At 53.4% G+C, this 69,956-nt stretch overlaps 2 protein-coding genes across 8 annotated transcripts; one reads left to right on the forward strand and one right to left on the reverse strand.

Moving 5' to 3' along the window:
- Nucleotides 1-794: 794 nt before the first annotated feature.
- On the reverse strand, nt 795-57,410 carry GRIK5 (glutamate ionotropic receptor kainate type subunit 5). Of its 5 annotated transcripts, none has more exons than XM_087421682.1 (20): nt 57,270-57,410; nt 53,648-53,776; nt 53,162-53,326; nt 50,674-50,771; nt 50,414-50,579; nt 48,016-48,194; nt 46,200-46,253; nt 45,946-46,107; nt 44,074-44,226; nt 43,583-43,687; nt 43,355-43,462; nt 34,299-34,502; nt 20,619-20,735; nt 20,311-20,420; nt 19,661-19,834; nt 10,043-10,208; nt 8,001-8,226; nt 5,972-6,100; nt 5,756-5,877; nt 795-1,798 (listed from the first exon to the last, which is right to left on the reverse strand). In XM_087421682.1, exons 2-20 carry the CDS (start codon nt 53,724-53,726, stop codon nt 1,370-1,372), a joined length of 2,946 nt encoding a protein of 981 aa, XP_087277808.1. In that variant the 5' UTR covers nt 53,727-53,776; nt 57,270-57,410; the 3' UTR covers nt 795-1,369. The 5 variants fall into 5 exon arrangements, with proteins under 5 accessions (XP_087277808.1, XP_087277805.1, XP_087277806.1 ...); XM_087421679.1 differs by lacking the exon at nt 57,270-57,410 and adding an exon at nt 54,176-54,698; XM_087421680.1 differs by lacking the exon at nt 57,270-57,410 and adding an exon at nt 54,176-54,695 and having other exon boundaries at nt 20,619-20,732.
- Nucleotides 57,411-61,862: 4,452 nt separating this feature from the next.
- On the forward strand, nt 61,863-67,541 carry ZNF574 (zinc finger protein 574). Of its 3 annotated transcripts, none has more exons than XM_087421686.1 (2): nt 61,863-61,983; nt 64,570-67,541. In XM_087421686.1, exons 1-2 carry the CDS (start codon nt 61,878-61,880, stop codon nt 67,278-67,280), a joined length of 2,817 nt encoding a protein of 938 aa, XP_087277812.1. In that variant the 5' UTR covers nt 61,863-61,877; the 3' UTR covers nt 67,281-67,541. The 3 variants fall into 3 exon arrangements, with proteins under 3 accessions (XP_087277812.1, XP_087277811.1, XP_004440156.1); XM_087421685.1 differs by having other exon boundaries at nt 61,948-62,191; XM_004440099.3 differs by having other exon boundaries at nt 61,979-62,082.
- The last annotated feature ends 2,415 nt before the right edge of the window (nt 67,542-69,956 follow it).

The raw sequence follows: 69,956 nt of genomic DNA on the forward strand, positions 1-69,956 counted from the left end.
TCTCTATTCCATCCCTGTCTCTCCCTTTTCTGTCTCCCCCACTCCACCCCATCTCTCTCTCTCCCCACCTCTCCATCTCTCCCCCTTCTACTCCGCCTCGTTTTGGCTCTTGCTGTGTGACCTTCACTCGTCCTTTCTCAGCTGCAGTTTCCACAGAAACCTCCAGCGGGGCAGGGAAGGGTGGGGACAGAGAGTAGGGTGGGGACAGAGAGTAGATCCACCCTTCTCTCTGCTCATCCAGTCCTTCAGCACCCACCCTCCCGCCCCCATTCTACTGGGATTTCTCACTTACTCTCTTGGGGGGCTGGGGAGGTAACATTATCAGCAGAAACACAGGGTCACAGTCACAGACAGTTGAAGATGGCCTCATGGATGTACACACACACATGCACATGATACAAAGTCTCCAAATCACCCTGACCCAGGCATACACTTGCAACTATACGGGCCACCCCGGCATCTCCACAGTGAACAGTTCACTCGCCCTCCCCTCCCCCAGCCCCATCTGGTTTCTGTCTTTCTGTGTCTCCGTTTCCTTGTGTCTCCGCCTCTCCAGATCCCTGCATCTTTCCCCATCTGTCCTAGGGTCTCTGTCGCAGCCTCCTTCTGTCCTAAGAGAAGGTCAGTGAAGAGGGGCCAGGTGCCAGGACCTGGGCTGACCTGCTGGCTGTGGGCAGGGCCGAGGGTGAAGAGAGTGCAGGAGTCACCATCCAGTCTGTGGTTCTCAACACACTCCCCAGGGCCCAAGACTTCAATGCCCTCACCCCCAGGAAATGAGACCCCGGTATCCCCAGTTTTGGGGTTTTGTTCTTTTTTTATTCCAACAGGGACTGGGATGTGGCAGAGGAAGGGATGGGGGCCCAACTGACCCCCTCCCTTGGGGGGGGTCTCATAGAAATTCCGAGGTTTCTCCCCAAAAAAAAGAGAGAAAGAGAAGAGTCGAGGGGCACCAGGGGACATTCATCTGCCCAGAGGCCCTCCCCTCCTCCACAAGTGGGGAGGGCTGCGTCAAGTCTTGGGGAGCCTGAGCAGTCCCAGGATGGAGTTCTCCCCGCAGACTTCTTTCCGCTTCCAGGAACGGCCCCCGAGTCCCCGGCCCCTGGAGTCCCCGGTTCCTGCGCTCCTCTTGCCCGCAGTCGGCGGCGGAGCGCGGCGTCCGCGGCACCCACCGGCAAGCCCACTAGGGGGCGCAGGCAGGCTCCGGAGCCGGACCTCGGACTTCACCGGGAACCGAAGGCAAAAACGCGGCGTCCGGCGCGCCGGGGCACAAGTCCTGTCCCTCGCCCGCTGGGGAAGCGAGGGCGGCCGGGGCCTGGGGTGGGCCCCGTCCCTGCGGTCAGTCCGGGCGCCCGCCCGGCCCCGCCCGTGGTCACTCGTGCTCGGCCAGCTCGCGGGGGCCGGCGGGGCCGGGCCGCGGCCGGGGCGGGCTGGTGGCCTCGGCGGGGACGCCCAGGCCACGCGGGGGCGCGCCGGCCCCGGAGGCCCGCAGCGCCTGGATGCGCCGGCACTCCTGGCAGACGCGCACGTGGGTGCAGGGGGTGGGCGCCGGAGGCCGGGCCCCGCCGGGCGGCCCCGGGTCGTCCAGGAGGCGCTGGGGGCCCCCGTGCGCGCCGCCCGCATCCCCGCCTGCGCCGGCCGAGTAGAGCTTGCCGTTGCTGAGGCGCATCTCGCGGACGGCGCGCAGCGACAGCAGGGCCCGGCTCGGGCCGCCCGGGCGCCGGCGCCGGCGGGAACGCGACGTCTTGCGGCAGGACACCGCGTGCCGCAGCTCCTGCAGCATCTCCTGGCACACCGACACCTACGGGCGGGCAGCGCGGGGCATGGTGGTCACCGCCGGCGCTCTCCTCGCCGCCGCCCCCTCCCCTGGCTTTCGCAGCCTCTCTCCCCTCCCCGCCTCCCCCAGCTCCTCCCCACAGCCGCTCTCTTCCCCTCTGTCTCTGCACCCCCTCCGCTCTTCCCGCCCCACCTCCTTCCTTCACCTCCTTCTTCCCTGCAGGCCCCTTCATCTCCTCTCTTCCTTCTTCCCTCTCCACACTTCCCACCCACTTCCCTCAATTCCTTCATCCTCGTGATTCCTGCCTCACCTCTCCACCTCTCAATTCTTCTCTCTCTCTTCCACTTCTCTACTCCGTGCCCTTGCTTCTTCTGGTTTCTTCCTGAACCTGCCCTCACTTCCTACCTGGGCGACTCTCTTTCCTCTTGTCTTTTCACTCTAAACTGTCTAACTGCCTCTAGTCCTTCCCTCATACTTCTGCTTCTTTTAAATGCAGTCACTATTACTAGACGTATTTACTGAGTGCCTACTGTGTGCCAGGCACTGCTCTGGGCACTGGGGATACAGCCAAGAAAACAGCAGTCCCTGCCCTCCTGGAGAATGTGCCCTCTGCACATTCCAGTGTGCAGAGACAAGAAATGTAGGTCATCAGAGTATAAATGTAAATGTATATCAGGTGGTAGTGAGTGCTCTGGAGAAAAATAAAATCAGCAAGAGAGGTGAGGAGTGTGGATGGGGAGTGATGCTGAATTTTGAGAGAGGACAGTTAAGGGAGACTCATTGAGAAGAGGACCTGAAAGGCAGTGCTGGGAGAGCCACGTGGAGCTGGGAGAGCAGGCAGATAACTCAGCAGGACAAAGGTGCTGAGGTGGGAGCAGGCATGGCCTGTTGGAGGGACCAAGAGCAGGTTGGGGGCTGGAAGGGGGTGTACAGGGGGGAGAGAGATGAGGTCACAGAAGCAATGGGGGCCATTCATGTAAGGCCAGAGGCCACTGTAAGGATGTGGCTTTTATTCTGAGTCAGATGGGAGCCACTGGAGAGTTGTAAGCAGAGGACTGCTGTGCTTCCACAGGGTCACTCTGGTGCTGTGCTAAGAAGGGACCGTAGGGAGGCTGAGGGCAGGAGCAGGAAGCCCACTGAGGAAGCTGCTACTATAACCAGGCAGGAGATGGTGGTGGCCGGACCAGAGTGGTGGTGGCTAAGGAGATGAGGAGGAGTTGGATACTGGGTGTATTTTGAAGGTAGAGCCAACAGGATTTGCTGAGAGATCAGATACAAGGTGTGAAAGAGAGGGAGGAGTGAAGGGTAACTCTACATATTTTCACCTGAGTAACGGGAATGATGGCATTGCCTGGTGGGTGGGCAGAACTCCATGCTGGACACGCGACGTTATGTGCGCTACCTGTCAGACATCCACGTGGAGATGTTGAGCATGGAGCTGAATTTACAAACCCTTGGTTCAGGGAGAGGTCCCTGTGAGGGATAGACATTTGGGGGCTATGGTAGGCAGCCCCAGGATCCCACCCCACCGGTGTTCCCGCCCTTGTGTAATCCCCTCTGCCTTTGTATCAGCGTTGCTGTACGACCAACAGAATACGGCTAGGTCAGCTATTTTGGCTTCTGCCTGGCTCTCTCTTGGATCATTTGCTCTGGGGACCGCCAGCTGCCATGGCGTGAGGACGCTCAAGCAGCCGTGTGGAGAGGTGCCTGTGCGAGGAACTGAGGCCTCCTGCCAACTGCCATGTGACTGAGTGTATTAATCATGTTCTTTATTTTTTCTACCTTAGGAAGTTTTGACATCTTTTTTTTTTTTTTTGTGAGGAAGATCAGCCCTGAGCTAACATCCATGCTAATCCTCCTCTTTTTGCTGAGGAAGACCGGCTCTGAGCTAACATCTATTGCCAATCCTCCTCCTTCCCCCCCCCCCCCAAAGCCCCAGTAGATAGCTGTATGTCATAGTTGCACATCCTTCTAGCTGCTGTATGTGGGACGCGGCCTCAGCATGGCCGGACAAGCGGTGCATCGGTGCGCACCTGGGATCTGAACCCGGGCCGCCAGTAGCGGAGCACGCGCACTTAACCGCTAAGCCACGGGGCCGGCCCAGTTTTGACATCTTAAAAATCTTGCTGGCCAGGGAAAGACTGCCCCTCCCAGAGCTAGACAATTCTTAGGCGTAGGGAAGGGCTGGGTGCCTGCCTTTCATATACAAACCAACCAATTCCTGGAGGACTCTATACCCCCAACCACTCCCTTTATCCAATTCACACACAAACTCAATATTTTCTCTGCCCTAAATCAACCAAGGGCAGGTACCAGACAACTAGACACCACCCCACTAGCCCAGAGCCCGCCACATTATCCAAACTAGCCACTCTGAAGCTGCACTGCCTTGCCTTTCCTGTAGAAACGCCAATAAAGTCTGGCCTAGGCTTTCTCTTGCTCCTGCTTCTGCCTCCTGAACAAACATGGTGCTTCCCCTGTCGCCCTGCACAGTGTGGCATGCCCCCTCTTGGAAAATGTAAGTAATAAAAATCTTCTTTCAATGGCATTGGCCTCTCTGTGTCACCTCCATAAATTAAAATCCCACAGGTACATTTTGAGACAGTGAGCCATGTTGGAAGTGGATCCTCCAGCCCCAGGTGAGCCTTCAGCCAACATCATGACTGTGACCTCACCAGAGACCCTGGGCAGCCAGAACCACCCAGCTAAGCTGCTCCCAGCTTCCTGACCCAAAGAAAGTGTAAACTTGTAAAAGTTTGCTGTTTTAAGCTGCTAAGTTTGGGGATAATTTGTTGTTATGTGGCAAAAGATAACTACTACAGGAGTCATCAGCATATGGATGTCTCACAAACCATCTGGCTGGATGGGATCACGGGGAGTGGAGAAAGAGAAGAGCAGTAGTCCCAGGACCAAGCCCGAGAGCCCCCCAACAAAGGCATGGCCAGAGATGTCGGAGGAAATGAGGTGCAAGCCGGGAAGAAGGGTTTTGAGGAGGGTGATCAGCATGCTGAAGCCTATTGCTACCTCACATGTGATGAGGCCCGAGCCTGGGCACTGGATTTCAGACGTGGGGTCACTGGTGACAAGACTGGCCTCAGTGGAGAGGTGGGACAGAAGCTGGATTGGAGAGGGTCCACGTATGAATGAGAGGAGAGAAACTGCAAACAGCAGGGGGACACAACTCTTTCAAGGCTGTAAGGGAAGGGGAGAAACGGGTGGTGGCGGAGAGGGGAAGTGGGGTCAAGAGAGGGTTTCTTGAAGATGGGAGAAATGACAGCATGTTTGTATGCTGCTGGCCTTGATCCAATAAAGAGGGGGAAACTGATGATGCAGGAGGGAAGGAGAGAACTGCTGAGGGATGTCTTTGGGGAGGCAAGAGAGGAGACGGGACACAGGGGAGGGCACCTTAGCTAGGAGTGTGGACGTTCATTTGGAGTAACTAACCTAACCAGGCGAGCGGAAAAAGCAGGCGGGTGGCTGGATGTGGCTGTGGGGCTTTGCATGCTCTCCCTGACTTGTCTGCTTTCTCAGGAGAGTAGAGGCAAGGTCATCAGCCAAAAGTGAGGAGGGGCTGAAGGCTGGTGAGAGAGGGGAAGGTGGGAACCGTCTAGGAGCACGGGGGCACGAATGGGTTGGGAAATGTAGGAATGTCGCTGGGCAGCACGGATCCTGAACACAGCGTGAGACGTGAGAAGGGTCAGCAAGTCTGTTTCCTTCGGGTCACATTCAGCTGCATTCTCCTGCCTCTGTCTCTCCTCTTATTTCTTCTTGCTTTGCCACCTCCACCTCTCCCCACATTCTTCTCTCTGGGCCCCTTCTCACTCCTTTCCCCTGCACCTTCGTCTCTGCCCTGTCCTCATTCCCCCTCTGCCCTCTTTCACACCTGTGGATTCTCTCTCCCCTCCCAATGCCACAGTCTTCACGCCCCTCCACCCCTGGGATCCCACTTCTCCCCCACACACCATTGGCCAACCTCCTCACCTCTTCAGACTCTGCCGACCTCCGCGTGGACCATATGAATTCCATGACTGCCACGAAGACAGCAATGATGAGGCCACAGATGAGCACGACAAAAATGCCGCCGATGTTCTCCATGCCCAAACCTGGGGTCGAGGGGGAGAGCCATGTGGTCAGGGCTGTGTGGGCATGGGGGCTTCGAGGAGTCTTTGGAAGAGCACAGCGTGTGGGGTGGCTGACCTTTAGCTCGATGGTCCTCCTCCTTGGGGCACCGGCTCCCCTCCCACCACTTGCGCTTCAGGATCTCCAGCCGATTGTTCTCCTGAAGCTGCAGGATGGCCAGCGTGATCTCATCCCGGAACGGGGAGCCTGGACCGGGCATACAAGGGGGTGGACCAGCCATCGGGGCTCTGGAGCTTTGCCCACCCAAACCCCAACTGCTCCCTCACCACGGCCTCTCCTCCTACCTCTGCCACATCCCCAGGGTCTTCCCTGTCCACCTTCAAGTCTGACTGCTCGCCACCTCCCCTGCAACCACCCTAGGCCAAGCCCCCATTACACCTCATGTCACATTTGTCACCAACGCCCCCCTCCCCCCACGGCCTCCCCTTACCCCCTACCCAGCCAGGGGACAACTTCAAAAACATAGTCATAAATCACGCCTCTCTCATGCTTAAAATTCTCCAGTGGCTTCCAGTTGCAGCTAGAACAATGTCCTTCCCTCGGCCAACAAGATCCTACATTCACTGGCCCTGCCACCTGGGGCTCCCGCTGCCCACTGCCCACAGCTCCAGCCACAATGGCCTCTGGCTGTTCCTTGAATCCGCCAGGCGTAATCCCACCTTAGGCTCTTTGCCTCTGCCTGGAATGTTCTTTCCCACACTTCACTCAGGGCTCTGCTCACATGGTGCCTCCTCAGGGCGTCTTCTCTGACTAACTTTATTTAAAATGGCACCAGGCTCCCTTTGAGTCTCTTCCCTTTAATCTCCTGCAGAGCAGTCGTCACCTCCTGATATCACACTATAAAGCTATGTGTTCATTGTCTGTTTGCTGTCTGTACCTTATTAGAAGATAGGAGGGCAGGGGCTTGGCAGCTCCCTACTGTGGTATCCCAGTGTCTAGCGCAGTGCCCGGCACACAGTAGGGCATCAGACACATCTCTGAATGAACGAATCCCAGCCACACTTCTCCTCAGCATGGCCCCAACCCAGGACCACCTTTCTCCTCTCCACCCTCAGACCCTCCCCTTAAACCATCCTTGGGCCCCAAACAGCCCCTTGACACACCCTATCCTGTACTCATTTCTTCATTCACTGTGATACTTCCTGAGCATCTACCAGGGGCCAGAACCAGGGATATGGACGCGTGGGGTGGTTAGTATTTATCAGGCACCTCCTGTGTGCCAGATACTGGGCTTACAGAAATCTATTCAAGTCTCCCAGTCGTCCTGTGCACAGGTATGACCACCCCCACTATCTGGAAGAGGCAGGTGACACTCTTCCTAAGGTCATGCGCTGAGTCAGGGAGGAAGCTGGGGTCTACATCCAGGTCGTATGACTCCAGAGCCTGTCCCCCACAGCACCAGGCCACACTGCTTCCCTGGCACAGCACCGACTCTACTACAAAGCTGTACGATTTGGGGTAATTTGTTATATGGTAATAGATAACTAAGACAGCAGTCATCAGCACATAGATGGTTTTAAATGCCAAAATTTGGTGACAAAATTGGTGGTGAGTTTCCAGCATTGAGCCCTGGAAAAGGAAAAGCACATCCAGGGAGATGGAGTCTCCCTGGCAGATCCATCCACCCTTCCTTCCTTCCACCCACCCTCTCTCCCTCCCTTCCCTCTATCTAACATCCATCATCCATTTTCTGAGCACCTGCTCTGAGCCAGGCTGTGGGTTTGGTGCAGAGAATATGAAGTAAATAAAACCAGGTTCTCACCCTCAAAGGGCCCTTGAGCCAATGGGAGGAGGCGGCGAGCCTCATGGCCCACGTGTACTGAGTTCTGCACAGTCTCACTGGGTTCTCCCAACAGCCCTGCAGGACTGGAACTCATTGCTCCTAGGCCTGTTTTTGCAGGTTGAGGGAGCAGAGGCTCAGGAAGGTGACGTCACTTGCCTGAGGCCACACACACTTGCCAGGAGGCCACATACAATACACCCAGCCTGCCTCAGGGAGGGCCTGGCCTAGTCCTGGGCCTGCTCAGACAGCTTAGTTCCAGATACCTAGACCCCTAATGTATTCCCCAGCCCTGCTGTGCCATACCCAGCGGCATGCCGATGCCGTAGCCCTTGGTGTCGAGGAGGCCCCCGATCTGGGTGAGGTTGCAGTTGAGGCGCCGGTGGTACTCATTCATGGTGGACTCAAGCAGGAAGGCGTAGCGGGAGTTGAGGACACGGGCGATGCCCTCCTCTGTGCTCTTGACGAACACACTGGGCTGCTTTGACTGCATGTAGTTCCACATACGCTGGTACGTCTGATACCGTGAATTCTGGGCAGAGGGGGCACCAGGAAAAGTCAGGAGAGGGTCTTTCCACTCCCTGCCTCTCCCCTGAGCCCTGTCCCCTGCCCGCCAGGAAATCTCCCTTAACCAGAGATAGCGAGCGAGACCAGAGGAAGACAGAGAGAGCCAAAGACAGGAGAGAGACAAGACAGACTGCTCAAGGCCAGGTCCAAGTTGTCTTCATACCCATCAGCCCAACAAGGACCTGAGGACGGAAGGCTTGGGAAGAAGGGGCCATGGTCTATTTTTCAACCCTTCTTCTCTCTTCTACCCCTGGGCTTGGCTCAGCCTGACTCCATCCCCGTCTTCCCAACACCCCCAGGCCTTACTCACAGAAGCTGGGAGCAGATGCTCAACCCCAAATCTACCCAGGTGCAGCCTGGTTCAGGGAGACCAGCATCCATGACAAGTAGAACAGCTTACTTCCTACAGGCTCTGTGGGAACCTTCTGGGAAACGCCCCACCCCACCCCAGCCACAGCCCGGAGGGGGAGGTGTGAGGAGGCCAGGCTGGGGATGACACACCTGCCACTACTCCCAACACACGCCCTCCCGCACCTGCCTCTCCCTCTTTTTTTTTTAAAGATTTTATTTATTTTATTTTTTCCCCCCAAAGCCCCAGTGGATAGTTGTATGTCGTAGCTGCACATCCTTCTAGTTGCTGTATGCGGGACTCGGCCTCAGGATGAACGGAGAAGTGGTGCCTCGATGCGCACCCAGGATCCGAACCCGGGCCACCAGCATCGCAGCGCGCGCACTTAACCACCAAGCCACAGGGCCGGCCCTGCCTCTCCCTCTTTGATCTGAGGTCCAGACACTGCTCTTTCTAGGTGCCCCACAGGCCCCTCCCCGTGGCTCAACAACCTCTCAACCTGGGAGTTCACCCCCTCTTCCTCTCCTTTACCACTCAGCCAACGGCCCAGCTCCAGCCTCCTCTAGACCACTTGTCTAACTCCCTACTCCCCAAGGGGAACTTGCAGCTCTAAATGGGTCACCCCTTGGGCCGGCCCCGTGGCTTAGCGGTTAAGTGCGCACGCTCCGCTACTGGCGGCCCGGGTTCAGATCCCGGGCGCGCACCGACGCACCGCTTCTCTGGCCATGCTGAGGCCGCATCCCACATACAGCAACTAGAAGGATGTGCAACTATGACACACAACTATCTACTGGGGCTTTGGGGGGAAAAAAGGAGGAGGATTGGCAATAGATGTTAGCTCAGAGCCGGTCTTCCTCAGCAAAAAGAGGAGGATTAGCACGGATGTTAGCTCAGGGCTGATCGTCCTCACAAAAAAACAAACAAATAAACAAACGGGTCACCCCTCTGCTCACTAACCATTCCCACCCTCCCACTTACAGGGTCCAATCTCAGCCCTATCCTGGCATTCGAGGCCTCTGCAGTCTCACCCAAATCTCCTCAGCAGGCTTGCTTTCCTTTCGTTTCCTTCCCACCACCCCAAAACACACAGGGACAAGCCCCTTTCATCTTGAAGAGCCTTCCTCTCCTCTCTGCTGGCCCATTTTCCCAGGCCTGACCCTTCTAGCAGCTTCCGTGACCTCATTTGGCCTGTCCAACACTGATGTGACGTTAGATCCCACATCTGCCTCCTTTTCCCCATTCCCTGAGTGAAAGCCCAGTTTCCCCAGCCAGACAGCAGCAGCCCCTGAGAGAGTATGAGCATGTCTTCTGCTACCCGGCCTCTCTGACTGGCATGACAATCAGTCCCTCTGACCCAGGGCCAACCCCACCCTGAGCTGCTATGCATGGTGGGGATCCCAACACTGAGCCTAGGTGGCTCCGGCAGCCCCACCTGGAAGAAGGTCATGGTGGAGCCAGCGTGGATGGTGCCGTACTCAATGTTGGTCTGGTCTGCCAGGTCGTCAGCTGACTCCACAGGCACCTCCATGCGCTGCACGGTGAGGAAGGCGGCCAGGTTGGCCGTGTAGGAGGAGATGATGATCAAGGTAAAGGCCCACCTGAGGGGTGGGAGGGGTGAGCTACAGGTGGGAGCCACCCCTGCCACCCTGTCCCTGTGGCCCTGCATCCCATTGGTGGTGACCCCTCAGTGACCCCGGCATCTGGAAGGCTCAGAGACTGCTGACTAGTGGAGAGGCTGGGAGCATGGATTCTGGAGCTAGACTCCCTGGGTTTAAATATTGCTTCTCGAGACTTCCACTTCCAGATACAAGAGAATAAGATGGTCTGGACATACCCTCCCACTGTGAACTGGAAAACTGAACAGAATATAGGAAACTATTTAAAGACATAGGACAAGAAACATCACAAGACTGTGAGCCCTGAGAAAAGAGAAACAAACGAGGTGAGCTTGATCATTGCCCAGGCTGGCCGGCTGGATTTAATTCACAGACTGCAACGCCAGGAAGGAAAACCCAAACAGTCTGGCAATCTCACTGAGCTGCAGAGATGGAAATCAGAGATCAGGGAGGCCTAGATGGCTGGAATCTATGGTACAGAGTACCCAAGAGGAGGGAGCTGCACACAGAGAGACGGTTCCAGAAATCTGCATGGGGTCCCCCTGAGTCTTTGGCTGAGTATCAATCCGTGTATGCAAAGGGTGAAACTCCAAGAGACTGGACAGGAACAGCTTTCAAAGACAGAACAATCCCAGGGCTCACACAGGGCTGGGAATCTTTTGAGCTCCCTCTAACCAGAGCAGAGAGATCTCACTGAATACCTGAGACATTCAGTAGGGACCCAAAAGGACAACATGCTAGAAATAGAGTTAAGTTAGCCCTAGAATAAAGGCCATGCTAGACCTGCCCCAAAAGAGCCTAGAAACAGGCCTGGAAAGGATCAAAGTAATCCACGAGTAACTTAACTGCCTGCCAGAAAAAGTCCAAGACTCTTTCAAGTAATACATTCAACAATGTAAACAACGTAAAATTCACAATGTCTGTCATCCAAAAAAGAATTACCACATACACAAAGGTGCAGGAAACTGTGACTCATAACCAAGAGAAAAATCACTCAATTGAAACAGACCCAGAACTGACAGAGATGACGGAATTAACAGACAAGGACATTAAACAACTATTATAGATGGATTCACTACGCTGAAGGACATAAAGAAAAACATGAACATATCGTAGAGAGAAATGGAAGCCATAAAAAAGAAGTGAATGGAACTTCCAAAGGTGAAATATACAACATCTGAAAATATTACTGGAGTGGATTACACAGATTAGACGCTGCAGCTGAAAAGAACAGGGAATTGGAAGAAAGCAAAACAGTCTATCCAAATGAAGCACAAGAGGAAAAAATGACTGACAATGAGCACAGAGCCTGAGTGACCTGAGGAATAATAGCAAGTGGTCTTACATACGTGATTAGAGTTCCAGAAAGAGAGGAGAGAAAGGGGGCAACAGAAAAGAATATTTGAAGAAGTAATGGCCAAAAATTTTTCAAATTTGATGAAAACTATCAACTTGCAGATCCAAGAAGCTCAATAAACCCCAAGCAGGATAAACACACACACCACCAAACACATCAAGGCACATTATAATCAACTGCTGAAAACCAGTGATAAACAGAAAATCTTTAAGATTCGCCTCGAACTAACATCTGTTGCCAATCTTCCTCTATTTTGCATGTGGGCCCACTGCCACAGCATGGCCACTGACAGACGAGTGGTGTAAGTCCGCACCTGGGAACCAAACCCGGGCCACCGAAGCAGAGTGCACTGAACTTAACCACTAGGCCACCAGGGCTGGCCCCAGATAATCTTAAAAGAGAGTCAGAGGGGGCGAAAACACATTACATACAGAGAATCAAAGATAAGAGTGACAGTAGACTTCTTCTCAGAAAGTATGCAGGCCAGAAGACAATACAACAATGTGCTGAAAGAAAGAAAAATTGTCAACCTAGAATTCTATATCCAGCAAAAGATCCTTCAAAGAAGAAAGCACACTAGTAAATTCTTCATACAAACAAAAGCTGGCAGAACTAATTGCCAGTAGACCCAAACTTCAAGAAATATTAAAAGAAGTTCTTCAGGTAAAAAGAAAATAAAAGCAGATGGAAATCTGGATGTACATGAAGGAATGAAGAGCATCAGAAATGGTAGATGTATGGGTTAATATAAAAGACATATTGCTCATTTAAAAAATTTCTTTAAAAGACATTTACTTTTTAAGCAAACACACACATATACACTTAATATACTGTGGGGTCACAGATATGTAGAAGTAATATATATGACAAAAGTAGCTCAAAGGATGGGAGGGAGAAATGGAAGTATACTGTTCTAAGGGTCTTACAACTTATGTGAAGTGATATAATGTTACTTGAAAGTATTCTGTAATAAATTAAAGAGGCATATTGTAAACCCAGAGCAACTAGTATGAAAAATTCAAAAAGAAGCATAGTTAGTAAGTCAATAGTGGACATAAAACAGAATCCTAAAAATCTCAATAAATCCAAAAGAAGGTAGGAAAAGAGGGAAAAGGTAACAAGGAAGACATGGGACAAAGAGAAAACAAACAGCAAGTTGGTAGATTTAAACCCAACCATATCGATAATTCCATTAAAGGCAAATGGTCTCAACCAGGGGTTGGCAAACTATAGCCCACAGGCCAAATGTGACTTGCTGTCAGTTTTTGGATAGCCCACAAGCTAAGAATGGTTTTCACATTTTTAAATGGTTAAAAAGAAACTGAAAGAAGAGTAATATTTCATGACACATGACATATAAAATTCAAAATGCACTGTCAGTGTCCATAAATAAAGTTTTATTGGAACACAGCCACTCTCATCCATTTACGTACTGTCTGTGGCTGCCCTCACATTACAGAGTTGAGTAGTTTTGACAGAGATCGTATGGCCAGCAAAGCCTAAAATATTTACTGTCTGGCCCAATAGAGAAAAAGTGTGCCAACCCCTGCTCCAAGGCCTAAGTATATGCTGCCTATAAGAAACCCACTTTATATATAACAATAAAGGTAGATTGAAAAATAAAAGGATAGGAAAAAGATATGCTACACAAACACTAAGCATAAGAAAGCTGGGGTGGCTATATTAACATCAAATAAAGGTAACTTCAGAATAAGGAATATTACCAGGAATAAGGAGGGACGTTATATAATGACAAAAGGGTCAATTCATCAAGAAGACATACCAATCCTAAACATTTATGCACCTAATTACAGAGCTTCAAAATTCATGAAACAAAAACTGAATTGAAATAGAGAAATTGAAGGTAGAACTGAAAAGAGAAATAGATACAACTTCTCCACAATTATAGGTGGAGATTTCACCACTGCTCTCTCAATAAGTGATAGAGCAAGTAGACAGAAAATCAGTATGAATATAGAATACTTGAATAACACTATCAATCTACTGGCTCTAACTGCCATCAATAGAACACCACATCCACGACCAGCAGAATACACATTCTACGCAAATGTACACAGAACATGTACCAGGATTGACCATATGCTAAGCCGTAAAACAAGTCTCAATAAATTTCAAAGGATTAAAATCCTACAGAGAATGTTCTCTGACTACAATGGAACTAAACTAGAAATCAATAGTAGAAAGATTTCTGGAAAATCCCCAAATCTTGGCTCCATCGCTGTCTAGCTGTGTGACCTTGGACTCACCTGTGAAGTAAGTACAGTTGCAGATCCCTCCTCACAGGGTTGTTGTAAGAGGGAGTTACATCTGGCACAGAGCAAGCGCTGTGCCCAAGTGTGTGCTCTTATTGTCTTGGTGACTCAGGACTGACTCGGAGAAGAGGCACCCGTTGGCCTGGCTATGGGACCCAAGTACAGCCACTTGTCTGACCCTGGCCCTCTCTGTTCTCCTGCCTGGCAGGTGAGAGTGGCCAGGCTCCCCACAGATGACACAGATCTGTGGGGCCTGAAGACAGGGCAGATGCTGAGAGGGCCTCCCAGACCACCCCCTCCTCTGGCAGATCATAATGAAAACAGCAGCCTTTCTTTGCTGAACACACGTGCACAGTGCTGTGCTAGGCACTGGGGTGGGGGTGGACTGGAGGACAGAGTGATGAATAATATGCCTCCTGCAAAAGGAAACCAAAATCCGACACACAAAGACCCAGGGTCTGACACAACCTCTCCAGAAACCAAGTGTCTCCAAACCCACCCCAGGAGTCAGAGTTGTTATTCACTCAAGACAAAATTATTCAGTGCCCAGTACACACCAGGCACCACCTAGACCCCAAGGATACAGCATGGCTAACTGGTGGTAGTGATGGCGGGGAGATGGGGCCACTCTCCGAGAGAGCATGGGGACACAGACGGGGAGTCTGATTTGGGAGTAGGGATGTAGCTCCATTTTGGACAAGTTGAGTTTTGAGGATGCCTGTCAGGCACCCATGGAGAGGTCTGGAGATGAGGACTGGAGTGTCAGTTACGAACAGCAAGGGAAGCCAGGGGCGGATGAGATGGCCCTGGAGGGTACAGAGCGGGGGTCCCCGGGCAGGGAGCACCCCAGGAGGTCTGAGGACAGTGTTCAGTGAGGCATGGGGCACTCTGGAGCCAGAGTGACTGAGGGGGTCCTGGTGTCAATGAAGGAGGAAGGTGTCCGAAAACGCAGCCCCGGCTGAACAACAGGAAAAATCCAGTATGTGATTATCTGAGCCTAACTCCTTGGTACATAAAAACCAAAGTATTTTTTGCATGGTTATAAGAGAAACCGAAATCTCTAGAAATGCACATATTGTTTAGACTGAGGAACAACTGGATGTCGTTTTGTTTGAAACTTTGCCAAGAACCCTTCACCATTTTGGGAAATCACGTCTCTGACAGCAGCTCTGCTCTGGTATTTGAATCACCAAGTCAAGACACTTGGACCAGTTGCATTAGAAAATCATCACGTTCGTGGTGATTTGTATTTGTACAAACATACTCATCTACCAACTATTTCAAAGTGTCAAGTCTCCAGTGTGGATGTAATACGGTTAAATGGTCTTACTTCTCGTAATTCCAGACGTATCCATTATAAGTAGGTGCAACCACCTGACTACTGCACCTGTCTTCCAGCACAGTCTCGCCCAAGCATTTCCATATCACTACTGTATTGTTTTATCATAAATCACTTCCCTTTTTCTCCTTTGTATTGCCATCAGGGCATTTTATCGATTTGTTTTAAATTCTGTGTGTAGGTGGATATATTACCCTTGAATTTCATCAGGATGGAAAGGAGATGTTACAAAATATTTGTTGTAAAAAGAGGGCGTTGGGTCTGCAGCACTGAAAAATCACTGGTGTGGAGTGAGGAGTTCCAGGTGAGACGGCAAGCACAAAAGGAACCCACCGCAAAATGAAACAGAGGATGCAGAGGTAGGAGGAAACCAAAAGGATATAGCAGCCTAAAAGCAGGAGTTTCTAGAACGGTGGCTAACGGGGCATATTGGACATGTCAATTAACGGGTCCCATGTGACCCTGGTGGAGCCGGGGGGAGGGCGAGCCACGCTGCTGGCCACATCGGAGGTTGTGGGCCTTTCTTGTCAGGAAGGCGTGAGGAGAGGATGACCTGAGGAGGGGTTGAAGAAAATGGCAAAGGAGTGGCTGAAGACACGGCCTAGAGCCTACCTGGAGGTGGACAGACACGAAAGCAGGCAGGGTTCAGAGAACAGGAAAGAGGGAGGTCTAAGGACTCACTTCACAGGAGTGACCGAGAGTCCGGGAGGGACACGGCTGTGGTTGGGCATAACCTCGGAAACACTGATTTCTGAGGCAGAGCGGTCCTGATGATGATAAGCCCTTGGGTGTGGCTGCACGAGGCTGTGGCCCGAGTGGACGCTGGAGACGAAGGGCCCAGAAGGCGGGTTCTGGCCAGGCTGCTGCTGTTCAGGTGGCAGCCAAGTCCCCTAGGGTACTGGCACCCACCCCCACCACCCCACCACTGGCCCTGGCCTGCCGAATTACTGGGCCGGGGTCACATTTGGAGATTAATCAACATCTGTTGAAACATCTGTTGAATGAGGGAATGTGTGGGAGGACTCGGGGTGGAGACAGGAGTAAGCCCGGAATCAAAGGCTCCAATGAGGGAGGAAGAGTGACTGGGGGCTTCCTGAGTGACAGCGATGGGAAGAGGCAGAGAACACCCAGCTGCAGAAGAGGGTCCCTGACTGAGGAGCAGTGGGGACAGCCTCCAGCAGAAGGCAGGCCTCACTGGTCCCCTGCCTGACCTGGGGACTTGGCCAGATTTGTCAGAGAAGATCTCCTCGTGCCCTCTCCAGCCACCTCACACACACAGCCCTCTCCTGCCTGTCCAGAATGCTCCCTCTCTTCTTGTCACAGACGTCTCTGTTTCAGCCTTTAGGACTCAGGGTGGATGTCACCTCCTCAGAGAGGCCTTCCCTGAGCACCCCATTCTCTAATATACTCTTTTACTGCACCCTGTTTGGTTCCTCAATAGGCACAGTTTACTACATCTGATACATCATTATATTGAAAATGTTAATAAATTTCACTTGGATTGTACGGCAGGCAGAAGACAGCCCCCCCCCCTCCCGTAAAAGATGTCTACATCATACTCCCTGGAATTTGTATGTTCCCTTACGAAGTAAAAGGGTCTTTGCAGATCTGATTAAGTTAAGGAACTTGAGATGGGAGATGGATTATCTGGGTGGGCCCAGTGGAATCACAAGGGTCCTTATAAGTGGAAGAAGGAAGTCAGAGTCAAAGATTTGAAGATGTTATGCTGCTGGCTTTGAAGATGGAGTAAGGGGCCAAGAGCCAAGGAATGCAGGCAGCTTCCAAAAGTTGGAAAAGGCAAGCAAATGGATTCTCCCCTAGAGCCTCCAGAAAAACCAGCCCTGCCAACTCCTTGATTTTAGCCCAGTGAGATCTATTTCAGACCGCTGACCTCCAGACTATAAGAGAATAAATTTCTGTTGTTTTAAGCCACTAAGTTTGTGTAATTTGTTGCAGTAGCAATAGGAAACTAATACAGGGTATAACACTTGAAATGATGCAAATCCTTAAATGTTAAAAAAATAAATCCTCAAGACTCAAAAGTTTCAAAGCCAGTGGACCAAGTGAATTGCAAATGAATGCCATATGATAGTTAGTCACACTTAGTTGGGAGAGAAAAACCTGCCACCGTTACAGTTAGTCTTGAACTGAATAAGTTTTGAATTAAGACAACATCTTTGGGACACATTCTTGGTATAACACATGACATCCCCGTGTTTATGTATCTGTTTACTCTTTTTCTGCTTCTTGGGGGCTGATTCTTCACCCAAGTGCCTGGCACATGGAGGGGCTCGACAAGCATCTGCTGAATGATTATTGATGCGTGAATTCTGACTGATGGGGATGAGGTGAGGAAGAAGTGCTCCTTGAGAAGGCCTGATGCCTGGGATTGCCCTGGAGAGGTCACCAGGGGCTGGGGAGCAGGGCTGGGCTCAGGCAGCTCCGAGGGCTGGCTGGGGTGAGCCGCACTGGGGAGGGAGCTAGCTCGGCCTGGCCCTGCCTCTAGCCAAATGCGTGTTCTTTAGCAAATCACTCCCTCTCTCTGGGTCTCAGTCTTCTAATCCATAAAACGGGGAGAACATTCTCTGTCCTAAGCATTCTCCTCAGCTTTCTGTGGTTCTAATGAGGGAAAGGGAGTGAGAAGAGTTATATGAACTGCAACCAAGCCCAGCTGCTATTTAAAAGACACGGTTAGCTTCTGCAAAGCGAAGGAAACCATCAACAAAATGAAAAAGCAACCAACTGAATGGCAGAAGATATTTGCAAATCATACATCTGATAAGGGGTTAATATCCAAAATATACAAAGAACTTACAGAATTTAATATCAAAAAAATAAACAATCTGATTAAAAAATGGGCTGAGGACTTGTATAGATGGTTTTCCAAAGAAGACACACAGATGGCCAACAGGCACATGAAAAGATGCTCAACATCACCAATCATCAGGGAAATGCAAATCAAAACCACAATGAGATACCACCTCACACCTGCCAGAATGACAATTATCAAAAAGACAAGAACGAACAGATATTGGCAAGGATGTGGAGAAAAGAGAACTCTTGTACACTGCTGGTGGGAATGTAAACTGGCACAGCCACTATGGACAACAGTATGTAGGTTCCTCAAAAAATTAAAAATAGAATTACCATACAATCCAGCTATTCCACTTCTGGGTATTTATCTGAAGAAAACGAAAACACTAACTCGAAGAGATATATGCACCCCTATGTTAATTGCAGCATGATTTACAATAGCTAAGACTTGGAAGCAACCTACGTGTCCATCAATAGATGAATGGATAAAGAAGATGTGGTATCTATATACAATGGAATATCACTCAGCCATAAAAACGAATGAAATCTTGTCATTTGCGACAGCATGGAGGGACCCAGAGGGTATTATGCTAAGTGAAATAAGACAAATAAGACAAGAAACAAACTGGTGGTTACCAAAGCGGGGAAGAAGGGGGCAGGTGAAATAGGTGAAGAGGATTAAGAGGTACAGACTTGCAGTTAGAAAATAAATAAGTCATGGGGATGTAATGTACAGCATAGGGAATATAGTCAATAATATTGTAATAACTTTGTATGGTGACAGATGGTTACTAGACTTATCACAGTGAATATTTTGTAATGTATACAAAGGTGGAATCACTGTTGTACACCTGAAACTAACATAATATTGTATGTCAATTACACTTCAAAAAAAACGACAGGGGTAGCAAATGTGAATGCCTATGGAGGCCAGGCCAGAAAAAGACTGAAGGGAAGGGAGACAGGGGACTGAGGAACAGACACCAACACCAGGTGGGAATGCCGGCTGAGCACTACCAGATCTCCCGAATTTTCAAGAATGAGAAATCTGGATATGTGAGTGAATTTGCCCAATTTCTGAACCTTGCCAGCTAATTCAAAATATTTTTAAACTGTGGCCCAGACACCACCAGTTGTCGACATCTGCTCTGACATGCAGCCTCTCGGAGCTTGTCTCAGGGGCAAAATAAGTTCTGTCCAAGTGACTGAGTCCCCTGTGGGACTTGGAGGGAACAGGTGTCCCTGTCTGGGCCTTGGCCTCCGCCTCTGGACAGTGAAGGCTACCCTGGCTCAAAGATTCTAGGTCTCTGTGACTGTCAGGGCAATGTCTGAGATGGTGATAGCAACACCATGCTGTTGATTATAACCCCTCATGTAAGCAGAGGCACTTTCCCACAGCAGCCTCCTGGAGCCTTACAAGCTGAGACATGGGTATTTTTATCCTCATTTTTCAGATGAGGAGACTGAGGCATGGAGAGGAGATGTGTCCTACCTACCCAAGTCACAAAGCTAGTGAGTGGCAGAGTAGGGCTCAGCTCTCCCCATCCCATTCCCTGTCACACAGCTGGTGGTGGGGAACAGGGACCCGCCCAGGCCTCAGAAAGGCGCCCCCCACCTCAGCCCCAGGTGGACCAGACAGAAAGCCTCTCACCAGACTCCGCTGACACAGCGCGTGGACAGCGCCCGGGGCATGATCTCCGAGCCCTGCTGCATGAAGCCCCCCACGGGGAACCAGAGGCTGTTGCCCAGTGTGTACTGGTTCTCCAGGATGTGGGGGCGCGCCCGCAGGCACGGGTGTGGGTTATACCACTCGTAGGGGCTCAGCCTGTGGAGAGACATGGGGGGGGTGGATGGGGCCAAGGTGGGGAGAAAAAGGAGAGAAACAGGAAAGAGACAGAGCCACCATAACAAGGAGAGATGAGGGGAAAGATAGAAAAAAGAGGGGAAAAGAGAAACAGAGAGATGAACAGAGAGAGAGACACAGAGATAGAGAGGCTCACAGAAGAGGCAGAAAGAGACAGAGAGACACGCACAGAGAAGGAGAAAGACAGAAAGAATGGGAAGGGGAGAGGCCCAGAGTTAGAACCGCAGCGCAAAAGTCAGAACCACAAGGACAGAAGGAAGAGAGAGGACCCAGAGACGGGGCCAGGAGGGAGAAGGGAGGGTGCAGGGAATCAGGGGCCCCAAGTGGACGCCGAGGATGGTAGGGACAGATGACAAAATGTGCAGGTCAGTCACAGAGTACCCCTACTCATGCCTCCTCCCCACCCCCTCTTCCCAGGCAGCAGGCAGTGGACTCACCTGGCAGCCAGGAACAGGATGCAGCTGACGGCCAGGTAGGCAAGCAGCATGAAGAGCCACACAGCAGGGGAGAAGGGGTCCAGGAAGGAGAAGTAGCCAGGCTTGCGGCCCTGGGGGAAGAGGAAGTGAGCCCTGGAACCACCCTGACCTGAGCCCCTGAGCTGCATCCTTAGTCCCTGCCCCCGCCAGGGGCCCAGGAGCCTGACCAGCCCATCAGAGGTCCAGCCTACAGCCTCTGCTTCCCTTGGGGACACCGGCTCCACCACCAGTCCCTGCCCCCAGCCTCCACATCTCCCCGGGAACCGTACCATGTGCACTCGGTAGAGGATGCTGATCCCCAGGGTCATGAAGGGTTTGGAGAAGTCGATGACCTTCTCCCGCTCAGCGGTGATGGTGAATGCAGCCACAGCCAGGTCTGCCTTCTGCTGGAGGGGAAGCAGGGTGGGAGCAGAGGGGTGGGCCAGGGAGAGAGACGGGCAGTGAGAGAGAAACGCACTGAGAGAGCAACTGAGAGAGAATATCAGAAGCTGAGAGAGAGGCAGAGAGAAAGAAGGAGAAGAGGAGGGGCCAGGAGCCTGGACTGGCTCCAGGAGTGCACCTTGGGCCCAAATTGGACCCTCGTCATCTCACGGCTGCTGTAAGAGGCTCCCATGGCCTCTTTCCTGCCGGCTGCCCTGCCCCGTCCAATCTTTCCACACACACCCCTCAGCTCCCGGCCCCGTCAAGTTCATCATTAAGGCCCTGCTTTATAAAACCTACCACTGACCCTAACCTCCCCCCACCACCCTAGGGGCCTGGAGAGAGCTTGAGATTTGAGGTGAGATGCCCGGACACTGACCCACTCAGGACCCTCTTTGGGCCTTGGTTTCCTCCTCTGTCTTAACAGTTAACAACATGGAACAGGTATTATGTGCTTACTGTGTGCCAGGCTCCATGCTAGATAGCATTTTACAGAGATTACTTTGTATGCTTCTCCCAACAGCTCCCTGAGGGCCACTACTAGCCCCATTTTGTACGGAGAAACTGAGTCTCAGAGAAGCAAAGGCACTAGTGAGTAAAGGCAGGAGCTGGGGACACTAAAGCAGACCCCTGGCAGGCACTAGCGACCTAGATGTGTGCATGAAGGCATCGCCGCGACAAAGGACCAGTGCCCAGCTCAACTGAGATGTGATGTCAGGGGAAGCTGCATGTAGTCTCGAGCAGGGGAGGGGTGCCTGCCGTCCAGGTCTGAAGGGGTGAAGGTGGGGCATGGGTGGGGTGGGACAGAAGAAGGGTTTCGGTGGGGTCTGGCTTGCACACCTGGAATCCCTGATCCAAAAAGGCTATCTTGCTCAGGCCCAAGTGGACAGTAGCTGGCCTTTAGCTGTGGGTTAGACACGAGATGGAAAAAACCTGGCACTTTGCATACACCAACCCCCCACATACATACATACACACTGCACTGAGCTCTGTACATGGTCACATCTACACCACCACCACCATGTGCACATCACACCACACCCACACATGGGTGCCCAGAAACAGGCCAACCCAGCGACACACCATCCACAAGGACGCAGGCCGACAGACACGTACCCTATACACAAGTGTAGGGAGGAACGGAGACACATGGGGGGTGGCATTCACTAGAGGCTCAGTGCACACACTCGCACACTGGGCTCTCACATACAGGGCAGGGCACGAGGAAGGGCCCAGAGCAGGAGTGAGGAACCCTGGCTCTGCCCCAAGCTTGCCGGATGACCTCAGGCAGAGGCTTCCACATCTCTGGGCCTCAGGTTGCTCATCTGTAAAATGGGGGGTGAGGTTGGGCAAGATGTCTCACACAGCTGTCCAGGTCCTGGGGTTGGGACTGGGCTCCCAGGATGCCCCCTTCCAGGCATAATGACCCCATCCCCCAGGCCTCAAATGGGCCCCAGCATTGACTCCAAATTCAAGCAGAGACCTCTCCCTGGGGCTGAAATAAAAGAGGTCCTGGATCACTGGCCCAGGAGAAGACACACACTAACCCCAAAGGGGCTGAGACCGAGAGCACACGAGGTAACACAAGCCAGGGAAGAACCCAGGTGGGGACAGAGGGCACAGGCCCAAAAGATAACCTCAAGGTAGAGAGGTGGCACAGGCTAAAAACAAAACCAAGGCCAAGGAGAGATCACACGGGCCCTAAAAGAAATCCACAGTCAGGGAAAGAAGAGAGATCTCAAAGACAACTTGACGCCAGGGAGAGAGGACAGACCCAAAAGATAAACCAAGAGCAGAGAGAGACGGCAGGTCAAACAACTAATGCAGGGGGAGGGAGAGATGGCTCTGGCCCCATATGACTTGGAAGCAGAGACGGCACAGCCCCAAAGCAGAGTCCGGAGGTGGCGATGTGTGGCCAGGGCCCAGGACACGGCTGACACGGAGCACATCTGGGAATCCCTGGGCACCCTGAGCACTGAGAGTGAAGGTCTCTTTCCCCTTCCTGTGCTCTTGCCACTGACTAATATGTGAATTTTCAGTAATAATCACAACTCATACAGGAATCGGATTATTTTTACACACCCACGGGAGGTCTGTCCTGGCAAGACCTTCCACGGGGCCCAAGTTCCCATTTCAGAAAGCAGGAGGTGGTAGCCTCTCAGAGGGGCTGGGGCGGGCCCCGGTGGTCCCCACGCTCAGGAGCCCACTTCCTCCCTGAGGCCTGCAGGGCTCCTGGCTCCTTTCTGTTCCATCCCTTGCTTGGCTCACTAGCCTCCTCACCCCCTCTCGAGACCCTGGCTCAGGCCCAACACCTAGGCAGGCCTGTCTCTTCTCTTACCACTTCTCCTCCAGGAGCAAGGGCAGAGGAACACTCCTGGGATCTGGTTACTTCTCTCCACCTCCAGCCCCGAGCCCAGACCGCCCATATCTCCCTCCTGACAACCACATTAGTCTCCTCACCGAGGTGCCTCTGCTCATGACCCTCCAATCCAAAGGGACAGTCCCCTGTTTCAAAACCACTGGTGGTTTCCCACTGCACCTAAGGCAAACCCTTTCATAGCCAAGAGGCCCTTCATGATGTGAGACCCCCGTCTACTGGCCTCACCTCATGCCCCTTCCCTCGCCCACTCAGCTGCAGTCACAATGGCGCTTTCTGCTCTTTACCACAGCAGGCTTGTCCCCTACCCCAGGGCCTCTGCACTTGCTCTTCCCCAGCTCCTCCTCACCACTCGAGGCTTAGCTCCTATCTCATCCCTTCAGCCCTCTCCACAGCGACCTCTAGACTCCACTCCCCCAATCCCAGGGTCCTCTCCCTCACATGACCCATCACCCCGTTTCATACCCATCTTAGCACTACTAGAGATGACCTTGCCCGTTTGCTTACTAATGGTCTGTCTGCCCTACTAAATTTCAAGCTTCTTCCCTGTCTGGTTAGAGGTCCACTCAGAGCCTACACATAGGTTCCCAACAAATACTGTTTGGTTTCGACCAAGTCCAGCCTCTCTGAATGGCACCCAAGGCTGCTACGGTTCCCCACCGCGTTCCTGGGCCTCTCGCCACCCCTCTTGTGCCAGCTGTTCTATGGCCTCCGCACCTTTGACCAGCCACTCCCTTTGCCTGCCCCACTCCACCCTGCAGAACTGGATCCCACAATCCCTCCAGGGACCCCTCGAATATTCCCTCCTCTGTGACGCCTTCCGTGGAGCCCCCACATTCTGGACACCCCTTGATCTCAGCACTCAGCTCAGTTCAAAAAATATCTGTTCGCTTCTCTGCCTCCTCTACGAAACCTTCAGAGGCAGGGCCAGCTGGACGCGCTGAGTGTTTCCTCTGCTGAAAGCCTGAGAATGTCGCCCCTCCTCAGGGGACCTCCCAGAGGCTCCCAGACAGAGACACCTCTCCTTCCTTGGGCTGTAATGGAACCCCACACAGGTCCAGACACTGGCACTTACACAGCACTTACCCTGAGGCCACCATTCCAGGGCTTTCCCTCCCTGGAAAAGCTCATTTAGTCCCCAGAGCCAACCTATGTGGAGGACCATCATTCCCTCCATTTTACATGTGAAGAAACCGAGGCACAGTGAAGGTAAGTACCTTGCTCTAGTTGACCCCAGGATTCATAACCACCCCCCCCTCTGAGGACGCTTCACCTGTCCATGGCCCCTCCATGGCCTGGGGCATCTGAGGTGAGGGTCCAGGTGTGTGACTCCTCCCTGGTCCCACGGAGCTCAGGAAATGAGTGCTCAGTGACTGAGTGACCAGAGGAGTGAGTCCTTGAACCTCCCATGAACACGCAGTAAACTCAGCCTCCATCCTCTCCCCAACGACATCCCAGGCAAAAGCCCCAGGGCGTCCTTCATACACATCCCCCACACTCCTCACTGCATCTATCCTCAAGCCCTCCTGATTTCAGTCCCCAAACACCTCTGGAATCCAGTCGCTTCTCTCTGCCTCCACTGCGCTGCCCCTGCTCAGATCGCTGTCTCTCAGGACCGGAAAACTGGTCTCCGCCTCCTCGGCCACTCAGTGGGCAGCCTGAGGGATCCCAAAACTACAACCCAGCCACACTATCCACTGCTTAAACCCTGCAATAACTCTCATTCTTCTTATACTGTCATCCAAACTCCTCACCTGGCCCCATGGGGCCCTGCCCTACCTGGCCCCCACTAACTCACCAGCCTCACCCTCACTGCTATGGACTGAGGTTTGTGTCCCCCTAAAACTCACATGTTGAAATCTTAACCCCCAATCTGATGGTATTAAGAGGTGGGGGCCTTTGGGAGGTGATTAGGTCATGAGGTGGCGCCCTCGTGAATGGGATTAGCGCCTTTACAAAAGAGGCCTCAGAGAGCTCCCTTGCCCTTTCCTCCATGTGAGGACACAGCAAGAAGATGGCCGACTATGAACTAGGAAGTGGGCCCTCACCAGATACAGAATCTGCCAGCACTTTGATCCTGGACTTCCAGCCTCCAGAACTGTGAGAAACAAATTTCTATTGTTTATAAGCCACTCAGTCCATGGTATTCTGTTATAGCAACACAAACAGACTAAGATACCCGCCATCTTGCCCTGTATCCCCACATTGCAGCCACTCTGCCCATTCTGTCTGTTCATTCATTCATTTACCTGTTCGACAAACATTTACAGAACACCCACCCCTGGCCAAGCACAATTCTACCTTTGGGAATTCAGCAGTGAATATAAACACATATCAAGTAGCGACAAGTGCTATGAAGAAAAACAAAGCAGGGCAACACCATCCAGACTGCTACACACTCCCTGGTGCAGGGAGGTCTTGAGTAAAAACGTGAAGGAAGTGTGGGAGCAAGGCATGAGAAGATCTATAGAGAAAGTTCTAGGCTGAGGGACCAGTGGGCACAATCCCTGAGGTGGGAAGTGACTTGCAGTGTCCAAAATGGGTGGTGCACACTGGGGGGTGGGTGGGAAATGCAGCCAAGTGGGACCAAAGCCCTGCAGGGCCTTGCAGGCCATGGTCAGGGGGCTGGATTCTACTCCAAGGGCAACAGGGGACGTCACTCGGAGGGTGTGAGCAGGGGGATGATGTGATCTGGCTGCATGAGAACAGACCACAGAGACAAGAGTGGAACTGTAGGGTGGGCAAGGGGCTGACTGATGATGTCCATGGAGATGCTGGGAGCAGGGCTAAGGGTGGAGAGAGGTAGTCAGATTTGGGTTTCATTCTGAAGGGAGGACAGAGAGATCCTTAAATGCTACAAGTTCCTTCTAGACTCCTCTCAGAGCCTTGAGAACCCCCCTCCCACCTCCTCCTCCTCACCCTTCATTTCCCAGCAGAGATACCTATTTCTTAGAGAATGCTTCCCTCCCCAAGGGGACTCCGACAGTCAACAGTCATTTAATCTCTGGAATGAAATCAGGAAGAATTCAAATGATGAGCCACCTGTAGAAATGATGGGGTGGTTTGTCTAAATGCCTAAAAACCTATCAAAGCACTTGTGATTGTCCCCCAGCTCCAAATCCGCTGTCTACACCAGCTCTGTGCCAACCACATTTCTGCTTTGCCATAGGCTCCCTGTCAGGTGCTGCCAATAGGGGGCGCTAGAGGGGAGGCTGCAAGGCTGGAGGCGGGAGAACAAGCTCCTCCTTCCTGTCTACTCTCAGTTCCCCAGCCTCATTTCTGCAGCCCGGGCAGCAGCAGTTTTTCCCCGGCGCAGAAGATAAATCCAGTTCCCAGCTTCTCAATACTTGAAGAACCAGCCTCAGCTCTCGGAGAGACAAACACCAGCCAGCAAGCGCCCCCGCCCCCTCAGGGTCTGAGTTTCAGCTCCATGGAGCCCTTCCTCTAAGTTTCCAGTCATTTCAGCTCTTCCCTTTGTTCCTTCAGAACTAGGGACATAGCCACTTCCTGCCTTGCTACCTCGACACAGGTGTGCAAACTATGGCCCTCAGGCAAAGTCCAGCCCATCTGCCTGATTTTGTAAATAAAGTTTTATTGGAACAATGCCGTGCCCATTTGTTTAGGTATTATCTATGACTGCTTGCCATACAACAGAAGCGCTGAGTAGTTTAGACAATATGGCCTGAAAGCTGAAAATATTTACAATCTGGCCCTTTACAGAAAGAGTTTGCTGATCCCTGCCTTGAAGTTCAACTTTTACATTCTCAGTTACCTAGTTAACAATTTTTCTCCTAGTAAATAATTCTCTACTTTCAAATATCTGGGGAGGCTTGTCTCCTGGCAGGACCCTGACTGATGCAGGAATAACAACACCCAGGTTACATGAGCGCTCAGGACACACAGTCACTCACTCTCCCACCGGCAGGTGTTCGGTCTCTAGCAGGGCCCAGTAAGGAGTGGTTTCTCAAAAGGAGAACAGGTATCTGCAGAAGAGAGCACGATTTGCTCCCAAACGCTAGAGGTCTGAGCTGAGTCACCTCTTAGTGCCTGCATCCCTATATGCCACCAGCACTCTGCACATCCCTGGATCTGCTGGGTCACCAGGCCCAGTGGGCAGATCAGCTTGCACGTAGCCAGGACTTACTGCAGAGCCTTCACATGCTCTGGGGCTCACTCAAAAGGAAAAGCCCTCTGGGCTGTTCGGTAATTGGACTGCAGTAGCACACTGGACTGAGACCCACGAATAAGCTGCTGCCAAATCCAAAATGCCCACCAAAGGGCACCAGTACCAGCCAAGCAGCACCCCCTCCTCCGAGGTCTGAGTTTCAGCTCCATTGGGCCCCTTGCCTGAGTTTCGCAGTTTTAATCTTTCCAACTTCTTTTCGTGTCCCCTCAGCCCTCAGGGTGGTAGCCGCTTCCTGCAGCTGCGGCCTCCATGACCTCTTGGTTTCTTCTTCCTCTCTCAGTTAGCTGGTTAACAACTTCACGTCTAGTTAACAATTAGTATATCAGATTCTCTCTGTTCAAGTAACTGGTGCTGTTTTGTCTCTAGATTGGACCCTGACTGACAGATAGCAGCAGTGGTTTTATTGCCAACCCCCTTACCAAATGCTACCTCCTGCTCAGGAGAGCTGAGCAGCATACTGTTGCCAATGTAGTGGACCAGCATGAGGGTGGGTGGACTGTCAAGATCAAGGTTCTCTCTACATGATGGCAGAAAGAGAGAAAGTTGATGTCACCCTGAGGCAAGACTGAAGGTGTGTACCCCTGGCTTCTGGTGGCCCTCGGAAAGTGCTATGGAGAAAAAAGCATTTGCCACAGCAGTAGCTCACACCAGCTGCCAAGGGCCGTGTTGATCTGCTCCAGTAAAGACACTTCATTTGGGCCAGCGACTGCAATTGGAGTCACCACCTGATTATGCTTACAGTAATCCATAGTCATTCTCCAAGATCCATCTGCCTTCTGCACGGGCCAAACAGGCCAGTTGAACGGGGATGAGATCAGCACCCCTGCTTCTTTCAAGCCGTTAGTGATGGCACTAATCTCTACCACCCCCCCAAAGGATGCAGAATTGCTTTTGGATTACTATTGTGGGAAAGATGGGGAATTCTAGGGTATTCCACTTGGCTCTTTGAACCATAATGGCCCTGACTCCACGGGTCAGCGAACCAATGTGGGATTCTGCCAGGCGCCACGTATGTCTATTCCAGTTATACAGCCAGGACCTGGGAAAACACAGGGTGGGTCCACGGACCTATCAGGCCCATTCTGAGTTGAACTTGGGTTCCAACTTCATCGATCACCTGATCACATAAGCCCCACTTATGTGGCCATGTCCACCAGTCAAAAGCAGGAAAAATCAAAATGATTTGCCATCTATGAAAATGACAGGGGGTTGTCTAAATAACTAAAAGACAATCAAAACCCTCAGTGCTGAGAAGGAGCCTGTATAGAAACTGGTGTAGTCTTTCTGGAAAGCAGTTCAACAAAAATAACAAAAGCCATAAAAAGGGTCTTCCTCTTTCACCCACTCATTCTATTCAGAGAATCAATCATAATCAGCTGCAATGCAGGCAAAGCTTTTGTGCATAAAGATGTTTGCTTATGGTTGTTGATAACAAACAAATAAAAATACCTGGACACAACTAAATATAAAAAATGCTTCAATAAATTACAGTACATCCACGTGGGGATTAATATGCAGCAATGTAACATTCTGTTTAGGTTAAAAGAATAAGATACTACTTTTGGCCTTTCAGATTGGCAAAGATTTTTTTAAAAGATTGATAATACCCATTGTTGGCAAGAGTGTGGGAAATTTGACATTCTCGTGCACTTCTGGTGGGAATATAAATTGGTGGAACCTTTTTGAACAGCCATTTGGCAGTATATACTCAAAAAACATTCATACCCTTTGACCCAGTGCTTCCACTGCTTGGAATTTATCCCTCAGGAACATGCCCACAAATACACAGACCCAGTTGATGGTGGCATTGTCTATACTAGCAAAGACTGGAAACCACCCAAGTATCCATCAATAGGGGATAAGTTAAATAATTCATGCTCAGCCGCTCACTGAAATCTGTATGTCTCCACTTGAATTTCAAATAGGCATCTCCAATGATCCATGCCCAAAGATAACTCTTATTTCCCTGATGCCACCAAACCGCCCCTCCCACGTCCTCTCCATGGTGGAATCTGGCCTCACCATGCACCCAGCTGCTTAGGCCAAACCTACAGTCACCCTTGGTCCCGCTCTCCCTTTTGCACGTATCTGATCCCATGGCTCTGATTCCCCTCAAGTACAAACCAGCGTCTTCTCTCTTCTGCGCCCTCCGACAGCCTCAGAAACGGACTGTCCTGTTTCTACTCTTGCCCCACTACAGTTACTTCTCCGAGAGCAGCCTGAGAAATCATTTTTAAATGATTTAAAAAATAAATCAAGGTCATACATCCACACAATGGAATATTATTTAGCCACAAAAAGAAGTGCAGTACTAATCCATGCTACAACATGGATGAACCTTGAACACATTATGCTGAGAGAAGCCAGACACAAAACACCACATATTGGATGATTCCTTTATTTGAAATATCTAGAATAAGTAAATCTATGGAGACAGTGAGCAGAGTCCCAGGGGCTGGAGAAAGGGAGAATGGAGACTGATTGCTTAACAGGTATGGAGTTTTCTTTTGGGCTCATGAAAATGTTTTGGAACTAGATAGAGGTGATGATTGCACAACATTGTGAATATACTAAATGCCACTGAACTGTATACTTTAAAATCATCAATTTTATGTTATATGAATTTCGTCTCAATACAAAAAAGAGAAAACAAATTAGACCACGGCACATTCTCTGCTTAAAACCTTCCAGTGGTTTCACAACACAATAAAAATAACGTCTAAACTCCTCACTGCAAGGCCCCCAGGATCTGGGCTCCACTCCAGGACCTCGCACTCTCCCTGCCCACTCCCCCCAAAACTCCGTGAGGGAGGTACTATCATCCGCATTTCAAGAGTTCAGAGAGAGAAGTGGCTTGCCAGGGATCATGTGGGAACGCGGTCAAACTGAAGCTGGCTCTGCCTGGCTCCTAACCAGCTCACAGCTGTCATGGACGCTGTGGTGGCCACCCAGACCCTCTCTTCAGATCAGGCACCCATTGCCCCAGCTGCTGAGGGTGGCTGACTGCTCAGCTCTGTAGGTGGAAGAGTCCCCTCACACAAGGTCCTGACCATGCCGGGAGACAGCCCCCTCCAATGACATATCAGTGGAGGGTATAAAGGCCTGCTCCCTTACCTCAGGGGGATGTCTTTGATGGCCATCCCAGCTCCAGAGCTGCCCATGGGACGGCTGAGGCCCAGTCATGACGGCATCAAAGCATCACCTCCTCCCTCTGCCCAAGTCTGCTCCTTCACTCCTTCACAGGACTGGTTTCCAAGGGCATCCAACAAACCTCCTGCCTGCTAATCTCCATCTCAGTCTGCTTTCTGGGACCTTGACCTAAGATATCTGCCCTGCTCTTGAGGGCCAGGTTGGAGGGTGCAGAGTTTATCCTGAGGGCCCTGGGGGGCTATAGCTAAAGCATGCAAGTGACAGGTCAGACTTGCTGTAGAAAGATCCTACTGGAGGACAAACTGGAATGGAGACAGATGGGAAGTGAGGAGGGTAGCGAGGAGGCCAGCAAGGAGGCTGTTGAGAGGGGCCGGGGCCTGAATTCACACCATGGCAGGGAAGGTAGGGAAGGCAGGGAGAAAGCCAATTCCAATAGTGGCCACTGGGTGGAATAAATGGACCATAATTTGAGACTGGCTGACGAGCCCTGCACCTGGCCCGGGGGTGACTGAGGGATGCTGGTGCCCTGGGCTGTCTTCCATCTGGAAGTCACTCATCAGCTCTGGGCCAGCCTGTTGGGGTGCCAGCCTTGGCTCTGCCCGTCACTAGCCATGTGGCCTGGACATGGTACCTTCGTGCCTGATTCTGTCCATTAGGGAAAACTGGGCTAATACCAGGCCTTCCTCACGCGGTGGCCATGAGGAGTCAAGGAGATAACACAAGTTCAGAAAGCTCGGACAAGGGGCTGGCAAGCATGAGTGAGCATTATCCTGATGACTCCAGGCTTCCCAAGTACTTACTGTGTCATTGGAAAAGGCACAGGCCTTGAGTCAGACACACCTGGCTGCAGCCCTGTGTGTTGGGGGTGAGTCCCTTCACCACTGAGCCCCAGATCTCACATCAGCAGGAGGGCAGTGATCCTCTGGGCCATGAAGGATTGTTAGGAGAATTAAGTAACACTTGGAAAGTTCTTGGCACGTGGTGTGAAGTCAACAAACAGCAGCTGCTGCTGCTGCGAGGCTGGTGGCAAGCACCCCCATGAAGCTCAGTGTACTTGGCCATCCCACAGCAGGCAGCTGAGCCTCGGCAAGGCCAAACCCCGCCCATCCCCTGCGCTCTCAGCCTGCTCCTCCTCCAGTGTTCTCTCCCAAAATGTCATCGCCATCACCCAGCTGCCCCAGCCAGAACAGGAGGAACGCCTGCGTCCTCACTCCTGCATCCACCCCCCCAGGCAGTCACCAAGCCCCAGCACTCTCCAGCCTCCCCTTGTCTCTATCTCTGCCATCCCCTTACCTCCCGACAGGTCATCCTGCAGCCCCTGCTGCCCTCTGCCCAGCTGATTCTGTTTCCTCACTTGAGCCAGTGCAACCTTGGGGGTGGGGAGCTTGCACTCCCATGGACCTCCTGCTGAAGGTGAAACTCGTTAACCCACTCAGAGCAAGGCCAGACCTGGCCACTGTACCCCCAGGGGTAGCACAGGGCCTGGTATACAGGAGGCACTCAATAAATGCTAGCTGGCTGGAGGACAGATGAATGCATGAATGTATATATGTGCTAACTGTGCCGACAGGAGTAACACTAACCACAACAGAAAGAGAGCACGCGCACACAGCCCCTACTACCCGTGGGCCCTGTTCTAAGCCCTTACGTGGATGAGCTCCTTTTATGCTCACAACAGCCCAACGTGGTAACGGCTGTTGTTTCTCCAATTTTACAGTTGAAGAAAGGACGTTACAGGGAGGTTAAGTAACTTGCCCAAGGTCACACAGCCAATGTGCAGCAAAGCCAAGATACAAACAGGACTCAGGACCACAATTGCAGCAACAAATCAGAAAGGCTCCAGGCCCTGCTATGTTTGCCTCAGGCACCTTCGCACTGAATCCTCCTGCCCATCTTGTGGGCTAGGCGTAAGACACTGGGGTTAAGACTCTTGCCCAAGGTTACACAGCTGTAAACAGGACTATTCTACTGCTTCTCTGTTGATGAATAAATTGGCATCCAGTTTACAGTGACTTCGGTTGGAGGGCTACTCCCCTGGAGTCTGCTTATTTCTGGGGGCCCTGATGAACGAAATGTTCTGAGCCTACGTGACTGAGGACTGGGCTGTGGAAATGGAGGTCAAGGGGAAGCCTGTCAGTCGGGTGGGCATCAGGCCACCAGTTCCAGGACTCCTGCCTCCTGTCTCCTCAGGTTCTGGCTTCAAGCCCTTTAAGCCCACGCAAGGGCAGCAGCTTTCAAACAGGCTGGCAGCCTGTGGGGCAGTGCCTCGGGCCTGCCTATGGGGTGGGGCTGGGGAGACAAAGCGACTAGGACCCTAGGGACACCCCCACCTCCGCCTCCACCAGAGCAGCTCTGCTTTGTCCAGGGTTCTGAGGGTGCTTTCAATGGGAAAAAAGGTTCTGCAGACAAAACAACTTTTGAAAATCAGTGCCCTAAGGGATAAATGTCCTTGACAAGCAAAGTGGCCTTCTCGAGTCTACCCTGGTGACGTTCAAGGCTTGGATGCAGTCGATTCTGGGATGGGAGAGACAGGAGGGTGATAATCTCTGAGGCCCTCAGCCAAGTCCAATGTCAAGGCTGCCCTGAATGTTTGTGACCACAGGTCCCTGCTCCGTACACCTGCCCTGTCTCCCACAGCACAGTCCCGCCTCTGGGCATTTGCCCACACGGTCTCTCGTGCCTGGAATAAAAAGAGGAACTACACGTGAGCCTCCCACCTCTGACAAGCAATATGTGCGGTGCTGTCCCTCACTACAGACCTGTCAGGTATCATTATCTGCATCGTAGGGGAAACTGACAATCAGAAAAGAGAAATGACTCACCTGGGCACTCAAACCCAGGTCTGACTCTGAAATATTCTTTCCACTGCACCCTCGCCTACCACCTCCCATGCCCCTGCCTCTCCCACCTCACCTTCATCCAGATTGTGCTCACACTCAGGGCCTAGCTGGCTCTCCCAGTACGCCCCACTCTCTCTCACTCCCCACCTTTGTAAATGCTGCTTCCTCTGCTCCAAACACACTGCCCTCCTCCCACACCCCCTTCACCTTGCTGACTCCTTCACACTCTTTGGGTATCCACCTGGGCATCACCTCTTCTGGGAAGCCCTCCGTGGATGCCTGGCTGGATCAGGAGTCTCCTCTGGGTCCCTCCTCTGAGGTTCCCCCATCAAAGCCCCAATGGCTCTGTCTTGTGGCTATTTGCTTTTCTGCATCCTAAGGAGACCCTAATCTCTTGGGAGCAGGGTCCAGGTCCACTGTGCTCACCACTGGATCCTGTGCTGCCCAGCATGGTGCAAAGCACACAGTAGGTACTCAATAAACACCTACTGAATAAGTGGACTTGTGAGTTCAACAGGGAGCCTCGATGTCTACATGTGCCAGGCCCTCCTGGCAGGTGCTGGGCATAGCGCACAAATGAGGTGCAGTCCCTGCCGGCCTGGCCCTAGCCCTCCCTCCTGCAGGCAGCCTCTCTCGACCTGCCAAGCCTTTGCCTGATTCCCACTCCATGTCTCTTTCAGTCACGCAACAAACCCTTGAGCACCAACTAAGCCAAGGTAGCATGAGGAGAGCATCTGGCAAAGGGGGACACAGGAGGTGACGCATTGCCTCTCTTCCCCCCATGCCTGCCCCACGTGCTCGCCAGGCACAGGTATACAGTGCCCCATCGGCGTGGTGGGCATGAGGAGCCCTCAACGACTCAATCCTCTTTTGCTACGTGCCAGGCTGGTTCTGAGGCTCCACTGGCTGCCCACCTGCCGGCCCTCCCTTGCTCCCCCCATCCACGGCCCCTTCCCCAGCCCCAGCCCGGCCATACCCGGTTGATGAGCTCGCCGACCATGCCCGTCCAGGAGCCATTGGGCTCGGGTGCCCCATACAGCCCGTCCTCCACCAACCGCAGGCGGTATCGGAAGCGCAGCAGCTCGGCCAGCTCCCGCAGCATGTCCACACAGAAGCCCTCGAAGCGCTCATTCCCTGACAGGGCCTGGAAGTTGGGCCGGCGCATGACGTACGGGTTCTCCTGCGGAAGCAGGATAGAAGAGAGGTCAGAGACTGGGCATCTGGGGGCTGGGTCGAGGATCCTGGAGCCCAGACCAGGCAGCTAGATCAGAAATCTGCTAGCAGAGTGGGCGTAATAGAGTGATTGCACACATTGCCTCCTTACAAGCGTTCAGAACCAGGGGTAAAGCACATGGACCCTGCCAGCCCCAAACAGATCATAGGAAGAAGCCCTTTTAATCTCCACCAGCCAATCTGATGCTTAGTCATCTCAAGATCAAATGCTTACAGGGTAGGCAGGCAACTTTCAAATGAATCCGACTAGATGGAGATGGTGCCAAACTGGAACAGTGGCTTTCAGTTTTTTGGCTACGACCCATAGTAAGAGATACATTTTGACTGCAACTCCCCATCATACACATATATGAGCATGCACCTGCACACGCATGCGTGCACGTAACTAGACTATTCCACAAAACAGTCCTTCCCCTTGTGACTGTGGGCAATACACTTGATATTTTCTCTTCTGCTCTATTTCATTTTTTTACGCAACCAGTAGAACCCACTAAACTGACTTCATGAGCCAGCAAGGGATCAAAGAGGGTCTCCCCCACCAAGATTTAGGTCTGGCCCAATGCCACCACGAGGGAAGCAGGCTTGAGATGCCAGATGGTCCAATGTTAAGAGAATTGGGGAACCCAGGTGGTTTTGTAAAATCTCCTGATTATAAAGGTTAGCAGCACTTCAAATTCTAATACCAAATTTTTTTAATGTTTTGCTAGCTAAACAAACACCTTACAGTTTGCAAACACCTCTTGACATAATTATTGTCTAAATGGCTGTTCATACAGTGTCACTTTGGACTTATGAACAAAAGGAGTCTGGACTTAGGGAACAGCCAGGAGAAAAGCTTTGGCAATAATAGCCACATAGTTAACACGTAGTGGCACCTGCTGAGTACCAGCCCCTGTGCTGTGTGTTCTCTGGATTTTATTACTTTAATTCCTCACAGTGACCTTACATAGCAGGTATTATTGGACTCAATTTACACATGTGGAAATGAGGCTCACACAGGTCAAGTGACCTCTGTCACCTCTCATTCACTCAACACATAATTACTGAGCTCTGAGGCAGACGTGGCCACAGTATTTTGCAGCCCCTCTCATCAAGAGGTGGAGTCGATTTCCCCTCAGCTTGGGTCTGAGCTGGCCTCAAGACTTGGCTTTGCCCAACAGAACACGGTGGAAGTGATGCTGTAAATTCCAGAGCCCAGGCCTTCAGAGCAACCTCTTGGGACCACCATGTAGGAAAGCCCAGGCCAGCCTGCTGAAGGATGAGTGACCTGAGGTGTGCCGGCCAATAGCCAGCACCAACAGCTACTCCAGACCTTCCAGCCAAGCCTCGTCACCAGCTGAAGGCAGCCAGAGTGAGCTCAGGCGAGACCAGCAGAACTGCTCAGTCAGCCCAGAGAATTGTAAGAAACAATAATCATTGTTTTAAGCCTCCAAGTTTTGAGGTGGTTTGTTACGCAGCGATAGGTATTACGAAGCCTGGTCCTATTATAGGCTCTGGATCCCAGGACCCCACGAAGCCCCACAGCTGAGGGGCGATGGGATGAGGGAAGTCAGTGCTTTTCTCTCTCTACCAGGCTGATTTCCAAATCCAAAATTGTGGAACTGGGAGTAGGAATGTGAGATAATACTAATAATAGTGGCAGCAGCTAGCATTTCTTGTGGGCTTGCTGTGTGACAGCTATTCTGTCAGTGTGGGAGGTTGGTATTATTACCTCTGTTTTAGAGATGAGGACACTGAGGTCCCGAGAAGTATAGTAAGTGCCTGAGATGGACAAGTCGGTCTGACTCTAAGGCTCTGCTATTAAGCCCTGTGCTAGACTGAACTCAAGTGGACAGAATCAGAGAAGGACATAGGAGAAGCTAGACACAGAGACGGGGGACCCAAGGTCAGGTATCAAAGCTGGAGAATCAGAAATCAAGAATTCTCTAGACAAGCACCCAGCATTAGAGCTGGAAGGTTCTCATACAGCCCTCTTGACATACAGAGGAGGAAACTGAAGCTGAAAAAAGGTCAAGTGTCTTGCCCAAGGCTACACAGCTAGAGCAAGGCAGTGAGAAGGGGAGAAGGAGCAGAACTGGGATTCAACCCCCAGTTGCTGTGCGCTCCAAAGCCCTTGTCCCTTCCACCAGGCCAAGCTCATCTCCAAATTCAAGACCGAGGCACTTGGGTTGTGGATTTGGGTTCAAGTCCTCAGGATTGGGGTCTGAGATTATAAAGCCAGAAACAGGGCCTGGGGTCTGTGAACAGAATCAAAATCAGAAAATAATGATCCAGAACTCAACCTAGAGTCCAAGCCCATCAGAACCAAGGGTCTTAAGGAGCCTCGTATCCAAGGTTTTCAGACTTCTTCAAAGAGAATCTTCTGCAAAAGCACTGCAGACAGACACTGGGCTGTTGCTAAGTCTGATTCTAAGAATTCATCCTACAAACGGCCGTGCACCTGTACACAAAATGCAGGTCCGAGAGAGTGACGGCAGCATTGCTTGTAGCAGGAACAAAGGCTGAAACAGCCTAATTTGGGACAGGTTAAAAAGATTATTGATGTCATCAAAGAATCCTAGGCAACTACTAAAATAACAAGTTCTAGATATATTAAGAGGGAAAAAAAACAAGCTACAGAACAACGTGTACAATATGCTACTCTTTGTGAAGGAAAGAGCGGGGACGTGCTTGTACATGCACAGACATTTCTGGAAAGATGTGGCCTCTGGGGAAAAAAATGGGGGACTAGAGAGGGTGGGAGACCAACTTCTCACTGCTTATTCCCATCTACTCTTTGGATTCTATTTAATGTAGGTTTGTATTAACTTCTGTCCCTCCCCCAATGGAATGAATTTTTTTAATTAAAATTTTTAATATTAAAATACATATTTAGGGCCGGCTCCGTGGCTTGGCGGTTAAGTGTGCGCGCTCGGATGCTGGCGGCCCGGGTTCGGATCCCGGGAGTGCCCCGAGGCACCACTTCTCCATCCAACGTGAGGCCGAGTCCCACGTACAGCAACTAGAAGGATGTGAACCTATGACATACAACTATCTACTGGGGCTTTGGGGGGAAAAAACTGAATAAATAAAATCTTTAAAAAAAAAAAAAATAAATAAAATACATATTTAAAATTTTTGAAGCATGATATTTAAATGTATATGGAAATGCTAATGGTCAAGAAGAGCCAAAGCAATCCTAAAGAAGAACATGAAAACGGGAGGACTGGGGCCGGCACAGTGGTGCAGTGGTTAAGTGCGCGTGCTCCGCTTCGGCGGCCCAGGGTTCACAGGTTCGGATCCCGGGCACACGCCAATGCACTGCTTGTCAAGCCATGCTGTGGCAGTGTCCCACATAAAGTAGAGGAAGACGGGCACGGATGTTAGCCCAGGGCCAATCTTCCTCAGCAAAAAAGAGGAGGGTTGGCATCAGATGTTAGCTCAGGGCTGATCTTCCTCACAAAAAAAAAAAGAAAGAAAGAAAACGAGAGGACTTACCCTACCAAACATTACGACTTAATTTAGGCCGGCCCCGTGGCTTAGCTGTTGAGTGCGCACGCTCCGCTGCTGGCGGCCCGGGTTCGGATCCCGGGCGCGCACCGATGCACCGCTTCTCCAGCCACGATGAGGCCGCGTCCCACATACAGCAGCTAGAAGGCTGTGCAACTATGACATACAACTATCTACTGGGGCTTTGGGGGAAAAAAAATAAAATAAAATAAAAATTAAAAAAAAAAAAAAAGACTTAATTTAAAGCTACGGTTATTTAAGACAATGTTGTATTAGAGCACAGACAGACAAATAAACAACAGAATGGAGAGTTCAGAAACCCACACGTAAGTGGATACCTGATTTATGACAGAGATGAGACTGCGGTGAAGGGGGAAAGAATGATCATTTTATTAAGTGGTGCAGTTCAATGAAACATCCGTATGAAAAAATGTATTCTGACCCCCTCCCTCACAGACTACATAAAAATCAATTCCAGTTACATTGTAGATCTAAATGTAAAAGGTAAAAGTACTAAGTTTTTAGAAAATAAATAGGAGGCTATCTTCATGACTTTGGCGGAGGCAAAGAATTCTTAAATTATAACAGCATTAACCATAAAGGAAAAAAAAAAGCAGATAAAGTGGACTTTAGTAAAATTAAAAATCTTTCCATCAAAAGATACCATTGAGAAAAAAAAAAGATACCACTGACAGTGAAAAGCCAAGCCACAAAGTGAGAAGACATCTGCAATACTTACTCCAACAATAGACTTGAATCCAGAATGTATAAATAACTTAAAAATCAATAAAAAGGTCATATATCCCAATTTTTTTAAAAATAGAAAAAGACTTGAGCAGGGAAAGAAGACTTCCGAATAGCCAATAAATGCAAAAAAGGTGGTCAATTTCCCTGCTCATTAGGAAAATGCAAATGAAAACCACAACACAGTGGGTACCTGTATATGCTCCCCACTGTCAAAAACAAGGAGCAACTGGAATTCTCTTTCACACGCTGCTGGTGGCAATGAAAAGAGCTACAGCCACTTTGGAGAACACTTTGGCAGGATCTACTAAAGCTGAAAAGACCCAGCAATTCCACTCCTGGGCATACACTTGACAGAAATGCCTGCACGTGTTCACCAGAAGACATGTAGCAGAATGTTCATAGCAGGACTACTCATAATAGCAAAAAACTAGAAACAACTCAACTGTGCATCTACGTTTGGTGGATAAGTAAATTACAGTATGTTCATATAACAGAACACACAACGAGACTAAACGACTTGCAACAACATGGATGAATCTCACGAACACATGTTGAGCAGAAGCCAGACAAAAGAGAGAACACAGAGGACGATGCCATTTACATGAAGTTCAAAGGCGGGCAAAGCTAATCTGTGGTGAAAGAGGTTGAGATGGTGGTGACCCTTGGGGGTTAGAGACTAGAGGGGCACAAGGAAGGCGGGGGTAGGAGGGCTGGTTCCACGGGTGTGTTCAGTTTGGGGAAATTCAGTGAGCAGTACACTTAGGATTTGTGCAAGTTTCTGTATGCATGTTACACTTCCATAAAATCTCTTGAAACTAAAAACAAAAAAAATTAAAGTAGGGTGGGTGCTAGAGTATTCCTCACAAGCTGCCTGCCTGGACTCTTTCATGAACCCAGGACCAAATCCACATCCAGGACTTCTTGGAGTGCAGTTTAAAGGACCCTGATCGGGCCGGCCCTGTGGCTTAGCGGTTGGGTGCGCGCGCTCCGCTGCTGGCGGCCTGGGTTCAGATCCCGGGCACACACCGACGCACCGCTTCTCCGGCCATGATGAGGCCGCGTCCCACATACAGCAACTAGACATACAGCTATCTACTGGGGCTTTAGGGAAAAAAAAAAGGAGGAGGATTGGCAATAGATGTTAGCTCAGAGCCAGTCTTCCTCAGCAAAAAGAGGAGGATTAGCATGGATGTTAGCTGAGGGCTGATCTTCCTCACAATAAATAAATAAATAAATAAATAAAGGACCCTGATCTAGCCCAACCCCCTCACTCTATTATGAATATTTCAATCCCCCCATTTTAAAGGAGGGAACTGAGGACAGGGAGGAGAAGAGACCTGCCCGGGTCACACAGCGTGTGGATGGCAGGGCCAGGCCTAGAATGCAGCCGTGAGGGCTCGGAAAGAAGCAGAAATTGAGGCAAATCGAGGTGGTGTGGTGCCAAGAGCGGGTTCTGCCAAATCAAATCAGCTCTGCCATCTTCTAGCTGGGCGACTTGGGTATATCACTTACCCCTCCTGTGCTTTAGTTCCTTCACCTGAAAACTGGGGGACATAATGGTACCAACCTCAGGGCTGCCATGAAGATTAAGTGAGTAACACAAGAAAAGGGCTTGGCACAGTGCTCAAAGACATTGGCCATGATGATTGCTATTTTCATCAGGGATGCCAGATCAGGAGAGAGAAGGGGAAGGGACTCATGTGCTCAGCATGCCTTCTGTGCTGGGCACTGCCACGGGAGCCTTCTTATCTAGGGCAATTCCCCCACAGCCCTTCAATGTGGGATTAATAGACCCATTTCACAGATGAAGGTATGGAAGCTGGAGAGGTGGACGACCTGAAGTGGTAGTAGGGGAAGCCCGGAATGAGAGTGAGGTCTGTCTGACCCCAGAGACACCAAAAAGCAGGACGAGACGTCACAGGTAGATGAAGGGAATCATGGGGACCAACTAAGTGCCCTGAGAACTCTCCGGGAGGGGTGGGGTCTGGGGCTCAGGGAAGGCACTTGCACAGCCTCATTTCCCTGGGCCTTCTCTTGCCCCTCTACCTTCCCTGTGGGGCCTCTCTCAAACTTGGCACCACCAGCCCTCTCTCTCAGCTCCAGACCTGTGAGCCCCACCTGAGACAGCCCTACCCTCCACCCCAACCCAGACCTGCTCCCTCACTCAGGCCCAGCCCATTAGCCACCACACCCTGTCTGTGTGCTACTTCCTAACACCCCACATCAGATCCCCCTCCCTCCCCACAGCCCCAGCCCAGCTCAGGCCTGTCCTCCTCCACCTGGAGCACCTCTCCTCTCTAGCAGCCTCCCCCAAGGGCCCAGGAGCTTTCTGACATCCTGATCCGGCCCTGCCCCTTCCTGCTCAACTCTCCACGGCACACGGAAGCGTAGCAGAGTCCTTCAGAGGCCCTTCCCCACCTGCTGCCCCACAGCCTCTGGACCACCTCTGTCGTAGCACTCGCGACCCCTCCTTGCTTGCTAGGTACCAGGCACCATTCTAGGCCCTGGGGACAGAGCAGGGAAGAAGACACTGACTGCATCTTGCCCCAGGCACCCAGGTTGATCACGTCTGACACAGGCCCTATCCAGAAACACAAGTCAGAAAACGCTGGTGAACGAACAGGCACGTCTGGTTGTGCACACCGAGGCCACTGTCTCTGTCCAATCTGACAAACCCTTCCTGAGGCCCCTGCTCCTGCTGCCTAGGATGCCCAGTCCCTCCTCTGTGCGCCCAACTCCTACACAGCTTCTGAAGCCCCATCTAATGCCACCTCCTCTGTGAAGCCTTCCTCAGGCCTTCTAAAGCTGAGTCATTCCCTCTTTTCTTTGGGGGGGTCCCTCGTTACCCTGTGTGGGAATGACTGTGTACAGGTCTGTCTCCTCCATCAGACTGGGATCCCCTCCCCCAGTGCCACTCAAGAGCAGGGAAACCACGAGACCACCTGTGACTCATTCCTGTGCCTCCAGAATTTGCGTAAGTCCTGGTGCACAACAGCTTCAGTAAATATTTGTGGAATGAATGAATGAATGAATCCATCAACAGAAGAATCAATCTCACGAAGAGAACAACATCAGCTGGAGAGCCTTGGGGGAGAAGAGGAGACTCGAAGCCCCTGGGGTCAAGGCTTGGCTCTCCTGACATCCCCTCCCTGACCTCTGCACCTGCTCCCCACCAAGAACCCCGACTCTTCCGGCTCCAAGAAGCCTCTGGGACTGACCACATTCCCATAGGCATAGAGGCGCAACTTCTTCCAGCCAGCCGGCCTGGCCCTCAGGGCCCCTCAGTGACGCTGTTACGAAGTGCCTGGTTTCCCATCTGCAGGCCATCTGTCCCTCCCCAGCAGGTTTACTGGCCCTTCTCCAGAGGGACACGAGGTCCCCGTTAGATCAGGAGTTCCCTAGGGACTGAGGGAATGGTTTTGTGACACACTGCTTTAGGGGGCCTCTGACATCCTGCAGGACCCTGTATTAATCCTCTCAACCTCGGCATCCACAGCTTTAGCCCACCCAGCTCAGTTACTGAGGAGCTCCCACAGATAACAGATGCCAGCAGACCTGGGATTTGGCTGCTACGAAGAGCATGGCTGCCTGGCATGCCCGGCCTCCAGGCCCAGCTGCTCTGGGCAGCCTCCTGCTCACCAGGTCCTGCGCATCACCCCCTCCCTGACCTCCTGGCAGCCCATCGTGCCTGGCAGGGTGCACAGGCTCCAAGTTTGACACTCAATTCCAGCAGGGACTCACCGTGTGACCCATTTCCTTACCTTCAAAAGAAGGAAAATAAGCTGGACTTTGTAGAGTTGCTGAGAGGTTTACAGAGTGACACCTGGGGAGGGCCCAGAACAGTGCCTGGTGCAGAATGGGTGCCTGACAAACATTTGTTGACACAGAAAGGCCCCTCTGACTCTGATCTGGTAAAATGCAAGAACGGCAGCCCCAGAGGCTACAGGACGATGTCTCTGGCTGGTGCTCAGATACGAGAGCACTGGACATTCAGAGCACAGCAATTAAGACTCAGGCTCTGGAGCCTCAGAGACTCAGCTCCTGTCCCAGCTATGCCCTATACTTGCTGTGTGACCTGGGGAAGTCACTTCACCTCTCTGAAACTTGGTTTCACATCTTCAAGATGGATATTAAATAAGTTGGCATATGTCAACACTCATTTGGCAAGGATGACAAAACGACCACTCTAGCGATCATGATTTATGGGGGTCTACCACGGGCCAGACACTGTGTGAGGCACCCTGCCTGTGCAGCCTCATGGAATCCTCATGATATGCACCTATGAGCCAGTCGTTTCTGTCTCTGCCATGTGACAGCAGGCTGGCAGAGCCCGGGGCTGGACCTGGCTCTGATGGCAGAGTCTGTGCCCTCCCCTGCTCTGGCAGCGATTAGGATGGTGATGCCTTGGTCACAATCGGGGGTTGTCGGGTGCATGAGTCATGCTCCCACTGATCTGTGCGCTGTGCCAGCCAAGGCTTCCCTCCTCCTCACTAGGACCTGGCTGGGGCATTGCTCAGGAAAGGCTCCTTCACCTTCTGCCCCACCCTCCCAAGGGCCACTCACCAGGATGGTTGTGACCACCAGTGTCTTGTTGGCCAGTGTCTGCGACAGGTTGATGTCCAGGGTGGTGGCATTCATGGCCAGGGTCCGGTTAGAGTACCATACCCCAATCTGTTGCAGAGAGGGTGCTGTCAGCACAGGCCCTGCCTGAGGACGCCTCAGCCCTCTGGGCCCTGGCCCCACCCCACTCTCACCCCATGAGGGCTCTGGCGTCTCCCTGGGCCTGCTCACCTCGCGGTGGCCGTGCCGGGACTTCTCTAGGATGCGCAGGGTGTAGTTGGTCCTCTGCCCTTTGCTGTTGAACTCGACTCGCCCAGTCAGCCCATCATACTCTACCTAGCAGGGTGGGAGGCGGGCAGAGGGAGGGGTGGCAAGGGCCCAGAGAGACGGGCCAGAGAGGCCCACAGGGGACAAGACAGAGGTGGAGTGGACAAGAGAGAGGGAGAGGGACCAGGCAGACAAGAGAGAGCGAGAGGGACCACGAAGGATCACAGTTAAAGGAGCAAGAACACACCAGCAAAAGAGGGGAGACAGAAACAAAGACACAGGGAAAGAGCAGCACAGACAGGAAGACGAAGGCCAGGAGAAGAGGGACGAGAGAGAAGAGCGAGGAAGAGGTACAGGTCGGGGAGAGGGCAAAGGGGCCGCAGGGTGGACACAGTGAGTGCCCCCGCCTGAGGTGGGCTGCCCTGTCCCCTCTGCCCTCCCCGCCCCCGGCTCACCATGCGCAAGTAGTTCATGAGGCTGGTCCCGTGGGGCCAAATATTGGCTGACGTACAGGCCAGCGGCTTCACGCCAATCTCCTGGCTGCGATTCAGTTCCCGGACGGCGCTCACCACCACGTGCACGGCGTCAAACATCAGGGCAGCCGACAGCTGTCGGGGGGCAGAGGTGGGGCAAGATGGGGCAGAGGCAGCTTAACCAGGGGAACCCCAAAGCCCCTGTGGTGCTACCCCTAAGCCCTCAGATAATTTCTCTCTCTCTAGGAATGTGAACCACACAGGTCAGCATCAAGGAAGGGTCTCTGGGCATCTTCCTTAGGGAAATGTGGCTAACAGTGGGAAAGGTGTGCATGCTGTCCATGCCTTTGTGGCAGTAGCTCTTCTTGACGGCATGTGGCCACTTGTCTGTTTGGGGAAGGGCACATCTGAGAGGATCTGCCTGGACAGCCAGCTGTGTCACTCCCACGGGACTATGTTGTGGGCCTAAGGGCATGCCCAGGAATCTGTCTGCATGGCTGGTGCAGCTGGGGAAAGACAGCCATAGCCCCTGTCTGAGTGTGTCTGGGGTCACATTTATGTGGGTGGGGCTGGACACTCTCTCTACCTAGCAGGGTGGGAGGCGGGCAGAGGGAGGGGTGGCAAGGGCCCAGAGAGACGGGCCAGAGAGGCCCACAGGGGACAAGACAGAGGTGGAGTGGACAAGAGAGAGGCACCCAAATGTGCCTATTTGTCTATATACCAGGTGGGTGTGGTGTCCAGGAGGCAGGACAGCATAATGGTTGTGAGCCTGGGCCTGGGAGGCAGGCAGCTCTCAGCTGGAGGCCTCATGTAGAAGACTACCCCTACCCCTCTCTGAACCTCAGTTTCTTCCCCTGTAAATGGGGATAATCGTAATCTCTACCTCTGAGCACTAACATGGGGATCAAGTGAGATAATTAATGCATGTAAAGAACTCAAAACAGCTCCTGGCACACAATGAATGCCTCATACATACTGGCCACTCAGCTCTGACTGATGGCACAGGGCGTCTGGTGCGCGTGTGTTTGTGAGAGTGTGTCTTAGCCAGGTGGGTGTGAAGGTCTGAGTATCTGTGTTGTGTAGGTAGGCACAGGGGTGTGTACAAATGTGCCTCTGTGTACATCTGACTGCATGGCTCGGTGTCCGTGTGTTTCTGTGCACGGAGGGGTGTCTTGGTATCTTGGTATGTGACTAGATGTCTGTGAACAAATACACATAAATATGCATCTTTCGTATGTTTGCATTTATTCAACAAATATGTCGGACACCTACTATGAGCCAGGCTGTTTTAGGTGCTGGGGATACAACGGTAAATGAACAGACAAAAACCCCTACCCTCACCTACACATCTGGATCTACATCTGTATATAAGTAAATTATAGAGCAAGCCACATGGTGATCAGACAAGCAAAGACAGGTGCTACAGAGGAAAATATGGCAGGGAAGGGGGCTAATTGGTAGGTAGTTTCCCATTTTTTACATAGGGAGGTCAAGGAAGGTCTTACAACCGAGAGGACATTTGAACGACTTGGCGATGAGGTAGTGAGTCACTAGTTCTCTGGGGAATTGCACATGAAGCAGTAGGAAGAGTGTGCAAAGGCCCTGAGGTGCACATGTGCTGGGGCAGCAGAGGCACCTGGAGGAGGCTGGTGTGGCTGGGGCGGCGTGGGAAGTGGAGAGGAACAAACAGGTCAGACTTATCTCAGGGCCACACTGGGAGGCCTTCTGGCATGTACTTGGAAAGTGAGTGAGGGCGCTGGAGGGTTCTGAGCACTCTCTGACCGAGGTTTGAAGGGGCCCCCAGAAGTGTCTATATGCAGGGCATCTGTGTGTCTAGGGGGTAAGGGCGCTCACCGCGGGGCCCGGGTAAGTGCTGACTTCGCAGTTCTCCCTCCAAGACATGTTGAGGCTGCGCACAAACTCGGGGTAGAAGGGGTGCGAGGTGTTGAACATGGAGAAGCCCAGGATGTTGGAGGAGTCCTCCACGATACCGTCCAGGTGCAGGATGGGGAAGTCCTATGACCGAGAAGACGGGGTGAGGCCTGGGGCCGGGCCCCACATGGGGCAGACGCTGTGGGAGGGCCGGAGGGGCTGGAGCGGGTACGCACCATGGTGGTGAGGATGTACTTGTAAAACGCTGAGGTCATTCCCAGCTCCGAGGCCTGGAGAACACGGGAAGGTAGAGGCGGCAGGAGAGGCAGAGACCCACAGGCAGAAATGGAGAGAAGCCGAGAGAGAAAGAGAGATTGAGAGACAGGCCTAGTGAAGACACCTTGTGGGAAACAGTAAGAGACACTCAGAGACAGAGCGAGACAGGGAGAAGGAGACACGTGCAGGCAGAGGGGGACCTTGGTCCCTCATGTCGCACGACGCTGACTGACTGGTGCCCCAGGTGGGACGCAGATTTTGCTAGAAGAGAGAATGGCGCCGTCAGATGCCCACGTCCCTTTTTAGGGCACTTAGAAAACTGCCTTCTGGAGACAGTTAGGTGAAGGGACACCTCAGAAATGAGGTGGGTGGGGGAGCGTATCCAGAACCTTAATCTTAATCCCCATGCTACCCCAAAGCCAAGTCTGGGCTGCTCCTATATAGGGCTCAGCCTGGTCACAGGTCAGATAAACTACCCCTGCCATCTTTAAAAGCACTTTGCAGGGGCCGGCCCTGTGGCTTAGCGGTTAAGTGCGTGCACTCCACTACTGGCAGCCCGGGTTCAGATCCCGGGTGCACACTGACGCACCACTTCTCCAGCCATGCTGAGGCGGCGTCCCACATACAGCAACTAGAAGGATGTGCAACTATGACATACAACTATCTACTGGGGCTTTGGGGAAAAAAAGGAGGAGGATTGGCAATAGATGTTAGCTCAGGGCCGGTCTTCCTCAGCAAAAAGAGGAGGATTGGCATGGATGTTAGCTCAGTGCTGATCTTCCTCACAAAAAAAAAAAAAAAGGCACTTTGCAATGAAAGGCAGCCAACTTGAATCTCAAGATGCATGTCTGAGCCCCTTTCTCACAGTCCTCCAGAACAAAGCTAGAAGACCTCTCCATGCCAGGAGTGACCAGTCCTATCCCGCTATGATCAGGAGAATGGCAAGTGACATCAGCTGGCATTGTCTGAGTGGCAGGATCTGTTATCACATGGGTTACAGCCCATTCCACGACAGGGAAGTGCAGGCTCAGAGGAAGGTGACCACTGGTCACTCAGTTCACATGGGAGGGGCCGGGACCCCAACCCAGGCCTTCCTGCCTCCCGAGCCTGACATCCTTTCTCTAAGCCTTCCAGCCTCAAGAGCCCTGTGGATTCTGTCCACACTTCTTTCTGTAAGCTAAGATCAGGAGTGACATATGGTTTTAATTAAAACAAAACTGGAGAAAAATAAATAATACAGATTAGATTATGAGGAAAAATTAAGAGCAAGGAAGCAATGAATGATTAATGAATGTGGGTCACTGATGGATGGCAGGAGGTGGGCCCAGGGGGAAGGCCCTGGCGCTAGCCCCACCCGGGTGCCCTTGAGCCAGTTCGTTCCCCCCCAAACCCCAGCTCCTTCATCCACAAAACGATCATCACACCTGGACCACAGGATGGGGTGAGAGCCAAACTGAAGAATACATGCAAAGCACCTCAACACACAGCAGGACAGGGCCAAGTACTATCCAAGTGCTTCCCCCGACACACTCATGAACCCTACATCAACCCACGAGGTAGCAACTACTCACAGAGGAGAGAGGAGTGACCAGGGGTGCAAATGGGAAGCCACTGAGCTGAGAGACAAACTTCAGGATTATCGTCTACACAAAGGAAGCAGGTCTCCACACCCCCGTGCGACCACTGAGGCCCATGGGCACTGGGTGACTTGCTCTGTCACCCCATGTTTCTGCCCATGACCCTGCAGGAAATCAGAGATGGGGCGGGGGGACCCACCTTACGGAGGATGAGGTGGGAGATGGACGCATTGGCGTCAATGATGATGGTGGACACCTTGTCGTCACGGATCTCCTTGAGCAGCGGCGTGGGGTCCCGGCTATCATCCAGCATCCTCACTGACAGCGTCTCCTTGGAGATGAGGAAGCCACGCACCAGTTCCTCCAATCGCAGCAGGCCTGAGGGAGGGGTCGGCCCGGGTTAGAGCCCCTCCGTGTGCCCAGACATGGGGAAGACACTCCCTCCTCCTCCCCAACACGGGGTAGCTGGGGAGAGAATGAGGGCGCTCAGGAGATGCGGGCAGCTGTCCAGAGCGCAGCTGGTTCTCTTGGGGTACTGGGCCCAGGGTCCTCCCGAATTAAAATCCCAACCTAGACCTCCCCTAGATCTCCAGATGCCTGTCTCCTGCCACCTTTCTGCCCTTACTGGGATATGTGACAGGCATCTCACATTTCACATGCACAAAGCCACACTGTGCTCCTCTCGCCCAAACCACCCTGTCTTCCAGGGTCAGTGAACAAACTCCACGCTGCCAGTTACTCAGGCCAAAACCCTTGCCGGCAGCCTGGCCTTCTCTCTCACACCCACACCCCATCCACGCAGGCTCTATCTTCAAAACACATCAGATGCCATGGCGCTGCACCACCATCACTGGCCCAAGCTACTGCCATCTGTTGCCTGCTACAACAGCCACACTTGTCCCCGGAGGGTCCATTCCCTACACAGCAGCCAGAACCATGTAAAGCAGACATGTCCCTCCTCTGCCTAAACCCTCCAATAGATTCTCGTTCGTTCAGAGTGAAGGCCAAAGTCCTCACAGCCTCCAAGGCCCACTCCATCTGCCCACCTGCTTCGTCACCTCCCTGACCTCGTCTCCTCCTCTCTCACTCCAGCCACACCAGCCTCCTTGCTGTCTGACACACGTGACGGTCATGCTCCTGTCTTGTGGCCTTTGCACTGGCTGTTCCCTCTGCCTGGAATGTTCTTCTCCCAGATCCCCATGCAGCTCCCTTCCTTACCACCTTCAGATCTTTACTCAAATGTCACCTCCTCAGTGAGGCCTACACCCACCATTCCATTTCAATTTGCACCCACCCCACTCCAGCACACCTCTTCCGTTTCTGCATAGGATTTATTCCAGCTACACGATGTCCTTATCTATGTTCATTGCCCAGCTCCTCCCGTTACAATGTGGTGTGAGAAGGGCAGGGATCCCAGCCTGGCTTGCACACTGCTATATGCTCTATCTTTGATACCAAGAACAACATCTGGCACACAGCAGGTGCTCAGTAAATACCTTTTGAAAGAGGAATTCCTCCTGGATGTTACTGAGCGCAGCCCTCTCTCTCTCTTAAGCTGCACAAACCCACCAGCCTAGCGGACATCTCCACTTGAATGTCTCAAAGACATCTCAAACCCAGCGTGTGCCCCTGAACTGACTGTCCCTTCCTCCTTGGGCAGAAGCCTGGTCACCACCTATGACCCCACCCTCTCCCTTCCCTCACGACTCTCCTCAACTCCATCCTGGCCTCTCCACTCCCACTGCCAGAGCCCCAACCAGCAGCATCTCTCCCTGCCTCTGGTTGGTCTCCCTGCCACATCCCGTGTCACTCTCCAGTCCACCCTCTACACTGCAGCCAAAGAGTTCTTCCTGCAATACACCTCAGGCCACATCCCCTTGCCCCGACCTGTGTGGGAGCCTTCATCATCTTCAGGATAAAATACAAGGTCCTATGTGACCATGCCCCACCCACGTGTCCTACTTCATTGCTCCCACATACCACCCACAGAGAGCATCCTTGAGCCTCTCAAAGGGGCCACACTCCCTGGGCCTCCGCCTCTGCCCTGCCATGCTGTGCCCTCTGCTCAGAGCATGCTCCCCGCCTTCCTCCCCCACTGCAATTCCTCCCCAACCTTCAGGTCCAGCTTAGATGTCCCCTTCTCAAGGATATGAGCTCCCCCAGAACCTCCCAGGCTGGGTTAGGATTCCCTCCTGTGCACTCCTACAGCCCCCTGCATGCCTCCTGACAGAGCACGTGTCACTTTGCATCACCACCACCCAACTACCGTGTTCTCCACTAGCCCTGGAGTTCTCTGAAGTCAGGGACCACACCTAGTGCTATTCACTGCTAAACTGCCAGGGCCTAGCAGGGGCCTTGCACCTAGGTGCTAGTCACTATCTGTTGACTAAATGGTCTCTTTGGGGAGGTGGGGGGGTTCTGTGGAAGCAGCAGTCAGCATTCCTAAAGGGGAAGGGATGGTGGGGACCAGAAGAGCCTGCGCCTGGGTCCCCCAGGGGTTATAACTAGGGGTCCTAATCACTGTGTGGGACACTAGATATCTTGGGAAGGGGAGTTTGGGGGAACAGAAAACAAAACATCCAGGCCTCCTCCCTCACACTCAGCCTTGGCGCAGATGAGGCTGGCCGAGGGATAGTTGAAGGACTTGAGGATTCGGGAGACTGCCAGGCTGACGTCCTCGTTACTGGGGTACAGGCTGACGGATGCGAAGCGAAGGTACTGCAGGCGCGGTGTCTCCTCGGGACCCACCTTGATGTGGGGGATCTGGACAAAGAAGTAGCCTTTGCTTCTATCCTGCTCCCCTCTCCCCACCCTTGCCTCCCAGGGACCCGCCCACCACCACCCCACACCACCTCACCTCCTTCTCCCCACAGATATGGCTCACGGTGGAGGCTGATGCAGGGCTGGAGGAGGGCCCCAGGACAGACACGACCCCCTTGGGCAGGATCTGACACACTGCGAGGGGTGGGAAGAGACCAAGAGACTGCAGAGTCAGGGACCCTCTCTCTTCTCTTCGTCCCCACTCCTCAGGGAACCGCCCTCAGGGAACCCCCACCAAGTGTTGGGAACCCCCACCAAGTGTTGGGAACCATTCAGGAGAAGATCCGACACTCAAGCTGCCTGATCGTCCTCTGCCACCCGGAACTCAGAGGCCCAAACCCTGACCCCACCCACCGCAGTGGACAAAAGGAGCTGGCACAAGTCACAGAAAGACAAGGAAACATGCCAACAGTGGGATGGGCCAGACCAAGAGAGAACAAAGGAAGGGATGAAGAAAAAACACCAGGGGCCTCCTTCTGGCTGCAGACCCAGTGCCTGGTTCCTCAGCCTTCGTCTGTCTCAACCTTTCTAACCACACTACAACCCAGGGTGCATCCAACACTCCCTCTACCCTGAACCCACGGCCAAGGTCCCCTCTACACTCTACACCCCAAACACCACTCTTCTGTGCATTTACCTGCTTTTCTTTCTTCCACTTTTTCCCCCTTAAACACGTGTGCATCTCAGGAGGTGGAAGCTGTTGTTTTTGCCTGCCCAGTGCCCACTCTCATGGCAGAACCCTAACTTTTCCTCAGGGAACCATGTGGTTCCCAAGATTGATTGGCACCTGACCCAGGATCACAGAACCACATTGTCCTGGACACAGTGATTGGTTCAGAGACGGGGACGGGCTCAAACCAGGCCATTGAGAGACTTCCTCAGGCCTTCTGCAAAAATTATTAGTGGGTTTGCTAAACTGGTGAGATGTAAGTTTTAAGCTGTTGAGGCCATCCTGCCACCAGGTGGGGAGGGCATTCCTGAAAATGAAGCCAACTCAGAGGAAAGCAGGACCCAGAGATGAAGACAGAGAGATTCCTGGAACATCATTTGGGCAACTGGATCCAGCCAGGCCTGAAACAATCTTGGGACATCATTTGAGTACCTGGATCCAACCATGCCTGAAATCAGTCCTCAGGCGTTTTCACGACATGAGCTGATAAGTTCCCTTTTCTCCTTAAGGCAGCCTGAGTTGGGTTTCTGCCACAGGCAACTAAAAGCATCATAACTAAATGTCTCATCTTCCTCCAAACTTGTTCATTCTACGCCTTCCACGCTGGTGAGGGCCCCACCACTTGCACAGACCAAATACCCGGAAACGGTCCTTGCCTTCCATCTTTCTCACAACAGCCAATTAGTCACCAAATCCTGTCTCCGTTTTGTTTTCAAATTTTCTCGCATCTGTCCACTTCTCTTCAACCCCTCCTCCCCTGCCTTACTTCAGGGCTCTCAACTCAGGCATGCACCAGCCTCCTCACTGAACACCCAAATCTAGCCCCCCAGATTCACCTTTTAGAAGCCCAGCTCCCCGGTCTAAACTAATCAATGGCTCCCCATTGCCTGCGAGTGAAGGCGGCATCTTTCAGCCTGCCACTGCAGGCCTCCTTGAGTTGGCCTGCCAATCGGCCCAGTCTCACTTCCCATTGGCCAGTCACACTCCAGCTCAGAAGTCTCTCACAACCCCCCCAAATATGTCCTGAGTCCAGGTGGTCAGGATGGCTGCAACCCCACACCCTGTTCCTTGGCTCTGAATGCTCCCCCCTCCCCTCCGCCCCAGCTCCAAACTACAGGCACAGGCCTGGAACACCATCTGCCTCCTTACCCTCCATCCCAGCATCTCCCAATTTGTATTCTATGCTGCACCAGTCAAAAAAGTCCAGCAAACATTATACCTCATCCTCTCTCTCATTGATTTGAAGTACACATGAACATCATAAAGGACCTGATAAGGCCTGTAGGAAACACTCCTATCTAAAACATGTTGGCAGGCAGCATCTCCCAAAGACGCATCTCCAGCCCACCTGTTCAAGCGCCACCTATTCACATCCGCTCAGTCCATCAGTATCCAACATATAATTACGCACCCTACTGTGCGGCTGGTCGTGCTCCACGGGGCATACTTGGACCAACACCACTCTTTCTACATCCTGCTCACCCTTCAGAGCTCAGCTTCAGTTTAGCCTTCTCTAGAACACCTTTGCTGCCCCTGCCCCTGAAGTCCCCTGGTCTCAACACCTGGGCCCCTCGTTACTCAACTCTGGGGGCTAAGCACCCCCAGCCAGCTATGAAGCTTATCTTTCAAATGAGGCCCTCAACTCCTCCAGGGCGGGACTGGGACTGGTGCTCTCCCCACCTCCCCATGCCCCGCAGCACCATCTCTGGGAAGGAGAAGGCAGAGCAGACATGAAGAAAGGGGTAGATGGAGCTAGAAGAAGACAAGGTGAGCTGAGGAGGCCGGGGGCTGAGGGACGGACTGAGGGCCATCAGCCTGCCCTGCCTCACCCCACGCCCCCTGTGGCCCTGCTCACTGGTGTCCGTGGTCTCGTACTGGCTGTCCCGCTGCAGCTCAAAGATGTCTACTTCCACTCGGGCCTTGGCTGGGACCTCGATGATCCCGTTGATCTGCTCCCGGGCCAGGGCCAGGGCCAGACGTTCACCACGGCCACACACTGTCTGGTCGTCCAGGATTGCAGCTAAAGGGACACAGGGGTTGGGGTCCAGAACTCCTGCATCCTGAGGGAGAAAGGGCTGCAGTCCTGGACTCCTGGGATCTGAGGTGGGGGTGGGCATGGGGACCAGGGGTCTAGACTCCTGGATCTGAGGCTGGAGAAAGCTGAGAGTCTGGACTTCTGGGCCCAGGGGAAAGAAGGAGCTGGAGGCGGAGGAAAGCTGCGACCTGAAGCCCAGATTCCTGGGTCCTGAGAGACTGGCATGCCTGGTTTCCCAAAGAGGAGCCCCAGGGCCCGATGGGAGGGTATCTGAGGAGGCAGGGGCAGGGGGCTGTAGGGCCTCACCCATGCGCAGTGATGAGAGCACCTGGCAGCTGGGGCTGGCAAAGGCAACAATCAGCAGCAGCAGCAGCTCAGCCGGCATCTTCCTCCCCTCCTCATGGGGACGCAGCTGCCGCGGCCCCCACTCGCCACCTGCAGGGAGATCCCCAACCCATGGGGAGATTGCTGATGTGGGGGCTTCAGAAGCCCTTTGGAAGACTGCTGGGCAGGGTAGTAACTGCAAACCCCAGGACACTGTCAGTGAGCTCTGAAGGGCCCTGCCCTCGTTAGAAGCTGATAGTACTGAGAGCATTGCTAGCAAGAGGCTCAGGCTCAGAGGAGCACCACCACGGAGGAGCTCACGGCGCTCAGGCACTGAGTGGGAGACGCACTGCTAGAGGAGATTCACAGCTACCAAAACAGGAAGGAGGGAGGATGTGGATCTCAGGTAAGAGCAAATTTCAGGGACCATCCCCACCCTAATAGGAAACTAGGAAGTGCCACCCCCCCACCACCCAGTCCCGCCCCTGTCTCTGGGCAGGCAGCCGTTACCAGGCAACAGAAACCGGCTGGAGAGGATGCAGTGGTTGCTAGGCAACCCCATCCCAGGCCTCACTTGCCACCTTACTGACGTCCCTGGTTCCCACAATCCCATGGGGAGAGAGGTCTGGACATCCGGGGTCTGGAGGGCAGAGTATCCAGGAGTTAGGAAACTTGGAGAGACAGGGAAAGATGGAGAGAGAGAGAGACGGAGACAGAGAGAGACACATGGAGACACACAAATAGAGACAGATGTATGAACCCAAGGCTGCTAAGGGGCTAAAAAAAAACAGTAAAGAGTGAGAAGGGGGGACAGGAGAGAGACAGAAAGAGGAAGAGAAGCTGAGAGGGGGAAAATACAAAGAGACTCAGGAAAGGAGAAAGGAAAAAATAGGCAGAAACATAAAAGAGCAGAAAGACAGGAGAATGGGGATAGAAATGGAGAGAAACAGAGGAGAGTTACAAGGAGGTAAGGCTAGGGCTAGGAGGAAGAGGGAAGAGACAGGAAGACAGTGAGACATGGAAATGGAGACAGGGCAGGGCAGGGAGAAAAGAGGGAAATCAAGACACAGGAGAGACAGAATAGAACAGGAAGACAGAGAACGGAGAGAAGACACAAACCCACTGGAGATACCACCAAAGAGAGCCAGGACGGAGGAGTGAGTGAGGCAGGGAGTGTGCTGTCTGCCCAAGCAGGTGCTAAACTGTGGCCCCCCACCCTGCTCTGGGGAGCTGAAGATTAGAGGGGGAGAGTGCATCTTTGCTCCTCACAATTGCTCCACCCCAGAGAGTTAGAGATTTCACCAGGTGCCCCAGCCTTCTGCAGGGTGACCACTGGGCACAGGTGAGTTTGGTCAGATGCATGGCTCCCCAGGTCAAGGGCTATGCCTTAAGGGAAGGGACACGGGTTTCTGTGGGAGATGTTCTGTGAGGCCCAGGGTGTTCCAAGGTGAACCCAGGTGTCTCCCCTCACCCCATCTGATCCCCATGGAAAGAAGGCTTGAGCTGGTGAGATGGCAGAATGAAACCTGCTAGGCGAGGGAGAGGCACAATGCAACACTTCACACAGTCCCTTATGGCCCGGAAAACCTAGGCCAGGGCAGCAGGAGACCCCATCAGTTCCTGCTCTGCCCCCAATTCCCAGGTGACCTTGAGCCATTCCCTCTCTCTCAGGGCCTCTGGGAAAGACAGGCTGGGGAGTAGCAGGGCATGCTGGGGACCCTGGACTGTAATCTGGATCTAAGGTGAAGGCTTGTCAAGGGTGGAGGTGCAAGAGAAGCTGGGAGACCAGGAAAGGAGAACTCACAGGGGAGAGAGGTGTGGAGGGCGGGGCTAGGAGAGAGGCAGGAGTGAGGGTGGTCATCCTGAGACACTAGGGACCTCTGGGGGCAAATTAAGGAGCAGAGACTAGAGGACACAAAGACTGAGGGAGAGACAGGGGTGAGAAGGTCAGGCACCCACAGGTGGCAGACACAGGTAGGAGCAGACAGAGACAGAGTGCAGGGACAGGGCTGGGGGCAGCAAGTACACACAGAGGCACAGGAAGGTACAGAGAGAAAGACAGAGCAAAAGGAGGTCACTGGGGCTAAATGAGAGACAAGGACATACAGACACTACCTAGAAGTGAGACACCAAAGGGGGCAAACAAGAGGGAGGGTGGGAGAGAGAAGGGGCAGGGAGTCAGGCAGGCCTCAGCCCCACAGGCCCAGAGACTCAAGCAAAGCCAGAGAAAGGTGGCAACACAGCAGCCAACTGAGCAGAAGGGGCCCTGCCAGGGGAGAGAGACAAACAAGTGGGCAAGCAAGAAATATCGCAAAGGCGAGAAGGCAAATCAGGTCAGAAAAGGCAAATGGGGTGAGGAGGAGGGCGAAAAAAATGACAACAGGTACGAGAATCGTTGGAAGGAAAGATATCACAAAACTCTGAAAATAAAGAGAGCTAGTCGGAAAGAAAGAAAGAGAAAGTATGTCGGAGCCACATAGCAGATCTATAGAAGAGGAAAGGCAGGCAGGGCAGACACGAGATTGAGAGAGCCTGACTCACAAACTAGGAAAGAGGGTGAGTGAGAGTCAGAGAGGGAAACTGAGGGACCTGGAGGGGCCCAGACAGGGACAGGGCACGTGCCCACATAAGAGGGGCAAGTCCACACAGAGGTGCCACCACTCAGGGTGCTTTGGGGGAGGGGTCAATCTCAGAGCCTGCAAGCCTGAGGCGTGGGGAGGAATGAGAACCAAAAGGCAGGCTGGGAGGTGGGCAAGAGGATGGAGGGGTGGCCAGACCACCAAGGAAAAGACAAGGGGGAGCAGGGAGCAGGGCAGCGGCTAAGGAGTAAGGGATGGAGGAACGGACCCACAGTGGATCTAGGGGAGGAAAACAGAAAAGTGAGAGAAGGAAGACTCCAAGCCCAGAGTTAGCGAGGGAGGAGGACAGGTGAGCAGAGGCACAGGCGGAGCCAACAGTGGACAGAGAGAGTGGAGTGAGGGCTAGATCTGGCATGAGAGCCTCCAAAAGAGACAGCCAAAAGACAGGAGAGTTCTGAGAGAGACAGAGAGGGCCTCCCCTAACACCAAGAAACGGTAAGGCTAACAGTAAAGAAGAGAGAGAAGTTGGAGATTCAGAGAGAAGCCCAAAAGAAACATGAAATGGAGATTCAAAAACAGAAAGCCATTTCCAGGAGATAGAGACCGGCAGGGATCTGGATGGGCCCATAGCAAGCAGAGAAGATGAGGCTCAGAGGGAAAAAGAGAGAGAGAGAGACACTGAAACAGAGTGGGAGAGAGCAGAGCCGGTCACCAGAACCGAGGCTGGAGAAAGCAGGGGCGGAGACATGCCAAGAGTCCAGGAGAAGGAGTGAGACCACAAGTAAGAGCCAGACAGCCCCTCAGGACCCCAGGAGCTGGGGGCTGTGGGGCCACGGTGAGCTGTACCCAGAAGAAGGGGTGAGAAAAGGCCGAGGTGAACGGAGGTTGCGGAGATGGAGGGCGCCGGCAGGCCCCTGGTGGGGGAGGGGGGAAGAGAATGTGGGGGCCCTGCCAGGCAGCAGTGAGCCCAGCCTTCCAGGACCCAGGCCGGGCCCCAGCCCAACCCCCGCCCTGCAGACACTCACGGATCCTGGTGGGACGGAGAGCGAGGACCGACCACAGGAAGATGCTCTGGTGCTGGGTGGTGGTATGGCTGGGGCGGGGGGAGAGGGCAGTCCACAGGGCCCCCTCCCCCGCCTCCCGCGGTGGTCCCCAACTAATCCAAAACGGGGCTCCCCAAGAACAGGGAGGAAGGACAGGTGGTAGAGGAGAGGGCGGGCCGAGGAGGGGAGAAAGGGGAAAGGAGAAAATGGAGGAGAGAAGGGGAGAGAGGAGAGGGGAAGGAGCAAATGGAGGGGAAAGAGGGAGGAAAGGAGGAGAAGAAGGTGAAAACGAAGGGAGGGGGCCAAGGCCAAGCCGGGGGAGGGGGAAGCCGGCCCAGGAAAGGGCCCCGCCCCCTCCCCTAGCCGGGCCGGCCTGGGGGGGCCACGGGGGGCGAGGACTGGGTGGAGACCAGAAAGACGGCCATCAGGGGAAGTGGGGGAGGGGAGGGCTTGGTGGGGGGGAGGGGGCCACCCCTTCCCCCCTCCCCCCTGGAGCCTGGGCCCTGCCCTGGCTGAGGCAAGGGCCTGGAGTCCTCAAGCCCTCAGCCCCCACGGGAAAAGCATGCTGGGGGCGGGGAAAGGCCGAGGAGTGGAGGGGCTGGGAGGATGGGGTGCTGGGAGACCCGGAGAGGCCGAGAAGGCGGCAGGCGAGGTGGTGAGATGGGGAGGAGGGCAGGAGGAGGGAGGAAAGGATGGAGAAGAGCAGGTGGAAGAGGAAGGCGGAGGAGGGTGGAGTGTCCCAGGGGCGCCCGGTGCAGGGCCTCGGAAGGAGGGCCTGGCCACGGACTCCTGGTCCCCTGCGAGGAGCAGCCGCCGGCTCCGGGTCCCCAGCTGAGCCTGCCTCCCTGCTGCTGGCCGCCACCGCCGCTGCTGCTGCTGCTGCCGCTGCCGCTGCCGCCGCCGCCGCCGCCGCCGCCGCCGCCGCCCGCTGCCGCCACCTCTCCTTCTCCCCTCCGAGGCCGCCGCCTGCCTGCCCGCCCGCCGCCCGCGCTGGGTCCTGGAGCGCAGGGGGGCGGGGGGGAGAGAGATGAGGGAGGGAGGGAGGAGGGCAGGCGAGAGGAAGGGAGGGAGGCAGGCAGAGAGAGAGGAGGGAGGGGAGTCCGGAGAGGGGGAACCCGTATTGGTCGGGGCTGGGGGGCCCGCGAGGAGAATGCTGATGAGGGGAAGGCGCTGCATTGGATGGAGGGCCCACCCCGGGGCCACCCCCTCCACCACACCATGCCACCGCCCTGCCCAGGCAGCCCTTGGGCACAGGAGCCCACGGAGATGAGGCGGGGAGACCTAGGGAGAAGGCCATGGAGCTGGGGGTGAGGGCTACAGAGATGAAGGAAAATGCATAGAAATAGCAAGACAGAGGTGGGCCAAGGTCCACAAACCCCACAAGGACAAGGAGAGGGAAAAGCCCAGAGAAAAGAGAGACAGGCCCATCAAAACAAGGGAGCAGACCACAGACACAAGCAAAGGACCTCGGAGAGGAGGGCAGGGGCAGCTTGTGGACACAGACTCCTGGGAAGCCAGGGACAGGGGGCAGCTCGAGGACACAGAGAGCCCTTCATGAGGATGAGGACAAGGGGCAGCTCGTGGACTCACAGAGCCCCCCCAGAAGATGGACAGAGGCCCATGGGAACAGAAGGCACTCCTCGGGCATGGGGGAGTGGTCCATGGTGACAGGAGAAGGCCATGGGCAGGAGGAGAGGCCCACAGAAATGGGAATAAGGACTCATATCACAGAGACAGGGAGGAGGGCCAAGGAGAGTGGGAGAAGGTCACAGAAATGGGGGGAGGCCCAAAGACACAAGGGAACCCATAAAGACAAGGATGCGGACACAAGAGGCCCACTGAGGCAGCAGCAGCCAGCTCATGGAGACAAGGGAGAAGCCCCCAGAAATAGAAGTACCCCCATGGAGGTGAAGGGATGGGTGGTATGGGAATTCTTTATAATGCACAGAGAAATCCTTGGGACCCACTGAGATGAGGGGGAGGGGAGAAGAGTCCGTGGTTCTGTAGTCACTCAAGCTGAGAGGCAGTGGGAAAGGGCAAGGAGCTGGAGGGCAGAGCCAGCAGAAGGGGGAGACTCCCTCCCTCTCAGAGGGAGCTGAGCAGGCAGGGGGATGGAAGAGAGAAGCAGCGACACAGATCTTGGAGTGGGGGTGGGTGGTGCACGGCTGGGTGGGGGATGAAATTTGGGGGGAAGGAACATGACAGTTGGTGCTGAAGGCTGAGCCCGTGACTCACCACCACCCCCAATGCTCATGATGGGGAGGAGACACTGACACACTCACGTGCAGCCCCCCAGCACACGTGACCGCATGCCTCGCACACACACACAGCACGTGGCAACTCTGACACCGGCCTGGCATGGGGAAGCACTCCGCAGCCAGCATGTGGGGCATTCCTCAACATACGTCTGACACGTACATCTGACCCTGAAGGACCACCAACTTTGCGCACACCTCCTCACCCTACCTGGGCAACACCTATGCCCCCCCCCCAACACCCACCCTGAACTCCAACTAGGCCTGAAAGCCCAGACTCACGCCAGCCTCTAGGCCTTTGCTTATGCAGGGACCCCAGCATAGAATGCCTATCCTCTCTAAAGGGAACCTGTCCCCTAATTCTGTGCCAGCACCTCCAGAAAGACTGATCCAGGCCTCAGCTTACTCCTGTATCATCTGAAGAGAAAGGACCTAATCAACCCAGATAAACTGGGAAATCCAAGCAAAAGGTCCCAGCAGAAAGGGACCTGACAAGCGAAGGTGGACCCTTGCATTTTCAAGTGGGGAAGGCCTCCACCAAAGTGAGAAACTGCCTCACAGCATGGAGCCTGTCAAAGGCTGAGTCTAGCTTCGCGGTTTTCTGGCTCCCACCCCAGGCCCCAGGTGACTTCACCCTGAGGCTGAGGAAAAACCCAGATTTCCAGCTTTAGAGCTCACTGATTCTCACCAATTTCTTTCCTCTTCGTATAGCATTCATCCATTCAACATCCTGTCTGCCAGGCAATAGAGCCTAGGAGCCAAGAGTATAGACCTTGGAGTCAACTCCTAGGTTGGAATCCTGGCTGTCTCCGCCTAATGATGGACAAGTTACTTAACTTCTCTGGGCCTCAGTTATTTTGTAAAGTGAGAACAATAGTTCCTCCCTCCTAGAGTTGTTGAGAGGATTAAACTGAATAATGCATGGAAAGCACTGAGCACAAGACTTAGCATATAACACCCTCAGGAAGTGTTACCTATTATTACAAGACTCTTTGAGAGTCTAATAAAAATAATTCTTATGTAGCTTTTACTCTGTGCCTCACAACAATCATATGAGACAGGGGCTATTGTCCCCACTTCACAGATGAGGAAACTGAGGCACAGGGGAGTTGACTTGCCCAAGACAACAGCTAGGAAGTGGCAAGGCCAGGATTCCAATCCAGGTAGCCTGGTTTAATTACATGGTTCTGATGTTAGGGCTTTTAATCTACTGGAATGTTAGGACACCCAGTTAAAAACCAATTTAAGGACATAATTTGCTGAAGAGTAAAACCCACATCCTACTCTGTTTAGGGCCCCCTGGTAGCTTTTTGGCCTCAGAAAGGTAAATGACCAATTCCCCTAAGACTCCGTTTACTCATCTGAAAAATGGGGGGTGGACACAGTTAGAACAAGTGAATCTCTTGCAGCTCCCCTCTCCTTGGGTTCAGGGAGTAGCTCTGGAAATATACATAACAGCGCTGGGGCAACTCGCTTCAAAAGCCCTGAGTGCCAGAAGGGGAGAGTGAGTAGGGATGGCGAGAGCCCCTTGGACACATGGGGACTCTACCTTCCCTAAGCTCTGGGGGTTCAGCCTGGAAGGAAGCATAGTCCATCTGCTACCAGGTCACTTCCTGCAGGTTCTGACCCTGGTTGTCCTTCAGGTCATCGACTCCTCACACTCTTCAAAAGAAGCTGCTTATCTCTGCTTTTCCTTTTTCTCCCACCATTTCCCATTTCCTCCTTTATCCTTCAAGTTTTCCTCGTTCCCTCAAGTTCCCTCTCTCCTTGCTTTTCCTCTGACATTTCTTCTCCCCGCTCCCGCGAGTCCCTCGGTTTTTCTCCGTTTCCTTCTTGCTGCCTTTATTCCTCTCGTTCTAACGGAGTCTGGAGCCTTGATTTCCCCCTTCATGTGACTGGTGCTGCAGTTTCCCCTCTCCCCTTCGCGCTGACTGTGCTTCACGCGCGCCCTTCATTCCTCAGGGTGTCCTGCTCCTCAACTTTCCCGCCCTCGCCTGCGGAGGTCGCGTGCCTCAATTTCCCCGACTTTCCCCTCGACCCCCACGCGGCTTCCACCCGTCGCCCCCAAGATGGCGCCCGCAGCCTCGCTCCGCCTCCTGACGTCATCGCGCTGGCCTGTCGTCTCGAGCCGTCAAGAAGAGTCGACGAGGAGGTGGAAGAGGAGCATCCTCCGGGGCTTAAGGGGGCGGACACTATCAACCCGGGGGCCGGTCGGTGTGGGAACGTCGCTAGAGGATTGGTTCGGCGCCGCGGGGGATCCCGACGCCCCATACTATTGGCCCAAGGATCGGCGACGTGAGCGTCGATTGGCCTGACGGCGGGGGCCAGACGGGCGATGATTGGGCGCGTTGGGCTGTCCGCGCGGCGGCCGGGGAGGAAGGTGGGAGGGGCGTTGCTGAGGGTGATTAGGGGCGAGAGCGAGGCTGCGGAGCAAGCGAGAAGCCACGGAGGGAGCTAGAGAGGGCGTAGCGCTAGGGTGGCCGTCCGAGGGGAACGGCGGCCCGGGCCCGGGCCCGGGGCGTGCGAGACGGCGGAGGCGGGTGAGTGCGGGCTGGCGCGCGGAGGGCCGGCCCGGCTCCCCACCCTTCCCCCGCGGCCTCTTCTCGCCACCCCGCCTGCGCACTGAGGACCGGAGGGGGCGCGCGCCGGGTGAGGGCGGAGCGGCACCAACGGCCGGTGGGGCGCGCGGGCGGCCGGGCGGGGCGGCGGGTGGGGAAGGGGGCTAGAGACGTGTTGAAGGGCTGAGTGAAGAGGGGCGGTGCGGGGGCTGGAAGGGACCTAGGTGGGAAGGCGGCGTTAGAGCTGCCCCCGGGAGGGTCTCCGAGGCTCCAGGGGGTATCGGGTCAAGGGCTTGGCCGTGGCAGTCCAGGACCGCAGTGGGGTGGACGGTTAGAGGACACTTGGGTGCCCGGAGAGGGGTTTAGGGCGTGAGAAGAGAGGTAATTAAGTTAACATAAGGAGAAAATCTAGTTATTCTGGGGAAGAATTAGGCCAGTGAGAGAGGTCTTGGTGTGAAAAGATATTAGGAAATGGATATCCCTAGAGGGGAGATCTAGAGCTGAGGGAGAGGCCCAGGTGTAAAGAATGGGGTTCCGTTAATGTGAAGAGGAGTTAAACCAAAGTGAAGAGGGGGGTACCCTTGGAATGGGCTGAGACGGGTCTCTGTGCGAAGAAGGGTTATGTTATGTGAAAAGGGTGTCTAGAATAGGTTGGGTGGAAGTAGTCTTTTTGAGAAGTACAGAGAATTAGGTCAAGGTGAAGAGGAGGAATTGGGTATCCGTGGAGAAGGTCAGAGTGGTGAGAGAGAGATCTGTGTGCTAAGGTGGGGAGGGCCTGGGTATCCCCGGAATGAGAATGAGATGTTAGGTTGATAAGTTAGGGGTGTGGGTATCCCCAGGTTAAAAGACTGGTGAGAGGGGTCTGGGTGCGAGGAAGAGGGACCTGACTATCTTCTGTCTGGGTTAGGGTGGGGGGAGGAGTTGTGCATAAGAAGAAGAGAGGGTCTGGGTGTCTCTAAAGGGGATTTGGGCGGTGGAAGTGGTGTGTATGCAAGAAGTTCAAGCCATTGTGAAGGGTAGCCTGGACATCCTGAATTGGGTTAGAGTATGTGTAAGATCTTTTTGCAAATAAGAGGAATTAAGTTGGTATGAAGAGGGGGTCTGGGCATCCCTAGATTGGGTTAGGTTGGGAGGAAGTCTTTGCAAAGAAGAAAAGGTTAGATTAATAACGTGAAGGGGGATCTGGGTGTCTCTGGAATAGCTTAGTAAAGAAGGATTTAAATTGATGTGAAGAAGGTATCTGGGCATCCCTGCAATGGGTTAGGGTGAGGGGGTGGGGCTTTTTGTAAAGAAGAGGTGCTTAGGTTGATATGAAGAGGGGTATGGGTATCCCCAGAGGGTTAGGATGGTAGGGATCTTTTGTGCAAAGGAGAGAGTAAATGTGAAGAGAGAGTCTGGGAATCCCTGAATGGATTAGGGTGGTTGTATATGAATATGAAGAAGAGGGGTTTAAGGCAATGTGAAGAGAGGATCAGGGTATCCCAGAGGAGATTATAATTGTAGGTTAGGTCTCAGTGCAAAGAAGAGGTGATTAATGTGAAGTGTCTGGGTACCCTGGAGACACGAGTTAGGGTGGTGGGAAGGGTCTAGGTATGAAGAACGGGTTAAGCTTTTGTGAAGATGGGTCTGGGTATTCCGGATGGGGGGTTAGGGTTGTGGGAGAGGGCCTTAATTTGTAGAGAGGGTTAAGTAATTTGAAGAGGGGGATCTGGGTTTCATGGGCAAGTGGTTAAGGTGGGGAAAGTCTGGATGTGAAGATGGGTTAGGCCAATGTGAGAAGAGTTGTTTGGGGGAAGGGATAGTTTGATGTGAGGAACCTGGGCACCAGAGGGAGAGTTAGTGGGTAGCAGGGGTTGTGTGTAAAGGAGAGGGGTTGCACCATGTGGGAGTGCTGAAAGTGGGAGGAATTGGGGCAGTTTGAGTAGTCTGTGTTTAAAAAAAGGTCGAGAACCTGGGGGAGGGAGCAGAGGAGCAAGGCTGGGAGAAGCAGGCAGTTAGGGCCTATGTGAGGACCCCCCCACACCCCGGGCTTGGGCACCCACCTGGGAGCACAGATGGGGCAGTGAGTTGGTAAGGAAAGGAGTCAGTGGAAGGAGGTGGAGAGGATACAGGTTCTGGTGTGATGGGCGGGGCCTTGGGCCAGCTGTGGGGCATGGGAGATGAGGGGTTGGTCAGATTTCAGGATCTGGTGGGTGGAGTTTGATGCGAGTTGATTCAGAGGTGAGACTTGGGTAGATTCCTTGGGAAGGGACTACTGGGAAGATTTTGTGCTTGGTGCTCTTGTGTGTTCAGGAGAGGAAGGATTGTTGCAGGGGGGTGGGGGGAGTGGAAAAATGGAAACAAGAATTTAGAGAGGGAAATAGATCTAAGGTTTTGGTGGGGGGATGATAAAGGGAAAGAATTGTCCATGGGAAGGACTGAGGAGCAGTGGCTTAGCTGTGGTTTGTCCCCACCTCTCCCCTTTCCCAGCCCAGGGCCTTGCTGCTGCCATGACTGAGGAGTCAGAGGAGACGGTCCTTTACATTGAGCACCGCTATGTCTGCTCTGAGTGCAACCAGCTCTATGGATCCCTGGAGGAGGTGCTCATGCACCAGAACTCCCATGTGCCCCAGCAGCACTTTGAGCTGGTGGGCGTGGCCGACCCTGGAGTCACTGTGGCCACAGAGGCAGCTTCTGGCACGGGCCTCTATCAGACCCTAGTGCAGGAGAGCCAGTACCAGTGCCTGGAGTGTGGGCAGCTGCTGATGTCACCCAGCCAGCTCCTGGAGCACCAGGAGCTGCACCTGAAGATGATGGCGCCCCAAGAGGCAGTGCCAGCTGAGCCGCCACCCAAGGCTCCCCCCCTGAGCTCCAGTACCATTCACTACGAGTGTGTGGATTGCAAGGCTCTCTTCGCCAGCCAGGAGCTCTGGCTGAACCACCGGCAGACACACCTCCGGGCCACTCCCACCAAGCCTCAAGCCCCGGTTGTCCTGGGGTCCCCAGTTGTCCTAGGGCCCCCTGTGGGCCAGGCCCGCGTTGCTGTGGAGCACTCATACCGCAAGGCAGAAGAGGGTGGTGAGGGGGCAGCTGTTCCCTCTGCTGCTGCCACCACCACTGAGGTGGTGACTGAGGTAGAGCTGCTCCTTTACAAGTGCTCCGAGTGCTCCCAGCTCTTCCAGCTGCCAGCTGACTTCCTGGAGCATCAGGCCACCCACTTCCCTGCTCCTGCCCCAGAGTCTGAGGAGCCTGCCTTGCAGCAGGAGACCCTGACCCCATCACCTGCAGAGGTGCCTGTGTCTCAGCCTGAACCCCTGCCATCCTCTGATCACAGTTATGAGCTGCGCAATGGTGAAGCCATTGGACGTGACCGCCGGGGGCGCAAGGCCCGGAAGAACAACAGTGGAGAGCCAAGTGGGGCAGCCACCCAGGAGCTCTTTTGCTCAGCCTGTGACCAGCTCTTTCTCTCGCCTCACCAGCTACAGCAGCACCTGCGGAGTCACCGGGAGGGCGTCTTTAAGTGCCCCCTGTGCAGTCGTGTCTTTCCCAGCCCTTCCAGTCTGGACCAGCATCTTGGTGACCACAGCAGCGAGTCTCACTTCTTGTGTGTGGACTGTGGCCTGGCCTTTGGCACAGAGGCACTTCTCCTGGCCCACCGGCGAGCCCACACCCCGAATCCTCTGCATTCATGTCCGTGTGGAAAGACCTTTGTCAACCTCACCAAGTTCCTTTATCACCGGCGTACCCATGGGGTGGGGGGTGTCCCTCTGCCCACAACACCAGTCCCACCAGAGGAACCTGTCATTGGTTTCCCGGAGCCAGCCCCAGCAGAGACTGGAGAGCCAGAGGCCCCACAGCCCCCCGTGTCTGAGGAGAGCTCAGCAGGGTCCACTGCCCCAGGCACTTACCGCTGCCTCCTATGCAGCCGTGAATTTGGCAAGGCATTGCAGCTGACCCGGCACCAGCGTTTTGTGCACCGGCTGGAACGGCGCCATAAGTGTGGCATTTGTGGCAAGATGTTTAAGAAGAAGTCTCATGTGCGTAACCACCTGCGCACACACACAGGCGAACGGCCCTTCCCCTGCCCGGACTGCTCCAAGCCCTTCAACTCACCTGCCAACCTGGCCCGCCACCGGCTTACGCACACAGGGGAGCGGCCCTACCGGTGTGGGGACTGCGGCAAGGCTTTTACACAAAGCTCCACGCTGAGGCAGCACCGCCTGGTGCATGCCCAGCACTTCCCCTATCGCTGCCAGGAGTGTGGAGTGCGTTTTCACCGCCCCTACCGCCTGCTCATGCACCGCTACCACCACACAGGCGAGTACCCCTACAAGTGTCGTGAGTGTCCCCGCTCCTTTCTGCTGCGCCGACTGCTGGAGGTGCACCAGCTTGTGGCCCATGCTGGGCGCCAGCCCCACCGCTGCTCATCCTGTGGGGCTGCCTTCCCTTCTTCACTGCGGCTCCGTGAGCACCGCTGTGCAGCTGCTGCTGCCCAGGCCCCACGGCGCTTTGAGTGTGGCACCTGTGGCAAGAAAGTGGGCTCGGCCGCTCGGCTGCAAGCGCATGAGGCAGCCCATGCAGCTGCAGGGCCTGGAGAGGTCCTGGCTAAGGAGCCCCCAGCCCCTAGGGCCCCAAGGGCCACTCGTACTCCAGTCGTCTCCCCAACAACCCTTGGAGGCACTGCCACTGCGGCCCCTGCAGGCCCTGCCCGACGCCGGGGCTTGGAGTGCAGTGAGTGCAAGAAGTTGTTCAGCACAGAGACGTCGCTGCAGGTACACCGGCGCATCCACACAGGTGAGCGGCCATACCCATGTCCAGACTGTGGCAAGGCCTTCCGTCAGAGTACCCACCTGAAGGACCACCGGCGCCTGCACACAGGTGAGCGGCCCTTTGCCTGTGAAGTGTGTGGCAAGGCCTTTGCCATCTCCATGCGCCTGGCGGAACATCGCCGCATTCACACAGGCGAACGGCCCTACTCCTGCCCCGACTGTGGCAAGAGCTACCGCTCCTTCTCCAACCTATGGAAGCACCGCAAGACCCACCAGCAGCAGCATCAGGCAGCTGTGCGACAGCAGCTGGCAGAGGCAGAGGCCGCCGTAGGCTTGGCCGTGATGGAGACTGCAGTGGAGGCACTACCGCTGGTGGAGGCCATTGAGATCTACCCTCTGGCTGAGGCAGAGGGGGTCCAGATCAGTGGCTAACCTTGCCCCATTTCCCTCTTCAGCACCACCATGCCCTGTCGCTGAAGAACCTCCTCCAACATCCCCTTAAGTTTATGTACATACTGTCCCCTTCTTCCACCCTTCCCAGGCGCCATGTAAGTTCTGTAACCGAATTTGGTCTTTCTCCTGAGAGGGGTGCTCTGAGGTCCTTGATATGCATAAAAGGTGCCCCCCACACACACCTGTTAGCATTGGTGGCCCCAAGGTGAAAGAGTCAATAAAGACTGAGTTGGACATTTACGTGCTTTTGTCTGGTCCAGCTGTGTGGGGTGGAATTTGGGAGCCATGAGCCCAGGTACTTAGGTCTGACTTTTCATGGCTGTATTCCCAATGTCTAGAAAAGGGCCTGGCAAGTAGTAGGGGCTCAGTAAACACTTGCTGAATTGAAGAGGAGGACATGGGGTCCATGACCATGGTTCTCAGGGAGTGGGGTCTTCACTCTGGTGTTAGGTGGAGGGTGCATGGCTCTTTTGCCACTAGAGGTCCCCACAGCCCCACAGAAGAGCCTGAAGCTGTTTCTACTGGTGGCAGGAACATTTGGGAAAATCTTCAGATTCTTCTCACCATCCCTGTCCCCCCAGTTCCTGACCTAATGTGAGCCGTCTCCCCCAGGGCCATCTGGTTTTCTCACTTTGGACCCCTGAGGGCAAATGCAGGTCTGGGGAAGGCATGATCTCCGAGGCCGTGGAGGAGAGTGGTCCCTGGTACCAGACCCGGCTGTGGAGTTGGAGAAGAGTCTGAGTAATGGTTGGCTGGGAGTAGGAAGCCTTATAAGGGGAGTTTCCTTAATGCTCACCTGGATTTGGACTCTGGCTCAGCCAACAGATGTTTGTGGTGGGGTGGGGTGGTGGGGGTGGCTGACTTGATGTTTGAATGTCTAGTTTGTCTCAAGTACTTTGCTAAATTTTTTGGAATAATCTTCACACTGCTCCTGTGAGGAGAACACAGGGAAGGAATCTGAAGTAAAAACGATGGGGTGATTTGCTCAAGGTCATTCAACCCAGATAGGGCAGAGCTTCAATTTAAGTCTAATTTCATTTGGTTTAATCGCCCATGTGCTTTCTTCGACATTCTGCTGCCTTCTGCATACTTGGGGGAGGGCAGTGGAGAAAGGAGATGGTGAGTGTGTGACTGGTGGGAATGTTCAATTGCTCTGTTAGTCTTGTCTCTAAGAGCCACACCCCAAGAAAAATAAGCCCCCCCCCCAAGCTTACTTCAGTCTTTTTGTTGGAGAGAGTTCTTATTTGGAAGCCCTAATAAATGAAAGGTAGAAGGAAAGCTGTCTGTATTGAAACCAGACAAAAGGGAGGCCTGAGATCAGCCCACTCAGCCTCTCCATTACTCCACTCCCTTCAGCAGTCCTGCAGCCCTCGGTGGGCATTGGGCCCCTGAAGACATAGACTGTTGTCTGTGTCTTAGAAGGTTTAGCCTGTTGCTCAGGTGAGAAAATGAGGGCTCAAAGAGAGAAGAGACTTATCAAGGCCACACAGGTGGTAGAGCCAGGGCTAGAAACCAGGTCTTCTAACTCCGTTAATAGAGATTTTACTACATTATATTTTAGTCATTTTTAAAAAGAAAAAGCACTCATCCACTTGATATCTCCTCAGCTCCTAATGAAAAGCGGTTATCTGTTAAGCAGTTTCCAGAGTGTGTTGATCATGGGCACCATCTTTCAGTAACCTCACACCCTACAGAAAGGACTCGAGCCATCTTAGCCCAGCATGCCAGACCCCTTTAATCCACAGGTAAAGATTCATTCTCAAACTGCCTCCTCTCAAGAAGAGCTATAACATCCTAAAAGTCACATCAAGTAAGTGCTTAGAACAATTGGAAGATTTATCCTTGCAAAAACCAGATAAAAATCAGACTGAATCAAGGGACGAGAATGGAGGAAAAAAACGAAGTTGCTGGTTGACTGCAAGATAAAGATGCTTTCAGCAGAGGGGTGGCTCTGTGACAGTGGGGTTATCACCCTTTATTGTGGTTCCTTTTTAACGTTCCTAATGAAAACTTTAGACTCCCACCTTGAGAAAAGTTTGTGTGTGCAAAAACGTTTATGAGCAAAACTCACTGTTCACCATCACCCCCTAAAACTTCCATGGTCCTCAGTTGAACCACTGTGCTAAAAAAGATGGCACTGATCAAACCCTTGTTGGATGCCGGGGTTTGAGTTGGACAGGCAAAGGTTCTCAAAACTTTAATGTGTGTTAGGCAATTCCCCCAGAGATTTGGATCCAGCAAGCAAGTCTGGGTGAGACCCAGGAATCTGCGATTTGAACACACCAATTTTTAGCAGGTGACTTGCAGACCTCTCTAAGGAGATCCTTGCACTGCCTGTTTTTAGTTGGATATGGAAGCTGTATAAGCAGAACTGTCAAGGGGACAGAATGGTAGTCCTCTAGTGCCCGATATGGTTTTGTTTTTTTTTTTATAATTTTATGGATTTATTTCCCCCCAAAGCCCCAGTAGGTAGTTGTATGTCACAGCTGCACATCCTAGTTGCTGTATGTGGGATGCGGCCTCAGCCTGGCCAGAAAAGTGGTGTGTCGGTGGGCGCCCGGGATCTGAACCTGGGCCGCCAGCAGTGGAGCGCGCGCACTTAACCGCTAAGCCATGGGGCCGGCCCTGTTTTCTTTTTTTTTTTTTTTTTTGGTG

The sequence above is a fragment of the Ceratotherium simum genome, chromosome 33 (genome assembly GCF_057802395.1).
Source record: "Ceratotherium simum simum isolate JZ-2026a chromosome 33, ASM5780239v1, whole genome shotgun sequence".
Taxonomy (NCBI): domain Eukaryota; kingdom Metazoa; phylum Chordata; class Mammalia; order Perissodactyla; family Rhinocerotidae; genus Ceratotherium; species Ceratotherium simum.

Coding starts and splice junctions, on each gene's coding strand:
- GRIK5 (XM_087421679.1), bottom strand. CDS start 54,278: ATGGGATTGTGGGAACCAGGGACGTCAGTAAGGTGGCAAGTGAGGCCT. Junction 53,327..53,647: donor GCTCTCATCACTGCGCATGG/GTGAGGCCCTAC, acceptor GTGTCCCTTTAG/CTGCAATCCTGGACGACCAG. Junction 50,580..50,673: donor ATATCTGTGGGGAGAAGGAG/GTGAGGTGGTGT, acceptor TTCTTTGTCCAG/ATCCCCCACATCAAGGTGGG.
- ZNF574 (XM_087421686.1), top strand. CDS start 61,878: ATGATTGGGCGCGTTGGGCTGTCCGCGCGGCGGCCGGGGAGGAAGGTG. Junction 61,984..64,569: donor GGCTGCGGAGCAAGCGAGAA/GCCACGGAGGGA, acceptor CCCCTTTCCCAG/CCCAGGGCCTTGCTGCTGCC.